This window comes from Medicago sativa, chromosome 4, assembly GCF_051527215.1.
Source record: "Medicago sativa cultivar Bolivia chromosome 4, Bolivia_mono, whole genome shotgun sequence".
Lineage (NCBI taxonomy): Eukaryota > Viridiplantae > Streptophyta > Magnoliopsida > Fabales > Fabaceae > Medicago > Medicago sativa.
This window is the reverse complement of record NC_140752.1, coordinates 60,566,230-60,638,318: the sequence shown is the minus strand read 5'-3', so window position 1 is coordinate 60,638,318 and position 72,089 is coordinate 60,566,230. Positions and strand designations below refer to the sequence as shown.

Below are 72,089 nucleotides of genomic sequence, written 5' to 3'. Positions count from 1 at the left end.
TGAAACAAACTTCTAACAAAAAGGTTCGTCCCCATGAATTTCAAGAAGGAGACTTCATGCCTAAAAGGTAATACTTTCCAACCAGACTCCAGGGGCAAGTGGATGCTTAACTATGAAGGCCCATATACAATGACTTTTGCAACTACGGATGGTGACAAACACACACGTCCCATGAATGCCGGTGCAGTCAAGAAATACTCTGTCAAAAAAATAAAAGCTCGATAAGTCGCAAATCATAAAAAGCGGCTTAGGCAAAAATGAGCGTCTCGGTGGACTGAAAACCCGAAAGGGCGGTCCAGGCAAAAATTAGAGACATGAACAAAAAATGATGATTATCCTGATAGGTTGAAACCCGAAAAGGGTGATCTATGCAAAAGTTAAGGATCATGACAAGTAACTGCATCCAGTCAAGCACCATCCATTTGGGGGCATCCAGCTATCAAAAGACCTCTGATTCGAAGGATCTGCAGATCAAAGACTCGGAACTGGGGCATTCAAAGTTGTCAGGGAGTATAACGATTATTGTGTTCAATGTACCCTTCCCATATATTTACCATTTTCCAAATTTTTCAAAGATCCGTGGAGCCAAGCCATTGGTAAGCTACCACTCAATTCATCAAATTTGAGCCTGTGCCCATTTATTTGGAACTCTCTTTTGTTGTATTTGCAAAATTTCTTCTATTTTTGATGGCAATACTTGAAGCGAAAATTTTCAAAAATACAAAAACTTTTTTTAATCTTTTGAAAAGTATGAACAACAAACACACCCTCTTTGAACTTGTGAGTGGGTGAAGCGTACATCATTGTCTGCCTCGAGAACGGTTACATTCCGGAAGAGAAACATGGCTAAGCACTATGGAGAGGACCTCTGCTTCGAACAAGATGCTGTCACAGTCCAAAAATACAAAAAAGGAAATACAAAAATAAAAGCTCGCTAAGTTGAAAACCTGAAAAGGCGACTTAGGCAATAGAGGGCGTCCCGGTGGACTGAAAACCCGAAAGGGCGGTCCAGGCAAAAATTAGGGGCACAAAAAAGGAATATACTCCCGGTGGACTGAAAACCCGAAAGGGCGGTCCAGGCAAAAGGTAGGGATTTTCAAAAAAACAAAAACAGAAAAAACATGACTGTTGAAGCATGCTGATGGAAGTGCACACCGCGCAGGTTTACAAATGGCGACTTCGTCCAGACTTTTGGTACAAGAATAGGATTTTTCCTTAGGAGACATCAGTTGCCACCTTGTGCCAGGCTTCACCCCATCAATGGCTCAATTTGTTCATAATAATATCATCTCCAAGGAAGTTTGCCGAGTGTTTGTACTGTGTTGTCAGTCCGCCTCCCATCCTACTTGTCTTGTCTCGTTTCATCGAGTTACTCGTCGTCATATACAGTTTATACGGACGTACAAGTTACATTCATACATTCATACAATCATACAACATACATTAATACTTTCATGTATTCATACATTCATACATTAATACTTTCCCATATTCATACATTCATATATACACAACATATCCACCTCATCGTTCATACATGGTCGCATTTATCACTCAGAAGTTATTCTCTCCTTTCAGTCCGGTCCTCACTTATCGTCGTGCCAAGCGGCAAGTTCTGTAAATAAACAGTTGGCAAATTATCTTTTATTTCAAAAGTGTCATCCCCAGCGTTAGCTGTTCCAGTGATGTCACTAATCTATTTCAATTTCAATTTCAATTTCAATTTCAAATTCAAATTCAATTTCAATTTCAAGTTCAAAAGTGTCATCCCCAGCGTTAACTGTTCCAGTGATGTCACTAATCAATTTCAATTTCAATTTCAATTTCAATAGTGTCATCCCCAGCGTTAGCTGTTCCAGTGATGTCACTAATCAATTTCAATAGTGTCATCCCAACATTAGCTGTTCCAGTGATGTCACTAATCAATTTCAATTTCAATTTCAATTTCAATATTCAATTTCAATTTCAATTTCAATTTCAATTTCGATTTCAATTCCAATTTCAAAAGTGTCATCCCCAGCGTTAGCTGTTCCAGTGATGTCACTAATCAATTTCAATTTCAATTTCAATTTCAATTTCAATTTCAATTTCAATAGTGTCATCCCAGCATTAGCTGTTCCAGTGATGTCACTAATCAATTTCAATTTCAATTTCAATTTCAATTTCAATTTCAATTTCAATTTCAATTTCAATTTCAATTCCAGTGATGTCACTAATCAATTTCAATTTCAATTTCAATTTCAATTCCAGTGATGTCACTAATCAATTTCAATTTCAATCTCAATTTCAATTTCGATTTCAATTTCAATTTCAATTTCAATTTCAATAGTGTCATCCCCAGCGTTAGCTGTTCCAGTGATGTCACTAATCAATTTCAATTTCAATTTCAATTTCAATTCAAGTTCAAAAGTGTCATCCCCAGCGTTAGCTGTTCCAGTGATGTCACTAATCAATTTCAATTTCAAATTTCCATTTCAATTTCAATAGTGTCATCCCTTAGCTTAGCTGTTCTAGTGATGTCACTAATCAATTTCAATTTCAATGGTGTCGTCCCCAATTTATCTGTTCTAGAGACGTCGCCAATCAAATCAATTTTAATGGTGTCGTTCCTAGTTTATCTGTTCCAGAGACGTCGCTAATCAATTTCAAGTGGCTAGTATCCGACAAAAAGATAACTTGAGTCAAATTAATCAATTTCAAGTGGTTGGTTTCCGACAAAAGGACAACTTGAACCCTTTTGAAAGTGTCGTCCCCATCTTAGCTGTTCAAGTGATGTCACTAATCAATTTCAATTTCAAGGGGGTCGTCCCCAGCGTTAGCTGTTCCAGTGATGTCGCTAATCAATTTCAAATTCAAAAAGTGTCATCCACAGCGTAGCTGTTCAAGAGGTGTCGCTAAAAAAAAAAAATTTGTCTTCAGTAAACTATCGTCCCAAATCAATACGATAGTAGACAATCTTTCCCCAGTGAAACTACATTCCCCCTAGCGGAGTCAGGTCCCTTTTCTTTAATGAACTTGGGTATCCCGTTTGTTGTTTTCCAGTCCCAGTCAAGTCATATTCGTCGTTCTACATTCATAAGCATTTCACGAGCATTCATAGCATCTTAGGTCTAAAATTGGTGTACTTTGTATTTATGTCTCTTCGCTCCGATCGAATCAAAGATTCCATCTTCAAATCTCCGGACGAAGAAACTTAAATAGGGGCATCTGTCATACCCCAATTTTTGACCTAAGGATCGTACATTCATACACCAACACGCGCCCTTTGACCCTGATTAAGTCTTTGACTTTTCGGTAAAAATTTCGGCAGAGAGGTATTTTAAAATACCTCATATTTTGTCCGAGTCGGGCCCTCTTCTTTTTTTTTTTTTAACTTTAATTTCCATCTTTTATTTTTTTCATTTATTATTGTTCATTATTTTTAATTTAATTTTAGGTTATTCGTTTTTTATTTATTATTGTTCATTATTTCTTCACTTCTTTATTTCACCCTTTTTAATTTAATTTTAGATTATTTGTATTTACATGTTTTTAGTTATTATTAGATAAGTCCAAATAGTGTCCATAAGGTCCAAAAACAGTCCCAATACAGAGGCACAGCCTGTCACGCGCCACCCTCATCCATCCAGCAACAACATCTCGTTTTCCTTCTCCTCAAGCCACTGGTTTTTCTGCATCTCTAACAAACCCCAAGTCACCAATCTCACACTATAAATAACAACACGCACTAGCAGCCAAAGGGAGGCCAAAAATTCATAAAACGCACAACAATTTCTCAAACCAATTTTTCACGTGTCTGATACAAGAAACCAACACATAGCATCACGTTTCAAACCCTCTCACAAACCAACATCAAAACAGTTTTCACAAATCACAATCAATCACATAGGCGTAACTTGCAAGATACTAAACTCAATCACAACAGTTCCATCTCCAACAAATATCAATACCCATAACCGATCAATCACCAAAGCACCACATATCCATTAAACCAAAGCCGTTCCGAAAGCCGACACCGATTCGAACCTGCACACAACCAACCCCCGGACCCCCAATTTAAATAATTTTTTTTTTCAAAGTCGTGAAATAAAAGTGAGTCAATAAGCTAATCAAATAGCCTTGATCTTCGAAAAATGACGCGACAATCCCGATTTGAGGTTCCTAAGAAATTCAAGGAACCGGAATTTGACAAATACAATGGAACTTCTTGTCCACACAACCATGTTATCCGGTATGTCCGAAAGATGGCTAACTATGCAGACAATGATGCACTGATGATCCACTGCTTCCAGAGTAGTTTGACAGATGATGCAGCCGATTGGTATACTAGTTTGAGCAAAGACAACATCCACACTTTTGAGGAACTTGCTGCTGCTTTTGAAGGGCAATATGAGTTCAACACCCGTCTGAGGCCAAACCGGGACTCTCTTAAAGCCCTATCTCAGAAATCAGATGAAACCTTCCGTGAATATGCTCAGAGGTGGAGAGGGGCAGCTGCCCGTGTTTCCCCTCGACTTGACGAAGAAGAGTTAACACAGACATTCCTGAAGACTCTGAAGAAGGAATATAAGGAGAGAATGATAGTCTCTGCCCCAAACAACTTCTCCGATATGGTTACAATGGGAACTCGCCTAGAGGAGGCCGTCCGAGATGGTATTATTGTCCTTGAGAAGGGTGAATCTTCATCCAGTGCACCGAAGAAATACGGTAATGGTCATCATAAGAGGAAAGAATCTGACGTAGGGATGGTATCTGGTAACCCGTCTGCAGCAGCCATGCAACTACCTCTGCCTTATCACTACATGCAATACTCTCAGCATCCTTTCTTCCCGCCATTCTACCAGCAATATCCTCTGCCACCGGGTCAACCACCCGTGCCCGTCAATGCCATCGCCCAGCAAGTACAACAGCAGCCTCCTGCTCAACAGCAACGGCAGCAACAACAGGGTCCCCGACCCAAACCTTCTTTTCCACCAATACCAATGCGGTATAGTGAGCTGCTCCCAACTCTACTGGCTAAGGGACATTGCGTCACCAGACCCGGCAAGCCTCCGCCTAATCCATTACCTCCCAGGTTCCGACATGACCTAACATGTGAATTCCATCAAGGCGCTCAAGGCCATGATGTCGAAGGTTGCTTTGCTCTGAAATATATTGTGAAAGACCTGATAGAAAAGGGACGGTTGACTTTTGAGAACAGTGTTCCTCATGTCCTTGACAACCCGCTTCCAAACCATGCTGCTGTTAACATGATTGAGGCCTTTGAAAGGGTTCCCGTTCCTCAAGAGGATCCCATGTTGGATGTCCGTAATATCGTTACTCCCTTGGTGCCATTACATGTCAAACTTTGCCAAGCTTCTTTGTTCAAACATGATCATGCTTCCTGTTTAGGATGTCTGCAGAATCCTATGGGCTGTTGTGTGGTACAAGGTGATATCCAGAGCCTGATGGATGACAAGCACTTGATTGCCAGTGATGTATGTGTGATTGTGCCAGTGTTCCATGACTCTCCTGTTGAAAGTACGTCTCAGACAAGAAATGTTGAGCCTTTGGTGATCAGGCTACCTGGTCCGGTATCTTATACCTCTACCAAAGCAATTCCCTACAAGTACAATGCAACCATGATTGAGAACAGAGTGGAGATGCCTCTGGTATCCCCAGCTACAGTTGACAATGTTGCCGGTGAAGTTACAACTCTGAGAACTGGAAAGGTCCGTCCACCCTTGTTTCAAAAGAAGGTGGCGACACCCATTGCCACAATAACTCCACCAGTTGCTCCTCCTGTTGACAAGAACGCCGGTCCAGCAGGCCAATCTATTGAGGAGTCCAATCTGGACGAAATCCTGAGGCTTATCAAGAAAAGTGACTATAAGATTGTTGATCAGCTGCTACAAACCCCATCAAAGATATCCATTTTGTCTCTGCTCATGAGCTCGGAAGCTCACAGGAAGGTGTTGATGAAGATACTAGAGCAGGCCTATGTTGATCATGAGGTCTCTGCGGAGCAATTCAATGGAATAGTGGGTAATATCACTGCCTGCAACAACTTGGGATTCGGTGATGATGAACTCCCCGAAGCAGGGAAACACCACAACTTGGCTCTACATATCTCAGTACATTGTGGGTCTGACATGATATCCAATGTGTTAGTAGACACTGGATCGTCTCTGAATGTAATGCCCGAATCCACACTAAGGCAGTTAAGTCATCATGGAATTTCTCTGAGGGGCAGCAGCTATCTGGTTAAAGCTTTTGATGGATCCCGCAAAGATGTTCTCGGGGAAGTGGACTTGCCAATTACCATTGGTCCTGAGACCTTTCAGATTACCTTCCAAGTCATGGACATCAATGCTTCCTACAGTTGTCTCCTCGGAAGACCGTGGATTCACGACGCTGGAGCAGTCACTTCTACCTTGCATCAGAAGCTTAAGTTCATGAGGAATGGTAAGATTGTCACTGTGCATGGTGAGGAAGCATATCTAGTTAGCCAAATATCATCTTTCTCTTGTGTTGAAGCAGGGTCCGCTGAAGGGACGCCGTTTCAAGGGTTGACTGTTGAGGGTGCAGAACCCCGGAGGGCTGGTACCAGCATGGCTTCACTGAAGGATGCCCAGAAGGCTGTTCGGGAAGGACAAGCTGCTGGCTGGGGCAAAGTGATTCAGATTCTGGAAAACAAGCGTAAAGAGGGCCTTGGGTTCTCCCCAACCTCTGCTGTTTCAAAGGGAACCTTCTACAGTGCTGGGTTCATCAATGCTATTACTGAAGATGCTGCTGAAAGAAGTTATGTGCCAACATTCGTTATACCAGGAGGCACTGTGAGAAATTGGGAAGCCATTGATGTTCCCTTAGTCATGCATGCTTCCATGTAATGTGTTTTGTTGCTCATGTTTTTTTGTTTTCAAAATAACAATCCTTTCGCTCTGCCCGAGGCGAAAGTGATATCTTTGTAAGGGCGTGTTTGTTTCGGCATTGCCGTTAATCAATAAAAAGTTGTCGTCTTTCTCACGACTCTTTGTTTTTTACTTTTTAGTGCCTTTTTCTTGGAAATAATGGTAATGCCAGAAAAAACCAAAACATTTGTTGTTTTCTTATTAATTTCAAAAATCTGCATAGAAAAACTTTTTCTAAAAAATCATCCCAATCATATTATGCAGATTGAACCATAATAAACTCGTTGAACACAGTGACCCTATGGTTCCTCCAAATTTTGAATTCCCTGTATATGAAGCTGAAGATGAGGATGATGATGATGAAGAGATACCGTATGAGATCACTCGACCGCTTGAGCAAGAAAGGAGAGCCATTCAGCCTCACCAGGAAGAGATTGAACTCATCAACCTGGGTACTGAAGAAAACAAGCGAGAGATCAAGATTGGTGCTGCACTTGAGCCAGAAGTGAAAAGGAAGATTATTCAGCTCCTCCATGATTATCCAGATGTCTTTGCATGGTCCTATGAAGATATGCCGGGTCTGGATCCCAAGATTGTGGAACATCGGATACCGACAAGGCCTGAATGTCCTCCTGTCAAACAGAAATTGAGAAGGTCTCGTCCAGACATGGCTCTTAAGATCAAGGCTGAAGTACAGAAGCAAATTGATGCGGGTTTCCTCATGACAGCTGAATATCCTGAGTGGATTGCCAACATTGTGCCAGTACCAAAGAAAGATGGGAAAGTTCGAATGTGTGTTGATTACAGAGATCTAAACAAAGCCAGTCCAAAAGACAACTTCCCATTGCCTCATATTGATGTGCTTGTTGACAGTACTGCTCAATCCAAAGTGTTCTCCTTTATGGATGGTTTCTCCGGTTACAACCAGATACGGATGTCACCTGAAGATAGAGAAAAGACGTCTTTCATCACTCCATGGGGAACGTTCTGTTATAAAGTGATGCCGTTTGGCTTGATAAATGCCGGTGCTACCTATCAAAGGGGTATGACCACTCTGTTTCATGATATGATTCACAAAGAGATTGAAGTATATGTTGATGATATGATCGTGAAATCAAGTGATGAGGAGCAGCATGTTGTATATCTGAAAAAGATGTTTGAAAGACTGAGAAAGTACAAGCTGCGGTTGAATCCTAACAAGTGCACATTTGGTGTACGATCGGGAAAGTTGCTAGGCTTCATTGTCAGCCAGAGAGGCATTGAAGTTGATCCTGACAAAGTCCGAGCCATCAGAGAGATGTCGGCCCCTCAAACTGAAAAACAAGTCAGAGGTTTCCTCGGACGTCTGAACTATATTTCAAGATTCATATCCCACATGACTACCACCTGTGGTCCGATTTTCAAATTGCTCAGAAAGAACCAGCCTGTTGTATGGAATGATGAATGTCAGGAAGCTTTTGATAGCATTAAAGAATACCTGTTGGAACCGCCTATCCTTGTCCCACCAGTGGAAGGAAGGCCTTTGATTATGTATCTGTCGGTGTTAGATGATTCAGTGGGTTGTGTTCTCGGTCAACAAGATGAGACTGGTAAGAAAGAGCATGCTATCTACTATCTGAGCAAGAAGTTCACCGACTGTGAGACTCGGTATACGATGCTTGAAAAGACTTGTTGTGCTTTAGCCTGGGCTGCCAAACGCCTGCGTCATTATATGGTGAATCATACAACTTGGTTGATATCCCGAATGGATCCAATCAAGTACATCTTTGAAAAGCCTGCTGTTACTGGAAAGATCGCACGTTGGCAAATGTTATTGTCTGAATATGACATTGTGTACAAAGCTCAGAAAGCAATCAAAGGAAGTGTCCTTGCTGAGCATCTTGCTTGTCAACCTCTTGATGATTACCAACCGATTAAGTTTGATTTCCCTGATGAAGAGATCATGTATTTGAAGGCAAAAGACTGTGAAGAACCACTGATCAATGAAGGGCCGGATCCCAATAGCAAGTGGGGATTAGTGTTTGATGGTGCTGTTAATGCTTATGGTAAAGGAATTGGGGCCATCATTGTAACTCCGCAGGGGCACCACATTCCTTTTACCGCTCGAATAACCTTTGACTGCACAAACAACATAGCTGAATATGAAGCATGCATCTTGGGCATTGAAGAAGCCCTTGACCTGAGAATTAAACACCTTGACATCTATGGAGATTCTTCACTTGTTATTAATCAGATAAAGGGTGAATGGGAGACTCATCATGAGAAGTTGATCCCTTACCGTGACTATGCAAGACGGCTGCTGACATACTTTACCAAGGTTGAGCTGCACCACATCCCTCGGGATGAGAATCAGATGGCTGACGCTCTTGCTACCTTGTCTTCCATGTTTCGTGTCAATCACTGGAATGATGTGCCTGTAATCAAAGTACAACGCCTTGATAGACCCGCTCATGTGTTTACTATTGAAAATATGCCAGATCAGGCTGATGAAGATGTGAATAAAAAGCCTTGGTATTACAACATCAAACAATTCTTACAGAATCGTGAATATCCGCCTGGTGCTTCCAACAGGGATAAAAAGACCTTGAGACGATGGGCTAGCAGATTCCTTCTGGACGGAGAAATCCTATACAAGAGGAACTATGACATGGTCTTGTTGAGATGTGTTGATAAACAAGAAGCTGAGAAATTGATGCATGATGTACATGACGGTACCTTTGGGACCCATGCTTCGGGTCACGCCATGTCAAGGAAACTATTAAGAGCCGGCTATTACTGGATAACTATGGAACGTGATTGCCACAAACATGCTAAGAGATGCCACAAGTGTCAAATTTATGCCGATAAGATTCATGTGCCTCCACATGCCCTCAATGTTATGTCTTCCCCATGGCCTTTCTCTATGTGGGGCATTGACATGATCAGAAGAATCGAACCGAAGGCTTCCAATGGACATCGTTTCATTCTAGTGGCAATTGACTATTTTACCAAGTGGGTTGAAGCTGCTTCCTATGCAAATGTGACCAAGCAAGTGGTTGTCAAGTTTATCAAGAATAACATCATCTATCGATATGGTGTTCCCAACAAGATCATCACTGACAATGGTTCCAATCTGAACAATAGCATGATGCAAGCTTTATGTGAAGAATGCAAAATTGAACATCACAACTCTTCTCCTTATAGACCTCAGATGAATGGTGCAGTTGAGGCCGCTAACAAGAACATCAAGAAGATTGTTCAGAAGAGGGTCACTACTTACAAAGACTGGCATGAGATGCTACCTTTTGCCTTGCATGGTTACCGTACTACGGTGCGCAGTTCAACCGGGGCAACCCCCTTCTCTCTGGTGTATGGCATGGAAGCAGTTCTCCCTCTGGAAGTGGAGATTCCATCTCTTCGAGTGATCATGGAAGCAAAACTAACCGAGGCTGAATGGTGTCGGAACTGGATGCAGTTGAGAAATTGGGAAGCCATTGATGTTCCCTTAGTCATGCATGCTTCCATGTAATGTGTTTTGTTGCTCATGTTTTTTTGTTTTCAAAATAACAATCCTTTCGCTCTGCCCGAGGCGAAAGTGATATCTTTGTAAGGGCGTGTTTGTTTCGGCATTGCCGTTAATCAATAAAAAGTTGTCGTCTTTCTCACGACTCTTTGTTTTTTACTTTTTAGTGCCTTTTTCTTGGAAATAATGGTAATGCCAGAAAAAACCAAAACATTTGTTGTTTTCTTATTAATTTCAAAAATCTGCATAGAAAAACTTTTTCTAAAAAATCATCTTAATCATATTATGCAGATTGAACCATAATAAACCCGTTGAACACAGTGACCCTATGGTTCCTCCAAATTTTGAATTCCCTGTATATGAAGCTGAAGATGAGGATGATGATGATGAAGAGATACCGTATGAGATCACTCGACCGCTTGAGCAAGAAAGGAGAGCCATTCAGCCTCACCAGGAAGAGATTGAACTCATCAACCTGGGTACTGAAGAAAACAAGCGAGAGATCAAGATTGGTGCTGCACTTGAGCCAGAAGTGAAAAGGAAGATTATTCAGCTCCTCCATGATTATCCAGATGTCTTTGCATGGTCCTATGAAGATATGCCGGGTCTGGATCCCAAGATTGTGGAACATCGGATACCGACAAGGCCTGAATGTCCTCCTGTCAAACAGAAATTGAGAAGGTCTCGTCCAGACATGGCTCTTAAGATCAAGGCTGAAGTACAGAAGCAAATTGATGCGGGTTTCCTCATGACAGCTGAATATCCTGAGTGGATTGCCAACATTGTGCCAGTACCAAAGAAAGATGGGAAAGTTCGAATGTGTGTTGATTACAGAGATCTGAACAAAGCCAGTCCAAAAGACAATTTCCCATTGCCTCATATTGATGTGCTTGTTGACAGTACTGCTCAATCCAAAGTGTTCTCCTTTATGGATGGTTTCTCCGGTTACAACCAGATACGGATGTCACCTGAAGATAGAGAAAAGACGTCTTTCATCACTCCATGGGGAACGTTCTGTTATAAAGTGATGTCGTTTGGCTTGATAAATGCCGGTGCTACCTATTAAAGGGGTATGACCACTCTGTTTCATGATATGATTCACAAAGAGATTGAAGTATATGTTGATGATATGATCGTGAAATCAAGTGATGAGGAGCAGCATGTTGTATATTTGAAAAAGATGTTTGAAAGACTGAGAAAGTACAAGCTGCGGTTGAATCCTAACAAGTGCACATTTGGTGTACGATCGGGAAAGTTGCTAGGCTTCATTGTCAGCCAGAGAGGCATTGAAGTTGATCCTGACAAAGTCCGAGCCATCAGAGAGATGCCGGCCCCTCAAACTGAAAAACAAGTCAGAGGTTTCCTCGGACGTCTGAACTATATTTCAAGATTCATATCCCACATGACTACCACCTGTGGTCCGATTTTCAAATTGCTCAGAAAGAACCAGCCTGTTGTATGGAATGATGAATGTCAGGAAGCTTTTGATAGCATTAAAGAATACCTGTTGGAACCGCCTATCCTTGTCCCACCAGTGGAAGGAAGGCCTTTGATTATGTATCTGTCGGTGTTAGATGATTCAGTGGGTTGTGTTCTCGGTCAACAAGATGAGACTGGTAAGAAAGAGCATGCTATCTACTATCTGAGCAAGAAGTTCACCGACTGTGAGACTCGTTATACGATGCTTGAAAAGACTTGTTGTGCTTTAGCCTGGGCTGCCAAACGCCTGCGTCATTATATGGTGAATCATACAACTTGGTTGATATCCCGAATGGATCCAATCAAGTACATCTTTGAAAAGCCTGCTGTTACTGGAAAGATATCACGTTGGCAAATGTTATTGTCTGAATATGACATTGTGTACAAAGCTCAGAAAGCAATCAAAGGAAGTGTCCTTGCTGAGCATCTTGCTTGTCAACCTCTTGATGATTACCAACTGATTAAGTTTGATTTCCCTGATGAAGAGATCATGTATTTGAAGGCAAAAGACTGTGAAGAACCACTGATCAATGAAGGGCCGGATCCCAATAGCAAGTGGGGATTAGTGTTTGATGGTGCTGTTAATGCTTATGGTAAAGGAATTGGGGCCATCATTGTAACTCCGCAGGGGCACCACATTCCTTTTACCGCTCGAATAACCTTTGACTGCACAAACAACATAGCTGAATATGAAGCATGCATCTTGGGCATTGAAGAAGCCCTTGACCTGAGAATTAAACACCTTGACATCTATGGAGATTCTTCACTTGTTATTAATCAGATAAAGGGTGAATGGGAGACTCATCATGAGAAGTTGATCCCTTACCGTGACTATGCAAGACGGCTGCTGACATACTTTACCAAGGTTGAGCTGCACCACATCCCTCGGGATGAGAATCAGATGGCTGACGCTCTTGCTACCTTGTCTTCCATGTTTCGTGTCAATCACTGGAATGATGTGCCTGTAATCAAAGTACAACGCCTTGATAGACCCGCTCATGTGTTTACTATTGAAAATATGCCAGATCAGGCTGATGAAGATGTGAATAAAAAGCCTTGGTATTACAACATCAAACAATTCTTACAGAATCGTGAATATCCGCCTGGTGCTTCCAACAGGGATAAAAAGACCTTGAGACGATGGGCTAGCAGATTCCTTCTGGACGGAGAAATCCTATACAAGAGGAACTATGACATGGTCTTGTTGAGATGTGTTGATAAACAAGAAGCTGAGAAATTGATGCATGATGTACATGACGGTACCTTTGGGACCCATGCTCCGGGTCACGCCATGTCAAGGAAACTATTAAGAGCCGGCTATTACTGGATAACTATGGAACGTGATTGCCACAAACATGCTAAGAGATGCCACAAGTGTCAAATTTATGCCGATAAGATTCATGTGCCTCCACATGCCCTCAATGTTATGTCTTCCCCATGGCCTTTCTCTATGTGGGGCATTGACATGATCGGAAGAATCGAACCGAAGGCTTCCAATGGACATCGTTTCATTCTAGTGGCAATTGACTATTTTACCAAGTGGGTTGAAGCTGCTTCCTATGCAAATGTGACCAAGCAAGTGGTTGTCAAGTTTATCAAGAATAACATCATCTGTCGATATGGTGTTCCCAACAAGATCATCACTGACAATGGTTCCAATCTGAACAATAGCATGATACAAGCTTTATGTGAAGAATGCAAAATTGAACATCACAACTCTTCTCCTTATAGACCTCAGATGAATGGTGCAGTTGAGGCCGCTAACAAGAACATCAAGAAGATTGTTCAGAAGAGGGTCACTACTTACAAAGACTGGCATGAGATGCTACCTTTTGCCTTGCATGGTTACCGTACTACGGTGCGCAGTTCAACCGGGGCAACCCCCTTCTCTCTGGTGTATGGCATGGAAGCAGTTCTCCCTCTGGAAGTGGAGATTCCATCTCTTCGAGTGATCATGGAAGCAAAACTAACCGAGGCTGAATGGTGTCAAAGTCGGTATGACCAGTTGAATCTGATTGAAGAGAAACGTATGGATGCCATGGCTCATGGACAGTTGTACCAAGTGCGAATGAAGAATGCTTTTGACAAAAAAGTCCGACCTCGAGAATTCAAGGAAGGCGAACTTGTATTGAAAAGAAGGATAAACCAGCAACCCGACCCAAGGGGCAAGTGGACACCTAACTATGAAGGTCCTTACGTCGTCAAGAAGGCTTTCTCTGGTGGTGCTTTGATTCTTACACACATGGATGGTGTTGAGCTTCCAAATCCTGTTAATGCCGATATAGTCAAGAAATACTTTGTCTAGAAAGAAAAGAACAGCGTGGTAGGTCGAAAACCTGAAAGGGCGGCCTAGGCAAAAATGCGCCTCCCGGTGGATCGAAAACCCGAAAGGGCGATCCAGGCAAAAGTTAGGGACAAAAAAATGAATATGCAAAAGCTCGCTGAGATTGTACGCAACTCAGGCAAGAATGGGCGCCTCGATGAGCCGAAAACCCGAAAGGGCGGTTCATGCAAAAATGAGGTTGACAATAAAAGACAAGTAACTATATCTGGCAAATCACCATCACCCCTTGGGGCATCTGCAATTGTCAATGGTCGGCTTCATCAGAGGCTTCTGTACTTGTGAATTCAAAATTTCTATGAGATGTAGCGGTCATCGTGTTCAATGTATCACCAACTAATAAAATTACCATTTTTCAAGCTTTGTAAATCCGTGAAGTCATGCCTTTGGCTGACTTTCACTCTTATACATCAAGTTGAGCCAGTGCTTTTGTTTGAAATTCTATTTTCTTTCTACTTTCAATGCTTTATACAAAACATTTCTTTCTATTTGATAATGTCAATGTCTGAAACAAACATTTTTGAAAATTAAAACATTTTTCTGTCTATTTTGAAAGCAAACCTGAGCAACAGGGTAAATTTCAATGAAACATGCATGAATGAATGAATATCAATGTCTGTTTCAACACAAGTTACAAGCAGGCTACTCCCCAGGATGATCTGTGGTCAATGGCAAGAATGAAAAAACAGAATGGAAATGAAAAATTGGAAAATGAAAATGAAAAGCTCGCTAAGTCGAAAACCCGAAAGGGCGGCTTAGGCAAAAATGAGCACCCCGCTGATTGACAACCTATGAAGGCAATTCAGGCAAAAATGGGGCAATGAAAAGAATTTATTCCCCGGTGAATCGAAAACCCGAAAGGGCGGTTCAGGCAAGAGTGGGGTTTGAAAATGAAAAATGAAAGAATGAAAATTGAAAAGCATTGACCACAGATGCGAACATCCAATGCTTACCCAGCACTGACCCGCCTAGCAACGGCGACCTGTACCCAAGAACTTTCCAAGGGTTCCTTCTTTACCAGTTTTATTGCCCTCAGCCATGGTTTTGATACGTCTCTCAACGACGGTCTCTCCAAAGAGGTTTTCCCCCTGTGAATATGTTGCAGCACGAGCCACTACGTGCCCAATCCTCCAATGTTTTGTCTATCTCTGTGAAACTTTCTTTGTCAAATTACAAACCAATCATGCATTTCAAGCATTCATACATGCATAATCATGCATTTTATGTGCTCATACATCCAATAATCTTGCTATACCATACATACATGTTGCATATCCAACTTTCAACTGTCAAATTCAATCCAAATTTCAACTGTCAAATTCAAAGTCAATTCCAATTTCAATTCCAACTGTCAAATCCAATTCAATGTCAAACTATCAAATTCGAAGCAATTTCCAATTTCAATGTCAAACTGTCAAATTCGAAGCAATTTCCAATCTCAATTTCAATTTCAACTGTCAAATTCGAAGCAATCTCAACTTCAATGACAATGTCAATGTCAACATCCAATGACAATGTCAATGTCAATCTCCAATCCCAATGTCAACATCCAATGACAATGTCAATGTCAATCTCCAATTCCAATGTCAATATCCAATGACAATCTCAATGTCAATGTCAATGTCAATGTCAATATCAATATCCAATGTCAATGTCAATTTCAACTTTCAATTCAATTCCAATCCAATCTCAATGTCAAATACAACTCTCCAATTCAATGTCAATGTCTACGTCTCAATCCAATTCCAATTTCCAATGTCTCTTTCAAATCAATGTCTATGTCTATGCCCAATCTCAACCTTCAATCCCTCTGCCAATGTCAACTTTCAATCCAATCCAAACCAATGTCAATTTACTCTTGGGCCAACAAAATGGTCATGTCTATCCTCAAATCAAGTCAATGACAATTTACCCTCAATTGGTATCTTGTTAAGCCAGACTTTCAATTGGTATCTTGTTACTGGTCAAGTGCCAGGTTCGATCCAAAAAAGAACCACTTGTACCTGCTTATATACCTATGCTTCCGGTCAAACGGCAAGTTCGATATGAAGAACAGTTTGTACCCAGCTTATGCTTTGTTATCGGTCAAATGGCAAGTTCAGTCTAAAAGAACAGTTTGCACCCTCCCACATGACGTGGTGATAATCCTGACAAGCAAGTTCGATCCAAAGAAACAGCTTGTATCAACCCTTTTGTCTATGGCTCCAGCCAAACGGCCAGTTCAATCCAAAGAACAGTTTGTGTTTGTCTGTTTGTATCTTCAACCAAGTGTCAAGTTCGATCCAAAGAACCGCTTGTATCAGCATATATGTCTATGTTTCCGGTCAAGTGCCAAGTTCAATCCCAAGAACAGCTTGCACCTATCTCTTGTTTTGTATTTCTCGGTCAAGTGGCTAGTTCGACCCAAAGAACAGCTTGTACCTTATTTTCTATCCCTGGTTTGTCTACCCTGTCAGTGTCTATCGGAATCCCCAGTAACATGACAGGTTCCATAGACTCCAGTTGTTTGTCTTGCATTCATAATCACAGTGTTGCATAGCATTCACATTTTTGAAACTTTGAAAATGTATTTTTATGTCCAAAAGCAGTGCAAATGTTAATATTTAAGTATCTTCGTCCCGTCAACTCTAAGACTTCGTCTCTTGACTCTCCGGACAAAGAAACTTAAATAGGGGCAGCTGTTATACCCTAATTTTGGACCTAAAAATACTTATTCAATTCTCCTTTTCTTGCATTATAAGTCATTTGATTTGTCTCTGATCAATTACATTTTTTCTCTGCATTTTATTTCAATGTTATTTGCAAAATTCACATAGAAGGGTATTTTAGTCATTTCAAGTGTTAAAATTTCTTTCAATCTTTTAAAATTTTGTTTGAGTCCTTTCAAATAGTTTGAATAAGTCTTCATTTCAATTCTATGTCAAAGTCCATTTCAAAATTACATTTGAAGTCATCTTGAGTCAGTTTTGCCCCTAGGGGCATTTTAGTCTTTTCAAGTGTCAAGACCCTGTTCAAATCTTAAAATTGTCTCTGAGTCTTTCAAGTTGGTTTAAATAAATTCTTGTTTCAATTCCTTGTTAAAAATCCATTTTAATTCGCATCTGAGTCATTTTTAGTCGTTTTAGCCCCAGGGGCATTTTGGTCATTTCACACGAAATTTTGGCAGAGAGTGAAGGTGAGAAAAACACAAGAAGGGGTGTTGAATTGTGTTTTGAAAAATTCTTCGTTTCTCCTAAAAACTGAACACACTGATCAGAAGCTAGGTGAGACAGCTTCTGAAGTGATAATCAGAATCTAAATGCAGCGGAATAAAACAGAGAGAGAGAAGAAGAACGACACAAAGCAATTATACTGGTTCCTTCCACAATCCGGAAGTAGTCCAGTCCCCCTTGCACTTCCAAGGAGATTTCACTATGAGTAATATATGATTACAAATGCTCAAGCACACAAGCAAGAGACTTCCTTTGCTCAAGCACACAAACTAGAGACTTCCTTTGCTCAAGAACACAATCAAGAGACTTCCTGCTCAAGCACAACTGCAAGAGACTTCCTAACTAAACAAAATTACACAGAAAATTGTTTAAGGTTGAACACTTGATATACAATCAGAGGTGCTCACAATACAAATCAGATACAGACTCAATGAACTTAAGAATTTCTAAGATATGACTTTGAGACACAGAAATTCTAAGTGAATGCAGAACAATTTCAGCAGAGGTTTGGTACTTGTGAAAATCTTGTGAGTCTATCGTTTAGCGTTCTTGCATTACCAATTCTCTAGGTCTTCACTTCTTTATATAGAGGTGTGAAAGAGACGTTATGAAATTGCCAGCACTCCAAAGAGTCGTTGTTGAAGCTTGATCTTTCACCAATGATCTTTTGCCTGATTTGGTTGTTGTCCTATGAAGAACCAATTTGAAATCCATTCCTTATCCAAAGGAACATCTATGCAGGCGAAGCTGTATTCTGGAGCTGTTTTCTTGTCTTGTAGCGTGGACACAAAACAGAGTAGTGGAGAACGTGGTTGTACAATTCGTACAAAGTACAATATCAACGCTTTCGTCCAAAATGCAAGCACAAGCCTTCAAACACCTTTGAAATGACCGTTGCAAAATTCCACTAATCCTTTGTTTGTGTTTTCGAATCCAATGGACAGCTTTTGCATTGATAATTCTTCAATTCTTGAATCTTTTGCAAATCCAGTTGAGATTCAGCTTCTGGTGAAATAGCTTCTGATGAGGTAGCTTCTGATGATGCAGCTTCTGATGATATGACTTCTGCAGCTTCTGATGACGCAGCTTCTGATGATGTGGCTTCTGGACCTCTTGTCTTCAGAAGCACTATTCTTCAGGAGTGGCTTACTTCAGGAGCGCTATTTCTTCAGGAGCAACTTGACTTCAGGAGCGCTTTGCCTTCAGAATCATCTAAGCTTCATTTTCTTTTGCTCTTTATTTGCTCATTCAGAACCAATGATGATGTGACTTTATAATTATGGTCCTGTACACTTGAACAAATATTAGCTAGTCCAATTTACAATTTTTAATACCTTGTTATCATCAAAACTTTTTAAGGTTCATTGTTAAGCACATTTTGTTCCAACAATCTCCCCCTTTTTGATGATGACAAACAAAAGTATTTAAAATTGATCAATTGTTGTTAATCTAATTAACAAGTTGACTTTGGGGTTCTGAGGTTTGTAAGCTCAGAATCTGAGGTTTGTAAGCTCAAACTCCCCCTGAGTCTGATAGTATTTAAGGTGAGGTTTGTAAGCTCCCCCTAAGTTCTATCCAGGTTAATTAAATTCATTTTTCGCACAATAAAAAAAATCAGCGCTTAAAAACAAAATTGAATCATTGAAAGAATTAACTTATAGATAAGAAGAATGGTTCAATTAATTTTACTTGAATTTTGATACTCCTTCGTTCGTTCATAGCTTAAAAAAAAAGATAGAAGTTTTTCAAAAAATTTCAAATGCCATTAATGGGGCTCAGAGCCTTTAAATACTTGTCACATATACTCCCCCTTTTGTCATTATCAAAAAAAGATAAAAAAAATAAAAAAAAACAAAAAGAGAGTATACAAGAAATTAATCAAAAGAGAGTATACAAGAAATTAATCAGATAAAAAAAAATATATGAACATGAATATCAAAAATATCAGAAGCAGCTAAACAGTCAGAATCAGTAAGCATTCAGAAGCAAAGAGAATTAAAACAGAATGGTTTCAGAAGCAAGGACTAGGAATTCAAAACAAACAACAAACAAAAAGAAAAACACAAGGGTGTGCAACTAAGTGTTGGTTTGATGTTGTTTCTTCATCTCCTCCATTTCTTCAATCTTCTTCTGCAACAGTTCTTCAAGCTGTTGTTGCCTCTGGAGAAGAGCCTGTTCCCTTTCCTTAGCTTCTTGCTGCTGCTGTGCCATCTGTTTCTTCAGAAGCTTACACAACCTTGCTTCTCTGGTCAAGTAATCCGTTTCTAAGAAGAAAGGCTGGTTTGCCAGGAGCAGTGTAGAACTTCTTACTCTGAGACTCTGATTCAGATGCTCCATTAACTTCCTGACAGAAGCTTCCTTGCTTCTGATGCACTTAGCCCTTAAGCTTTCAATTAGCTCAGTTGCCCGGTTCTGAAGTGATGCCCAGGAGTCTTCATATGCACTTGTGAGATCAATTGTCCTTCGTTGATCCACAAGATTAAGCAATTGACTAAGGATTGTCAGAAGCTCAGAAGTAATATATCCAGATTCCAGGATGTTTGAGGGTGGTTGTTCAAGGATTTCAAGATCAGAATCACTGATTTCCAGATCTTGAACAGGGTTAGGGAGTGGAATGGTAAAGTGTGTTTGTGTGTTTGAAGATGAAGGCTGGTCAGAGGCAATGTGAGTGGTAGAGGTTGAGGCTTGAACATTGACTAGTGAGATGTCAACATCCATGGGAGTTGGTTGTGGGGAGTGTTCAATTTCAGTTGATGGTTGTTGTGGTGAAGTTGATGTTTGAGTGTTGAGTTGGGGGTCAATGGTAGCTGTTGGTGATTGTGGGGGTGTTGTGGGTTTTTGTGGTTCAGGTGTTTGTTGATGGGGGTTTTCTGAAACAACGTTTTCAGAAGCAGCTGCTTCTGGAGTTGCTTCAGAGGCCTTTTCTGAGGTAAACTCAACATTTTCTGGAGGAATCATGTTGAGAGGTTGAATGTTAAGAGGTTGAGGGTTAAGGCGAAAGATAGTCTCAATGACTCTTTCTCTCTGCACAGCCATTTCAGCCAACTTCTCATTAATTATGTGACCAACTGGTTCATAAGTAGTTGACTGAGAGGGCTTTTTGTTGGTTTTGGTTGATGTTGGCTGGCTTTTTACTGGTTTTTGAAAGAGTTGGGCTAAGGGTATATCATCATCAGAATCATCAGAATCTGATAATGGTGAGGATGCGGAATCTGATGATATATTAATTACCTTCTCTGGTTCAGGATCATAATCCTCTTTAACAGACTCACTGGTCATCAGCAACAGTTGCTTGGCTTCTGAAACTACAGACTCTTGTAGCTCAGCAGCAATCTCCATAGCTTTTCCAATAGCTTCTGACACACTAGTAGCAGCTTCAGTCTTCTTAGACACATGAGGGAAGTTCTTGGTTCTCCTTACTGCTTGCTTCCTTTTCTTCTTTGGTATTGCAGGTTGATCAAGAGTAATGCCAACATCCATGATCATCCTGGAATCCATGTTTTCAATAGCTTCTTCGATTGAAGGTATTGATGAACCACCAATCTTGAGCTTGTCAACAGCAACTTTCGCCTTTTTAGCAGATTGTTCAACCTCTAGATATTGCTCTGTAGTCATCTTTCTTTTTGACTTTCTGCCTCTGGCTCGTGGCAGAGCACCACCATACATTTCCTCTGGAATATCTTCCAATCTGATTCTCTGATTGGTTGCCTCAAAATGTTCCTTGATATAGTACATCTGCACTTCAATGGGATCCTTCTTGCAGATGGGTGGAAAGTCCTTCATAAGATCAGACTTAACAAGTGATTCACTCAAATCTGTATGAAGCTTGGTGACAGCAGGGATCAACTTCATATTCTTGAGGGTTTGTGCATTAATGAACTTTCCAGTTTTAGTATCAAGCAGCTCATCTGTGAAGGCTTCAGCACTGCTCAGCTTGTCCAAGACTCCTCCTTGATAGAATATTTCTGACAGGAGTCTTCCATAAGGTACCCAGGTTCTATTCTGCAGCTGACTCTGTTTCAGACACTCTATCAAGTATTTGAACATATATTTTGGCACGTTCACTTTCTCCTTCTTAATGAAGTGCTGAAGAAAGACCTTCTGTGCCAAATTGGGTTTCTCACTTCCACCACATGGGAGTAAGTCCTCATTTTGAATCTTCAGAAGCAGCTTCTTATCCATGCTTAGATCAGCATACTTTCCCGCTTGCGTTGAGTTGTACAGTGCCAAGTTTACTTTTTCCTTCCAGAGGCGTTCTTCAGCTGTATTTGAGAGATCAATTCCAGAGTATTTTCCAGAGGCCTCTCTACAGAGTACAGCTTCTATCTGCCATTCCGCAATTCTTACTGGAATACCACAAATACTTGACCTGATTTCAATGCCTGTAAATGGCTCAAGTCCCATCTCTTCTCTGGTCTTCCCTTCCAGTTCGGGATAAATCAACACCATTTGACTTTCTTCAGTTATAGACGCAGCTTTGTCATAAACCTTGGCCCTCACCCAGAAGTGTCTTACCAATGCTTCGTATGTTGGTCCATTCAACATCTTGAAGTAATGCATAAGTTCCTGCTCTTCATAGTAGCTTCTGATCCAACACTCATGGAAGGCGAGTGATTCAAAATCTACCGGATTTTCTATTTGAACTTGTAGTTCCCATTCTTCCAATTTCATGCTTCTTCCTTTGTAGTCATATTCAGGGATCATTCGTGAAGTAGATACTGAAACTTCTCGTTGCGAGCTTGATGATGCCATTTGTTGATTGACGAAGATTTGAAGAAGATGAAGATTTTAGGGTTCTAAGGTTGAGAGAATGCGCTTACTTCGCAAGAGGTTTGAGAGCAAATGTGTTTGTTGTGAGTGAGTAGTGTGTGAATTGTCAAAGTGTTAAAAGTAAAACGATTGCAATTCAAAAGAGACAAACAAACATAACATTAATGACAAAATTGGGGGCGCGTGAAAAGTACTTTCAAAGCTATTAAATCATCATTGCCCTTTTAGTTATACACCAACACATACAGGCCACGTAAGAAGTTCACAGAGTGACTACCAAGTTAGTGGGCCAGAAGTTACTTTTTAAAAGGTAACTTCCAACGTTTCCACTAATTCAACTATTCAGAAGCAACAAATCCAGCTTCTGGACTTCTGATGCTGACGTCATCATCAGAAGCGAGTTTTCCTCAGAACCTCAATAAAGAGCTTCTGATGGACTACCGCTTCTGAACTAACTTCAGAACCTAAAATCCTATTCAGGAGCAAGCAAGCATTTAATCAGATACAAAGTGCATGTTCAAATTTTTCTTTATAAAATCAAATCTTTCAACAGTTAAAGGCTTAGTAAATATATCAGCCCATTGATTTTCAGTATCAATGAATTGTATATCTAAAATTCCTTTTTGAACATAATCTCTGATAAAATGGTGTTTGATTTCAATGTGCTTTGCTCTTGAATGCAAAATTGGATTTTTAGACAAACAAATAGCAGCAGTATTATCACAATAAATGGGAATACTGTTAGCAGTCATCTGATAATCTTCCAACTGATGTTTCATCCAGAGTAGTTGTGTACAACAACTTGCAGCTGAAATGTATTCTGCTTCTGCTGTAGACATAGCAATAGTTGTTTGTCTTTTGCTAGCCCAGGATATAAGATTATCACCCAGAAATTGACAGTTGCCACTGGTTGACTTTCTTTCAATCCTATCACCAGCATAATCAGCATCACAGAATCCAATTAGCTTATAATCTAAGGATTTCCTATAAAGGAGTCCAAGATTAGTTGTTCCTTTCAAATACCTGAAGATTCTCTTGACAGAAGTCATATGAGATTCTCTGGGATCTGATTGGAATCTTGCACACAAGCATACACTGAATAAAATATCTGGCCTAGATGCAGTGAGGTATAACAAAGAACCAATCATACCTCTATACAGCTTCTGATCTACTTTAGCTCCTTCATCTTCTTTGCTTAAGGTGCACGTAGGGTGCATTGGAGTGTTCATCACTTTACAATCTTCAAGTTTGAACTTCTTCAGAAGCTCCTTTGTGTACTTTGATTGATGAACATAGACTCCATCTTTGCATTGATTGATTTGAATGCCAAGGAAGAACTTCAGCTCTCCCATCATGCTCATTTCAAATTCATCCTGCATCAACTCAGAAAATTCCTTGCAAAGAGATGCATTAGTAGAACCAAATATTATATCATCAACATATATTTGCACAACAAGAATATCTTTCCCAAGGGTCCTTCTGAAGAGTGTAGTATCAACCTGTCCTCTTTTAAAGTCATTTTTGATTAAGAAATTACTTAGTCTATCATACCAAGCTCTGGGAGCTTGTTTCAAGCCATATAGTGATTTCTTCAGTTTAAAAACATGGTCAGGATATTTAATATCCTCAAATCCAGGAGGTTGCTTGACATACACTTCTTCTTCTATGACACCATTTAGAAAAGCACTCTTGACATCCATTTGATATAATATTATGCCATGATTAACTGCATAGGAAAGAAGTAACCTGATTGCTTCCAATCTTGCAACTGGAGCAAACGTTTCAGTGTAATCAATGCCTTCTTGTTGACTATACCCTTGTGCAACAAGCCTGGCTTTGTTTCTTGTTACTTCACCTTGCTCATTCAGCTTGTTTCTGAATAACCATTTTGTTCCAATAATGTTCTTGTGCTGAGGTTTGGGTACCAGATCCCACACATCATTTCTTTGAAATTGATTCAACTCTTCTTGCATAGCTAGGATCCATCCATCATCTGAAAGTGCTTCATCAACTGTTGTAGGTTCAATCATTGAGATTAGTCCAATCATTGACTCTTCTTGTCTGAAATGTGATCTTGTTCTTCTTGGACTATCCTTGTTTCCAATGATTAGCTCCTCAGGATGTGAAGACTTGTGTTTGAATGTGTTTCTGGGAGGATCTGCTTGATGTGAGCCATCTTGTGCTTCATCAGAAGCAGCTTCATCTTGTGCTTCTGATGTGGGTTCAGCTTCTGGACTATCTTCAGACTCAGCTATCTGATCAGGTTCTGGAGTAGCTTCAGGAACCTGTATCTCTGCAGAACTTTCACCTTGCTTTGAAGTTTTATCTTCAAGCTCCTTGTCATCAAATTTAACGTGCATAGATTCTTCAACACAAAGTGTTTCTGAATTATACACTCTGTATGCCTTTGACCTTTCAGAGTAACCTAAAAAGATTCCCCTTTGGGCCTTGGCATCAAATTTCTTTAGGTAGAGCTTGTTGTTCAGAATGTAACATGTACATCCAAATTGATGAAAGTAAGAGATATTGGGTTTTCTTCCTTTAAAGAGTTCATATGCTGTTTTCTCCAAAATAGGTCTAATATAGATCCTGTTCTGAACATAGCATGCTGTATTCACTGCTTCTGCCCAAAAATGTTTTGGTAAATTGTTTTCATGAATCATGGTTCTGGCCATTTCTTGTAAAGTTCTATTCTTTCTCTCTACAACCCCATTTTGTTGTGGTGTTCTAGGAGAAGAGAACTCATGGAAAATTCCATGTTTTTCACAAAAAGCTTCAAATGGCTCATTTTCAAATTCTCCACCATGATCACTTCTGACTTTCAAAATTTTTGATTCTTTTTCAGATTGAATTTGAATGCAGAAACTACTGAATACATCACACGCAACATCTTTACTCTTTATGAATTTCACCCAAGTCCATCTGCTGTAATCATCAACAATGACTAATCCATATCTACTTCCATATAGGGATGCAGTACTCACTGGTCCAAATAAATCAATATGGAGTAATTCTAAAGGTCTTGAGGTTGAAACAATGTCTTTGGTTTTAAAAGATGATTTCACAATTTTCCCTCTCTGACATGCACCACAGAGTGCATCTGAATGATAGTCAATGTCTGGTAGCCCTTTCACAAGTTGTAACTTACTAAGCTTAGAGATTAACCTCCAGTTAGCATGTCCCAACCTTCTGTGCCACATCCATTTCTTATCATTCACTGATAGTAGGCAAACCACCTTCTGATCAGCCAGTTCAGAAAAATTGATTTTATAGACATTGTCAACTCTCTTTCCCTTGAACACAATGGATTTGTCTTTCTTGTTGATTACTGTACAGTTGGGTTTTTCAAAAAGCACATCATAACCATTATCACAAAATTGACTAATGCTCAAAAGGTTATGTTCAAGACCATCTACCAACCATACATTATTAATTGAGGTAGAGGAATTACCAATAGTTCCTGTACCTATGATCTTGCCTGACTGGTTGCCCCCAAATTTCACATTTCCTCCCTCTTTCATTGTTAGGCTGAGAAACATGGACTTGTCTCCTGTCATGTGTCTTGAGCAACCGCTGTCTAGGTACCATGATCTTTGCTTTGGCACTGCTCTTAGACATACCTGCATCATTGACATTTTTAGATTTAGGTACCCATTGTTTTATGGGTCCTGGAAGGTTAGTACTTAAGGATTTACTCTTCACTTCTTGTACCTTGTGCTGTGAGTTGGGTTGCTTCTGATTAACCATCACCTTAGGTTTTGGTACTTCAGAAGCAGTAACTATCTTCTTCTGAAACTTAGACTTCAGAACCCCAGATTTTGGTTTCACCAGACTCTGAGGAATAGGTTCTGATCTTTTCAGGATCCTGACCTTTGAAGTCTTGGAATCAGATTTGATCATAGCCTTTGACTTAGAGTTCTTTGGCGTTGAAGTAATCTTAGCCTTAGGACTAGAAGCTTCAGGTTCTGATTGAACAACAGTTTCCAACTCAGCCCCTTCTGGTACAAAGAATGTTTTCAGACCTTCCTTGATGCATTCACAACAAGATTTTAGATTGGTTTTCTCAAGTTTCACTTCTGGAAAACCAATTCCTCTGCCATTGTTCTTGTAAATGCTATAAATCATAGAAGCTACTCTGCTTCTGTCAATGCCAGATATAATAAAATCTTCAAGAGCAATTTCATGGTTACTTAAAGGTTTTTCATTACACTTTTCTTGTAGCTTCTGACATAAGAACCTGAGCTGATCTTCATATGTTTTACACATGAAGTCAAAGCCCCTAAGTCCTTGTTCAGAAGCTTTCAGATCCAATAGAGTTGATTTTTGCTGTTGTACCAAATCAGTATATTTTTCTTTTAAATCCTTCAACTCATTGGTTCTTACTTCAAAATGTGTAAGAAGTTCTTTAAGTGACTCAACAAGTTCATCTCTGGGAATTTTGGAATATACCTCGTTTTCATCTTCTGAGTCTGAATCTGATCCAGCTTCTGAAGTTGCTGTTGCTATCAACCCAACAGCTACCTTTGCATCTTCATCAGCTTCCTCTTTATCAGATCCAGATTCACTACCCAAATCATCCCAGGTTGCCATTAAACTCTGCTTAATCTGCTTCTTGAGTTTGCTTGGTTTAAATGTAGACCTCTTTGACTTGTCCTTTGACTTTTCTCTTTGAAGATCAGGGCATTCAGCAATGAAGTGTCCAGGCTTCTTACAGTTGAAGCATCCCTTCTGATCTTCTTTCTTTGAGCTTCTGGAGTTACCCCTTTTGGAGAGAAACTTTCTGTTCTTCTTGGCCAGATATTGAAGTCTGTTTGAGAGCATGGCCATTTCAGCAGCATCTGGTTCAGAATCTGAACTTGACTGTTCTTCCTCTTCAGATTCAACTACTTTGAGAGCTTTTGATGACTTGCCTTTGGATGGAAGAGCTATTGATTTACTCTTCTTAGTAGACTCATGTTCATTAAGACTTAACTCATGAACTTTGAGAGAACTAACAAGATCTTCGACACTTAAAGTGTTTAAATCTTTAGCTTCCTCAATGGCAGTCACTTTTGGTCTCCATCTGGCAGGTAAGCTTCTGAGTATCTTGCTTACATGATCAGAAGCAACATAGCTCTTCTTTAGAATCTGTAGCCCAGAAACTAAGGTTTGAAACCTTGAGTACATCTCCTTAATAGTTTCATCATCCTTCATCTTGAATAACTCATACTGATGTACAAGCAGGAGAGCCTTTGCTTCTTTGACCTTCTTGCTCCCTTCATAATTTGAACAGAGAGAAGCAAACATAGCTTTAGCAGTGGATTTGTCACTCATCTTCATATACTCTGCTTTGGGTATGGCAGTGACAAGGGCTCCTCTGATAATATGATGCTTCTTGTAAAGTTTCCTCAGTTCTGAAGTATGTTTCTTTCTATCCACAGCAGCTCCTTCTTCATCAAGGACTAAATCACCAACACCATCTTCCAGAATATCCCATAATTCTTCATCCAGGCTCATGATGTAACTGTAAAAGTTGGTCTTCCACCAAGAGAACTCTTCAGCATCTCCATTGAACTTTGGAACTTTTCCAACACTGGTTTTCTTACTATCACTATAATCATGTGAGACATGTTTATAGCTAGTATCACTAGAACCAGTAGGAGGAGGAGTAGACATGTTTTTCTCAGATCTTTGACTGTTGCACGGTTAAGTGTTACACAACAGACCAAGGCTCTAGATACCAATTGAAGGTGAGAAAAACACAAGAAGGGAGGTTGAATTGTGTTTTGAAAAATTCTTCGTTTCTCCTAAAAACTGAACACACTGATCAGAAGCTAGGTGAGACAGCTTCTGAAGTGATAATCAGAATCTAAATGCAGCGGAATAAAACAGAGAGAGAGAAGAAGAACGACACAAAGCAATTATACTGGTTCCTTCCACAATCCGGAAGTAGTCCAGTCCCCCTTGCACTTCCAAGGAGATTTCACTATGAGTAATATCTGATTACAAATGCTCAAGCACACAAGCAAGAGACTTCCTTTGCTCAAGCACACAAGCTAGAGACTTCCTTTGCTCAAGAACACAATCAAGAGACTTCCTGCTCAAGCACAACTGCAAGAGACTTCCTAACTAAACAAAATTACACAGAAAATTGTTTAAGGTTGAACACTTGATATGCAATCAGAGGTGCTCACAATACAAATCAGATACAGACTCAATGAACTTAAGAATTTCTAAGATATGACTTTGAGACACAGAAATTCTAAGTGAATGCAGAACAATTTCAGCAGAGGTTTGGTACTTGTGAAAATCTTGTGAGTCTATCGTTTAGCGTTCTTGCATTACCAATTCTCTAGGTCTTCACTCCTTTATATAGAGGTGTGAAAGAGACGTTATGAAATTGCCAGCACTCCAAAGAGTCGTTGTTGAAGCTTGATCTTTCACCAATGATCTTTTGCCTGATTTGGTTGTTGTCCTATGAAGAACCAATTTGAAATCCATTCCTTATCCAAAGGAACATCTATGCAGGCGAAGCTGTATTCTGGAGCTATTTTCTTGTCTTGTAGCGTGGACACAAAACAGAGTAGTGGAGAACGTGGTTGTACAATTCGTACAAAGTACAATGTCAATGCTTTCGTCCAAAATGCAAGCACAAGCCTTCAAACACCTTTGAAATGACCGTTGCAAAATTCCACTAATCCTTTGTTTGTGTTTTCGAATCCAATGGACAGCTTTTGCATTGATAATTCTTCAATTCTTGAATCTTTTGCAAATCCAGTTGAGATTCAGCTTCTGGTGAAATAGCTTCTGATGAGGCAGCTTCTGATGATGCAGCTTCTGATGATATGACTTCTGCAGCTTCTGATGACGCAGCTTCTGATGATGTGGCTTCTGGACCTCTTGTCTTCAGAAGCACTATTCTTCAGGAGTGGCTTACTTCAGGAGCGCTATTTCTTCAGGAGCAGCTTGACTTCAGGAGCGCTTTGCCTTCAGAATCATCTAAGCTTCATTTTCTTTTGCTCTTTATTTGCTCATTCAGAACCAATGATGATGTGACTTTATAATTATGGTCCTGTACACTTGAACAAATATTAGCTAGTCCAATTTACAATTTTTAATACCTTGTTATCATCAAAACTTTTTAAGGTTCATTGTTAAGCACATTTTGTTCCAACAGAGAGAGGTTACTTTAAAGTACCTCATTTAGGCCATTGGTTCGTTTTAGTCCGTTTTGTCAAATTTTAGACGTTTCACTTTACGTTTAGTCAAATTATCATTTTTTATTTTCAATTTTATTTTTAGTTTTTTTTAAGTCCAAAGTGTCCAAAATTTCATTCAAGTCCCTTTTAATTTTCTTTTTAAGCCTTTAATTTCGCATTTTTTGCATAATAGTCCTTCTTATTTCAATTTTCTTTTTTAAGTTTTTTGATTGCAATTAAGTCCTCTTTTCCTTTTTTCAGTTTTGTCCCTTTAGTTTTCTTAGTTTGCAGAACAGTCCTTTAGGTTTTCCGAAATTGCAAAAAGGCCCAAGTCCAAATCCAGTCATTTTTCTTCGAACTTTAGTCCAAGTCCAGGTGGCAGTTTCCTATTCGTCCAGTGGCACACATGGCACCTATAAAACCCTGCCAACTCAAGTCAAAGTGAGATTTTTCCCAATTATTCAAGGACACATCATCATCAGAGAAACTCTAACAGAATTTCTCTCTCCAATCACCACCGTAACAGAATTCAATCACCACCGTAACAGAATCCAAAACCGCCACAACAGAATCAAAACCACCGCACAAATTCTCAATTTCATACCAGTTCCACCACATTCATCATCAAACATACAGAATCAATATGAACTTTTGGAAAATCAAAACGGAGGCGTAAAATTCAACGAAGTTCTTTTGAGTTTGGTTCGTTCTCAGAGATTTTCTACGAAAATCATCATCACTGAACGGTTTTCCTTCGCTTTCTTGCAATTCAAGTCCAAAGGACGATCACAAGAAAATTGGAGGAAGAGAAGAAGAGAGATTGAAGAAGAATCAAACCAGTTCGAAGAAGAAGAAGATTGAATACCGATTTATTTTCGGTTTCAAAGCTTACCAGAGGGATCAAAAGCTCGCAAGGATCCACTTGTTCAAATCTCCAAGTAATTCAGGTAAAAACACAAAGAAACTTTCTCATAATCATCATCGAAACTTTGTGTTGAAAGATGAACGGTGAATCCAATTGAAGCTTGAAAAGATTCGAACAAGTCGAAAATTGAAACCCTAAAAAACACAAAATCATGAAGATTCACCGTTTACCTTTCAATTCAGAAAGTAATTTCATCATTAACGAATCAAATTAGGGTTTCAGTTCCAAGAAAGCCTCAAAATCCAAAACGTTTCGAACTTGCGAAGAATTAGGATAGAATCTGTTCGAATCAGTATGGTGTGAAACGTTTCAATTCAATTTTCCACAAAAAAACATCAAGTTTAAAGGGATTCAAACAATTTCCTTCGAAAAATCTGGATCGAAACGTTTTAAACGGTGTTCTTCAAGAAGACACCAAGTTTAAAACATTTCGAGTGGTTTTCTTCGAAAGTATCCAAATCGAAGCATTTCAAAACGAAAAGTATCCAGATCGAACCATTTCAAATGATTTTCGTCAAAAAGTAGCAAGAATCGAAACGTTTCATACTGATTCCTTGGAAAGATGCTTAGATCGAAACGTTTCAAACGATTTCCTTCAAAAAGCAACAACATCGAAGCATTTCGAATGGATTCTCTTCGAAAAAGTACCAAGATTCGTAAACGTTTTGGCCAGGCTATGTAGGTGTGTGGTTTTGTTCATTATACGTGTTTGGATCCATGAGTGATAGGAAGAAGATGAACGGCGCCGTTAGGGTTAGGATGAGAGAATGAGAGAACGAAGAGAAGAAGGAGAGATAGGGTTTAGAAATGAATTGAACCGGTTGTGCTTGCTTTTATACGGATGTGAACCGGTCTGGTTCATAGAAACCGGTTTGGTTCATTTCTAGACTTTATGTCAACCGTTGATCTTGCATTCAGATTAGATGTGTGGTCCTGATTCGTTCTTGCTGTGTGTCTATCTGAGCTTATCATGCGCCCTGCATTCCTGACCTTTGGATTTAGGGTTTCCTAGGAGTTGGATCAATCCAACGCCTCTGAGGCTGTTGGAGGGTCCAAGATCCATCAGGAACCCTGGGCCTGGGTCCTCTTTACTGGTTTTTTCGTTTTTGGCTTATTTCCTACTAGTTGCACCACTGGACTTTGCTTCCTGCACCTCTTGTGCATCAAAACCTTTTACAAAAAATTAAAATATATATTTTCATGATTTCTTGATGATTTTTAGGTGTTTTTCTAACATTTTTGCATAATAAATCTTGATAAAAAATATATAGCTTTTTTCTTGTTTTTGTTAGAATTAGTAATCTTCTTGCACTTTTAGTCCAAAAAACCCCTTTAAAAAATCCCAAAAATTCATATAGGGTTCTTGATAGTTTGGTAGCATTTTGTGATAATTTTTACATATTAAAATTGGTTAAAAACTAAGGTGCTAATTTTCCTACTATTTTGTGGTATTTTGTGCTAAAAAATAAATGAAAATTCAATTGATTTTAATTCCAATTGCTTGATGAATGTTGGTGACCTATACTATTTGATTCCATAGGGTTTAGCTACTGTTTGTGTTTGATATTAGTGCATGAGTAGGAATCTTGGTTAGTTACTTAGCTTACAAGTTAGTTGAATAGTTAAATAATGCAAATATGCTTAAGGTTTGTTTTAAAATGCCAAGTAAACCATGTTGCCTTAAATCCCATTCCAAGACTTGATTCTAAACCTTTAAAATGTATTGGAATGTGAGAATTATGGGTCACTTGGTTCTTGCATTTTATGAACAAATTTTAGCCATATTTGCACTCATTTTGCCTTTATTTTCTATCCCTTATGTTCTAGTGTTTCTCTTGCTTTATTTCCTTTGATATTGCCTTATGCTACTAACCTTTTCATTTCATGTTTCATATTCATCATAAGCATTCCCACTTCATCTTCCTCTTCATCTAATTTCGTGCACTTTAGGTTTCAATTTCATGCCAAGTTTAAAATGTAAATACTTAGGAGTTTTGTAATATTTTACTTTCATGTCATTTTAATTTCTTGGCAAAGAGGCCATAGAATGTATCTAGGATATGATGTAAAGGACAATGGACTCTAATAATGTACACCGACACAAGCACCGACACATGCACACACACCACTTTAGATAAGTAGCTAGAATATGCATGTTTAGATGTATGTTTAGGATTGTATGTTTAGATGAATGCCTAGGACTTATACTTAGAAAAAACTCATTTTCCCAAAAAACTTGAACAAACTTCACTCAAACATTTTTCATAATAAACCTTGGGGTCAAAACCCCATTGAATTTTCCTTTTATCTTCTTAATCAAATTTCAATGAAAATAATCAAACTTTGACTTCTTTTGCAAATCACTAATCAAACCTCACAATTTCCTAATCTCATGCCCTTGAGGCCTCTTTCTATTCTTCAAAATCCCATTTTCAAACTTAAAATCAACCAACAAAAACAAAAACATTTTTGAAAGAGAACTACGGTGGATTTGATCCCTTAATCGGGTACGTAGGCAAGGAACAAAATTCCTTCAATTCAACTAAAATAAAAATTCAAACACACTCTTCTCCCTCCAATTCTTCACCTAGAACTCTTAGGTTTAAATAAACACTTTCAAAATAGCATTTAAAAAATAAAGCGCGCGCGTAGAAATTAAAGACGGTTCCTATAGGATACTATAGTCGTTATGGGTGCCTAACACCTTCCCGTAGCGAAAACAACTCCCGGACCTCGATTCTCAAGGGTTTTGCTTACTTTTTCCCTTCCCAAGAAAAAATCACCGGTTTAAAAGGTTCGAACGTAATCAATGTTTGACACCCGAAAACCAAGATAAAACAATCTGCTGGGGCAAGAGGCATAACATCAGTAGGAGGTCGGGGAACCCTCTAAACATGTCCGTACTGCCTCAGCACCCGCTCCGACAAGTGACACACCATCCTCTGACTGCCTACCATGATCCATCCGGAGTACCAGCACACGTTCTGAAAAGGCGTCACGTCTCGTCGGTGCTCGTACGGCCTCCAGGTGACATGACAATGCTCCATCGAGTCCAACAAGCCTCTGAAGTAGTCAGCATCAGCAAACCCCCTTTGAGGTTTCCATCTGCCCACATACGGGTCCTCCCGATCATAATCTACATATCTGGACCTCGGAACCACATGTCTAAAGTGAGCTATAACCCATCCCTACAAACACAAAGAGACAAAATATATACTTTTCATACAAGAAACTATACATTTATTTTTAACTTAAAAAAGAAGAAAAAAATATATTACCACAAACAAGCTCATGTACCCACCAACTGAGCCAACATTTGCGTCTGAGGTAAGATTCAACTGCTCATACAAGAAAGCAAGTCCCATCGCGCCCCATGACCACGTGCCTATGTGATCCAAATCCCGAATGGCAAGCATCCACAGCAGACTAATGGTTTTGTTGTTCTTGCCGGCAAAAAGGGTGTAGCCAAGCAAGAGCAACAAAAACGCCTTCACACAGGCGGGCCTAATACGACTCAGCTCATGCTCCTCCTACTGTGATAAATCCTCCCCCAGCACTTGGTTACACCTGTTCAACAGGTGGTCATAACGGTCTTTCAGGGCCGTGTAGGAGACAGAGGCGCCAAAATCAGTCACCTGCCCAACCGCATCCTCCACCGGAAACAAAAGGTGGGTCACCAGCAGATCCATAGCGTGGTCATAATCTAAATCCTCTTCCTTCTCGTGAATGAGCCGTCCAGCGACGGGGATGCCTAGGAGACAAGCGACATCATCCAGTGTGATGGTCATCTCCCCAACAGGCAGATGGAAGCTGCTAGTCTCTTGATGCCATCGCACACACTAATCCGTGGGAGATGTTGTCGTACCCAGTCAGAAGGAGGGGCCTTAGACCCGATCTATCAACCGGTTCCCAGAACCAAGGGTTAGCATCTGAAGGCAACGGAAGGGACAGGGAAGAAAGCTTCAGTTTCCTCCCGTGCGAGATGCCTTTCATCTTACGATTCGCTTGCAACTGAAATACAACAAAAATATAATTAAATATGTTAAAGAAACATGAAATAATAAACTATAAATATTCTACGTAAAATAAACATGAAATAATAATACTTTGATATATTCTACGTAAAATATTATACGTAGAATATCATTAAACATGAAATAAACTTCATAAATAAAAATACGTAGAATATATTATACGTAGAATATTATACGTAGAATATCATTAAACATGAAATAAACGTCATAAATAAAAATACGTAGAATATATTATACGTAGAATATTATACATAGAAAAAACTATATATATTATACGTAAAATAAACATGAAATAATAAACTATAAATATTCTACATAACATATTATACGTAAAATAAACTTCACATAATAGTAAAATATAATTAAATTAAATAAACCAATTTATACTTACTGATTTATCGTTCCAAAGCTTGCATGCCACGTGTTTACCGAAGTCCGGTAAAAGTGACAACTCGTAAGGCCCCCCTGGAAAGCCCCCATCCTCGTCCTCTATAACAAGCTCTGCATGCTGCTGCTCGGGATCCTGCTCAGGATGATGCTGCTGAGGAGGCTGCTCAGGATGCTGCTGTTGAGGAGGGTCGACAAACTGATGCTCAGGCTGATACCCCTCCTGAAACTGAGGCTGATACTCATACCCTTCCTGATAGTGATAACCCGGCTGAAATCCTGACTGCTCCTGATAATGCTGGTCCTGATAAGCCAGCTCCTGAAACTGATGCTGATACTGTGGCGGGTCCACAATCTGGGATGCACCCGTCTGTGACGTCGATTACCCCGCAGCATCAACAGTAGCAAGACTCGTGGCCCCCACTCTCCCTCGACCTCGACCCTCCGGAGGCTGTAGTGCTTGCTTCTCTCTACGTGCACTACTAGTAGGGGCCATCCTCCCTAACCTAAGCCTATCAGGCATCTCCTGCTCAGACATATCTGCACAAATATCAAATAAAATTTAACACATTTTCACATGTAATCTTTAACAATACAACAACTACACTATAATGTCGACAGTGACATTTGAATCCATAACCTACCACATTGCAGTCAAATTAACTATAATCAACATTAACAAACATAACTCTAACTAATTACATCATAACCAATCCAATAAAACAAAAAAAATTATCATTGAGACATTTCACTGAACACGTAGTGTGCATTTTTCAAACAACTATGTAATCTAGCATTTTCAAAACCCTAAACTACCACATTGTACCCTAAACAACATCTAAACAACCTATCCTAAGTTAAATCATCACTAACAACCATAATCTTTAACATGCAAGACAATTTTTTAAAAACACAAAAATGTTAATTTTCTACTAAAATTCGAAAATTTCAACCAAAATAATGCAAAGAAGTAGTATAATAATCACTTACTTGATATTGTGGAAGAAATTCGGTTTGAATGGCGCAAGAATGGTGAAATTTGGATTTGGGGGTGAAATTTTCGTTTTTTGAAAAGTTGAAAATGGAGGTTCTGAGTTACTGTGTTGCTGATAACCAACTTAAGTAACCACTACAAGAAATGTTGCATTTTGCCAGGGGCGGAAGCCCTGGCAAAATGCAAAAATCCATGGCAAATGGACATTTGCCAGGGGTTTTGCCAGGAGCAGAATCACAAGCAAATCTGCTCATCGCAAATTGTCCTGCCAGGGGTTTAGCTCCTGGCAAAATGCGCTCCTGGCAGAGGCCCTGGCTCAAACCCTGGCAAATTGTATCGCAGCTTTTTTGACAAATTCTGGTCAATGCAGGCTTTTGCAGACTGTGTCAGCATCACATCAGTCATTTTCAAAACATGTCAGGGACATTGCGAGGGGTTAACCCCTTGAAAATTGTGTACGAATTTTTTTTAAAAAACGTTATTAAAATATTTAAAATAAACGTTTTTATATTGTTTTTTTATTTCTTTTTTAAAAAATTGTTTTAATAATAAAAATTATTTTAATTAACTTTTTTTAAAATAATTTTAAAAAACGTTTTTAAAATGATTTTTTAATTTAATTGGTTTAGAAAAATTAGTTAACAATGCAAATTAAAATAATAGCACACAATATTGAGTCTAGCATCATTGAAATTAAAATTGTATGAAATACTACATAAGTACCTAATAGAAATTGTACCGGGAAGTATAAGAAACTTCCCCAAATAATACAACAAGAAACTAAACAGTTAAAGGCACGAGAGAATATTTCATAAAGGGCACACATCACGACGGGGTCCAACTTCAATCCTCCTCATCATCCATATCATCCTCCTCATCTCTATCAACCGGATAAGGCTCAACATTCGGACTTAAAACCAGCGCTCTAGTGTGGGAGGGATCTTGAGCATGTGCTTGCCGAAACTGAGCCAGCTGCTCCTCATATGATCTTTGGCGGTTAAGCAAATCTTGCACAACCGCCGCTTGACTTGCCATTTGTTGCGTGAGCTGCTCTTGTGTCAATCTCTAGATAAGCTCCCGCATCTCTGGCGTCAGCTCAGGCTGCTGGGAGGTTCCTTCACCGTGATTGAGGGTGAGTCTAAGTGTCGATGCAACACTACCCTTCCGGTAGTTAGCAGCCAAGTTACCAAGACCATAGAGCTTGCCTTTCTTCTTGTCGCCAGCAACTTTTCTCCAAGTACGGAAGGTCAAAGAGTGATCAACAGTTAACCCTTCAGCAATAGCCTCGGCAAGCTGCCGGTCATACTCCTCCTGTTCAAATATTAAGAACTCAATTAAAAGAGAAAGTAGCATAAGCACTGAAGCAGAGGCAGTGGTTAGCAATTTCAGTTTTTTGAAGCACTGTCTAGAGAAACTTACATAAATAGTAGAACAAGTCTGGAATTTCAAGCAGGTAAATTATATTATCATCTTTTCATCAATCTGTCTCCTCCTAGTTTGGTCTTATCACCCACTTGCATGTTATATATAGTCATGAAAACATGTCACTGTAATGTGCTAAAATAACTACATCGAGTCCAGGTTACTATATATTATCAGTCATGAAAACATGTCACTATAATGTGCTAAAATAACTACATCGACTCCAGGTTACCATATATTATAACACAACTGAAAAAGGATGACAAACTTGCAACAAAATAATCTAACATTTAGATTCATGCCAAATTGAAATAGGTTTTAATAGTTTATCAAAATTCTGGTTCTAATAGGATGAAAAAAATTCAAACTCTATCAAAGAGACAATAAAATGCAGTCAACCTATAAAAACAGTTAGCCTATAAAAAACAAATTAATGCAGTCAAAGATTGCAGCCTATGTAATCAGAGTAACCAAGGTGGCCTTAACAAGGTGACCAAATATTCTCATTACAAGGAACAGAGTAATCAGAATGCTCTTTCACTATTGCAAATTTTCTCTTTGAATGCTCTTTGAATATTCATTGCAGAATGGTCTTTGAATATTCATGTAGCAGTTTAATCAGGTGAAACAAAAAAAAAAAGCAAATTTTCCCTTTAACATCCATCACCGTGTTAAATATGTTGTCAAAAAAATTCTTCTCAATGTGCATTACATCAAGATTATGTCTGAGCAAGTTATCTTTCCAATATGGGAGGTCCCAAAATATACTCTTTTTTGTCCAATGGTGGTCAACTCTGTATCCTGGTATTGGGACAGTTGTGCCAAAATCAGTGACTTTAGGATAATCACTAACCCTTGTGCACACCTCTTCTGATGTGATTTTAGGGGGCGGGCCAACTACTACTCTCCGATCCTTCAGGAAGCCATTCTTACTTCTTCTAAACGGGTGATTGTGAGGCAAGAAACAACGATGATCAAACCACGAACTCTTCCCTCCATTTTCCAAAGTAAACGCCTTCCTATTTTCCATACAATGTGGACAAGCCATTTTCCCATGAGTGCTCCAACCAGACAACATGCCATACGCTGGAAAATCATTAATTGTCCACATCAAAGATGCTCTCATTAGAAAATTCCGTTTGGTTGAAATATCGTATGTCAATTCTCCAATCCACAACCTCCTCAAATCATCAATTAAAGGTTCTAGAAACACATCTATGCCTGCTTTAGGGTTATCTGGCCCTGGAACAACACACGCCAAATACATGTACGGCTTTGTCATGCACATCTCAGGAGGGAGATTGTAGGGAGTTACAATGATCGGCCAACAAGAATAGGGTTTCCCTGATGCCTGGATATATGGTGTGAAACCATCAGAGCACAATCCAAGTCTTACATTACGCGGATCTGCTGCAAAATCAGGATATACTTCATCAAAGTGTTTCCAAGCTTCCCCATCAGATGGATGTCGCATGACTCCAGCCATTTTGTTTGAATGATGCCACGTCATATGACAAGCAGTTTTCATCGATGCAAACAATCTTTGTAATCTTGGTATTATTGGCAAGTAAAACATTGTCTTATTCGGAATCCTCCCACTCCTGGTTAGACGATACCTTGGACTCTGACAAAATTTGCATTCCACCAATGCTCCGTCATTTTTCCCAAATTCATTGTCATAAAACAACATGCAGCCGTTTATGCAACAATCAATCTTATCAACTTTTAATCCCAACCTCATCACCAACCTCTCAGCGTCATAATAAGTTGTTGCAAATTATCTTTAAAAGGAGTTGTCCCCATCTTTAGTTTAAAAACTTGTTGTCCCCATCTTTACAAACTTATCCCTCCCTCCCTCATAAGGAGTTGTTCCCAAATAAGTTGTTGCGACATCTTATCCCTCCCTCATCTTTACAAACTTGTTGTCCCCATGCCCATGAAATAAATCCGTGAACTCCTTCCACAAAATGGGGTTTTAATCCTCTTCTTCCCGGAAACGTTCTGTCATACATCCAACTACGATAATGCTGATAATACTCCATCTTTGGCACCTTCGGCTAAAACATTCACATATATAACAATTAGTTTTTTTTCCCCAAGTATCGCTACTAACACAAATTTTTTCAATAGAAAAAAACTAAATAACCGATTGCGTAGGTAAACTAAATTGCACAAAAATTCTTTACATGAATTTTTTTTTTATGTGAATAACATTAAGCTATTTTTAAATTTTTTTCCCTAAATAAACACTTTTTATACTTTTTCATTTAAGTTATTTTTTTAATTCTAATTACTTATAATAAAATCAGTTTTATACTTATTCATTTAAATTATTTTTTAAATTCTAATTACTTATAATAAAATCAGTTTTATACTTATTCATTGACATTAATTTTTTTAATTCTATTTACTTATAATAACATCAATTTAATACTTATTACACCAATAAATTTAAAACTTTAATAAATAACATATTTTTTAATTAAACTTTAAAAAAATATGGGTTTTCCTTAAAAAAAATACGGTTTTAAATAATAAAAACATTTTTTATAAAAAAAATTTCGATTCTGGTTTTTTTTAACATATATATCAAATAAAAAGAAACTAATAGATCTAATAAAAAAAAAACTAACAGATCTAAGAAAAAAACACATATTCAACATACATTTAAAAAAAAAAAGGACATATATTCAAGAGATGATCTAGACAAAAACAAACATATATTCAACATGCATTAATACTTCACCAAAAAAAACATGCATATTTATTATTAAATACAACAATATATATAAAATTATATGCCAATATAAGAAAATAAAATAGAAGCATAAAAATGTAGGTGTAGTAATTTACCAAAGTGAAAGAAATTAGTGTTGTTGAAGAAGAGTGTGTTTTGTAGACAGTAGTTTTTGGTGGTTTATGCTCACTGTCAATAATGGAAAAAAATTTCTAAGTGTTGTGACATAAATGAAAGGGAACGATGCAATTTATTGTATAGATGCAATTTGCCAGGGGTTATCCGAGGGTCTTGCCCCTGGCAAATTCCAGTCAACTCATTTCAGTCCTAGTATACAGCTATTTCGGTAGCCTTTGCAGGCTTTGCTGCCAAATTTGCAGGCTTTGCAATTTGCCAGGGGTTTTTGGTGGCACAACCCCTGGCAAATTGTTGTACCGTCCTGCTTTTTCTGACCACAAAAGAATCTTTTCTGCTGCATACATTTTGCCACGACTTTTGTGACGGGTTGCCCCTGACAAATTTGCCAGGAGTTCTTGCTCCTGGCATTGTTCCCTGGCAATATGCATGATTTCTTGTAGTGTTAACGCTGCGCAACTTAAGTCACGCTGCACAACTTAAGTTGCGTTACCGTTATAACTAACGCATGTTAACTTGCGTGACGTGAGTTAACATGCGTAAGGGTATATAGGTAATTTACTTTGGAAATGAGCAATACTGTTTGGATAAAGAAAACATCTATGATGTTTTCGATGTGGACTTTTTTACTGTGTAATCTATGAGATAATTGGGCTAGACGTTTTATATCTATACCATTACAAATCATCATCCCCTAATTTATTTTTAATAATAAGAATTTATTCAATAATTGGAAATATTCAGGGTTCAAATCATGACAGAAGATAAATACCAACATAATAACAATTATCAATATAAAAAAAAAAAAAAAACTTTATGAGTCAGAAACTATAGTCCTCTAAAAATGTTGTAATAAGTGCTTTAAATTCTTTTTTCATCTTCTTTCGCAAGTGTTTCAAAGTCTAACTAAAGAATAATAAAACAAAAAAAAGATCATTTAAATATTTTGTTGACAAAAAGTTCATTTAACATTTGTTAATTCATAAAATAAACCACATATTCATCGGTAAAGGTTGACTAAGTTATCAAGAGATTGACTCACACGCATGATTATGTATTCAACTCTCGTTATCGATGTGAAAATCTCTTTGGTAAATTTTCTTCAAGCAACGCTCGGTGAACCTAGTAACATACCTTAACTTTGACGAGCCTTCCAATCTCAACTCATTTTAAAAAGAAAACACATATTTTATATAATATTTCTATATAATATTAGTCCTGCTTTAAAATAATTGTCTCTTTAACTTTTTTTTCTATCTCCAAATAATTACCACTTTAAAATACAAATGCAATATTTATTATTTTTTTCAATATTATACCCTTATTTATTGAATTTAATCAAACTTAACCACTCCATTAACTTTATCATTAATTTAAGGTGTTGTCCTCTCGGTATGGGAAGCAGAGAGGTCGGTTGAGGGAGGGTGGCGTGACAGGGTCAACTTGGTGGAGGGAGATAATTAAAATTCAAAATGGAATAGGCGTGGAGGGTGGTAGTTGGTTTGAAGAAAGGATCTCAAAACATTTAGGTAATGGTTTAAATACTGTCCTTTGGTCGGATTGTTAGGTGGGGACGATGTCGTTCATGGAGAGATTTAGGAGGCTGTATAATTTATCGATCCATAAGGACTTGTCGATGGGAGAGATGTACGCTTTAGGTTGGGGTGAAGAAGGGGGGCTTGGAGGTGGATGCGTCGTTTGTTAGCTTGGGAGGAGGAGTTGGTGGTGGAGATTAGGAATTTGCTTACTAACGTTACTTTGTAGGATACTGAATCTAATGTCTGGCTTTGGCGGCCTGACATTGGTGATGGGTACACCGTTCGTGGTGTGTATCAAATGCTCATGCGGCAGGAGATGCATAACCACAACGTCGTTTCAGATACTCCTTGGCATAAGAGTGGTCCTTTGAAAGTTTCTATTTGTGCGTGGCGTCTTCTCCGCAATAGATGGCCAACAAAGGATAACTTGGCGCGATGAGGTGTTATTTTTAATGATTCGCAATTACGTGTTACAGGATGTGGCCAAAATAAAACAATAGACCACTTAATTATTCATTGTCCTATTTTTGGTGACCTCTGGCAACAAATTAAGAATTGGATTGGTGTGTTTTCTGTGGACCCTCAATAGGTTTTAAATCATTATTATCAATTTGTTTATTCTTCAGATGGTTATGCTCCAAGAAGGTCTTTTCTCCATTTGATTTGACTTTGTGGTATTTGGGTTCTTTGGAATAAAAGAAACCAAAGACTGTTTGCCAACACAACAAAAACAACAGAGCAATTACTTGAGAAGGTTAAGATTACACATCTCAAATGGTTAAAAGCAAAAAATGTGTGCTTTCCATTTGATTATCATATGTGGTGGCAGCGTCCCCTTGCTTGTTTGGGGACTATCTGATCTATTTTTTCTTGATGTCTTTTGTGGTTTTGAGCAGAACTATTTTGTAACCTTGTTTTGTTTCCTTTGGCACTCTTTGTGTTAAGGACCAAAACTTTTTGTTAATATATCTCATTTTGACTTGTTCAAAAAAAAAACTTTATCATTAAATTCAACACAATTAATCATTTTTTAAAAAAATCATTTACAAATATTAAACGACTGTTATTTTTGAGACGGAAGAACATAGATTATGTGGCTATATTTTGATCTTGATTTATTTATTTGAGAAAAACATAGTTTTAAAACTCGGTTCGGTCATCAACTCGCCAGGGGTATTGAGTCACTGAGTCAATGGTCGAACCACTGAATCACTGGTTGAACTGCATGACTGAATCGTATTAAACCGAATAATTCGGTTAGATGATCTGATCTTAAGATTAAATTTTTATTGTTATTTAACTAGATTAAATCGGATTGAACCGATGACTCGGTCATTTTAAAACTAAAAAACTGACATATAATATGTATATTTGGATCGCTATATTTTTTTTAAAAGTATAACTATATTTCATTCCTTAAAAAAAACTATATTTTGTTGGCAACAAATATAATTTGTTTTGCATATCAATTAATATTAACAATTTTTTTACGGAATCAATTAATACTAACATAATACATAGATTTTCTAAAAAACAAATGACATGTATAGTTTTTTTAAGGGAGAGATTATATTATTATTATTATTATTATTATTATTATTGAAAGGTATATTATTATTATTATTATTATTATTATTATATTTAATAATGATGTGCTCTTCTTGAAAGAAAAAAACTATGTGTTCTTTCAATTTTTAAAAAAGAATATGTGACATATATATATATATATATATATATATATATATATATATATACAATAAATTACATTTTCCCTAAAAAAAATAAAATAAATAAATTACATTTGTTAACATAAACAATTAGTTGTTGCAGTGGTTTAGTTTCTAATGATCTACTCATTGTGCGCGGATTGATTCTATAATGGCCAAAATTTTCAAATTCGAATTATTTCTTAAAAATAAAAGGTCAAAGCTTTTGAATCAAAGAGAATCAGTATTAAATAAGATATTAATTAGCTAATTAATATTAAATCAGCCATAATGGAGCATTAATCTGAACATTGAACATAAAATACTCCATCCGTCTCGTAATATTAGTCGTTTAAGGTTTGTGAGCGGTTATTAAGGAAATGATTAATTGTGTTGATTTCAATGGTAAAATTAGTGGCATTTACTAAAACACCCTTATTAATTGCAGTTAGTGGAGTAGTTAGTTGGATGTAATACAATAAATAAGGGTATAATAGTGGAAAAAAATAATAAATGCTGCATTGGTATTGTAAATTGATAATTATTTTGAAAAAAAAATAAAATGCTAAAGAGACAATAATTATGAGACGGAGGGAGTATTTATTAAACCAGATTGATTCAGAAAACTACGACCAATTTGATATATGTCTCAAACCAAAGTACACATCGGTTTTTGATCGGACCGGTTCAACCAACCGGTCTGAGCTGATTTTTAAAACTATGGAAAAAAGTGACTATTTCTTTATCATTCATATTCATATCGGCGAGGGAGAGGGGCCCATGGCTTTTTATATGGATACTTAGGTCAGGTTCTAAAATAAAATTATCAAAAAGAGAAAAAACGCGGCTAGTAGAAATTCTTAGAATAAAATAGGGCGAAATCCGTCATTTCATAAACCTAGTAGTACTCCTCCTATTTATTTATATCGAGCGAACGAACGAACGTAAGAGAAAGAGAGAAAGAAAGAAAGAAAGAGTCGTAATAAAAGAAAAGAAATCAGAATGCTGCACCGCTCAATTCATTCAAACCATTTTAGAACAACAACATCTTCTTCTTCACCCTAATGTTCCTTCTTTATTCTTCATCTTTTTTCTTCTTCAATCAATAGATCCCTTTCTCCACATTACCCTTCTCCTTCATTTTCCAATGGCTTCTTTTGCTTGTGTTGGAAGTTAGAGTTTTTTTTTCTTTCATTTTGCATGTGTTTTTGTTAATGGAGTTTCGAAATATGAATATGAATATGAATAATCATGGTGGTGGTGGTGGTGGAATTGGTGAGACGAGTAATAAGATACTTTACATAGTTGTTATTGATGAGAAAAACATTGACAAAGACAAAGACAAAGGAAAAGAATCGTTTTGTTACACGCGTTCTGTTTTGCAGAGTACTCTGCAAATTATGGGATGCAAAGCTCGACACGCATTTAAGGTATATTTTAATTTTTCTTAATGTTTTTTATTTTTTTTTGTTTTGATTGATCATGAAAACCGTTGGTGTTATTGTCTTGTTAATGATTTTAGATTCAACTTATTTGATTTGAGATTTTTTATTTTGTTTAAAGGAAATTGATTTTGCTTTTGTGCCCAGAGACTAATCCCTCGAGGCTTATTGACCCAGTTGGGCTACTGAAATTGATTTAAGATTTTACTTCGTATTTTGAGTTTTCTCTAATGTGCTTAGAGACTAGTCCATCGAGTCGCGTCAACCCAGTTGGGCTATTGAAATTGATCTGCGATTTACCTTTTCTTTTTTACTGAATTTGATATGAATTTTATGGTATTTTCAATGTTTAAGATTTATGTTCAGGTTCTGGATTTTAGGTATTAGTGTAGTGGAAAATTTGAGGACTTTTTTGTTTTTGGTGGTTTTTTTTACATTCTGAGGACTTTTTGTTTTCGGTGGTTTTTGTTACATAGATTACCGGTTTGACCTGTTGTTTGGTTTTGTCATTTAATATTCTTCTGGATCAATATTTTGTCGACAACGTCATTGTGTTATGTCCTTTATTTCGGTTTGTTTTATTTTGACTAGGTAGTATTTTGCTTCCTCGTCCTATTGCCCCCTTTAATGGTTCAAAGGGTTTGGTATGCGTGTAAATTCAACTATTTTTTGCTTATTCTTTTATAATTAATTTCATGATTTAGTGTATAATTTCTAGCTCATCTGACAATTGCCCGTAACGATATTGTTAGTCGTGACATTTCATCTGAGTTTGAATTAAAACCTCAAAGTTGTCTGTGTGAGTTTTAGTGGTGCATGCCGTCGTCAGCCTCATTGAGGATTTACAATGAAATTTTGAACTTGTATCCAGGTCATGGTCGATGTGAGCGAAATGTTTAACCATTTGTGCCAATCCTAGTTGGTATCTTCCTAGCCATCTTGATTCACTTGAATGGAATAATAGATTGTAGTGGATTGTAATTATTTGATTATGAAGGGGAATAATTTTTATTGGGAAATCTATGATCCATGTTATGAATTTTTATTGAGGCACGGTAGAACCTAAATACTACATGGACAATAGATTTCTCTACTTCTGCAACTATAGAATGTGATATTGCTATTTTGTTAGAGCATTACAAGATTTAAATTGCATATAAGATAATAAGACTAGTTATTGCGGCGACATGGATTTTGTAGTTGGCACAGATTCTTTTTTTAAATGAAATATTTTAGGATGCATGCTAGGCATATTTACTGTTTTTGAAGCGTAATCGGCATCGATACAAGTTCATGATAGACTAATTTGAAGTTCTTGGTTATTTGGTTGTCTTCTATTATTGAGTAATGTCCCTTACACCGAGAGTAAAAACCTCATTGTAAGCACAACTTTGGAGTTTTTGTACAAAACTATTCTGAGTATGTTTTCCATTTTCTTTTTTTCAGATTTGCAAAAGAGTTTTTGAATGCACAAAGAGCAAGAGTACTACTGATCTTTTGCAGCCTGACGCAGTAGTTTCTCTAGAAGACTTAGGAAACCAATCACTTTTGGGCAAGGATAGTAAAATTAAGAGCATACCATTCGAGTTGTACAAAAGGCGCACTTCTGTATTTGTTCAGAGAGAAACATTTCTAGATATTGTATGTGATGCTTTGGCCGAGTACAAGTACTTGGGTCCTAACCAGAGAGCAGACTTGGTTCTAGCCTGCAGGTAACACATTTTTTCATATCTTTACTGGGCTTATATTTGGAATAGAAGCGAGGCAAAAACATATTTCTGACTGTGGTTCCAGCATATGCTCTGATGTAATGGAATCTGTTAAGTTATACGATTAGATTGTCTTTCCATGGTTTACATTTTCTTGACCTAGCTTTCATGTAATTGTTGCCATGTTATATGCTTTTGCTTTTCACAATAGAAAAATAAATTGTGTACTGAACTCATTCGGTATAGGTATGAATTTATTGCTCTACAATTGTTATTGAACATTTCACATTTTATACTTACAACTTTATGCTCTTATGTTCCTGATTATTTTCTTTTTATCAGACTTCGTGAAAAGAAGGAATCTGTGACAGTGCTGTTATGTGGCACTAGTGGATGTGGAAAATCGACGCTGTCTGCAATACTGGTATATTTCTCTACAGAAATATTTATTTGTTCTAGTTTTTACTTATTTCGTGGTAGGATATGCAAGTGTTTAATGGAGTATAAAAACTACTATTGTTGCAGTTCAATAATTGCTTCATTTATTTATATTTTCACTTCAGGGTAGCAGATTGGGAATCACGACAGTCGTATCAACGGATTCCATTAGGCACATGATGAGAAGTTTTGCCAGTGAGAAGGAAAACCCCTTGTTGTGGGCTTCTACCTACCATGCAGGCGAGTGTTTGGATCCAGTTGCTGTTGCTGAAGCGAAGGCCAAAAAGAAAGCAAAAAAGATGGCTGGTGTGTCACAATCACTTACCAAGGATGAAGCAACTGATGGTCAGAATTCTAGCAAACCTGATACACGGACATCAGAGACCGGCTCTTGTGCTACTGAGCATCCAAGTCCAAAACAAATGGCTATTGAAGGATATAAGGCGCAGAGTGAGATGGTGATTGACAGTCTTGATAGGCTAATCACTGCCTGGGAAGAACGAAAACAATCTGTTGTTGTCGAGGGTGTTCACCTGAGTCTCAACTTTGTTGTATGTCAAATTTTGATCACGTGTCCTTCGTTATTTTTTTTCTTTCTTATTGATGTCAATATGTATATTGCTGTATTTTTTCCAGTCACTAACAATAATAATCTGAATAATCATGCAGATGGGGCTCATGAAGAAACATCCGTCGATCATACCATTCATGATCTACATTACAAATGAGGAGAAGCACTTGGAAAGATTTGCAGTGCGTGCCAAATATATGACACTGGATCCTGCTAAAAACAAGTATGTGAAGTATATCCGAAACATCAGAACAATCCAGGATTATCTCTGTACGCGTGCTGAAAAGCATTTGGTTCCCAAAGTAAACAATACAAATGTTGACAAGAGCGTCGCAGCCATCCATGCAACTGTTTTCAGCTGTCTTCGAAGGCGTGAAGCTGGGGACCAACTATACGATCCTGTTAGAAATACTGTAACAGTTGTTTATGAGGAATACAGAAATCAATGTGCTGCCAATTCTTTGAGCTCGAAAGGAATGTTTCAGTTGATTCAGAGAAAAGGTTCTTCAAGAAATCTGATGGCTATAGTTAATACAGATGGGTCCGTGGCAAAGGCTTGGCCTGTAAATTTGGTTGATAGTAATGGGAAGTCCATATGTGGTGTAGGACCGGAAAATGGAATCGGACATCCAATGTATGGTCCCTTACGGATTGGTAAAGCAGAGCCTGTAAATCTTCAGTTTGGTTTTTATGGAATCAGTGCCTGGCCTAGTGATGGCGGCACTAGTTATGCGGGAAGTGTTGACGAGTCCAGAGCTGATGGGACTGATACCGGCAGTAGATATCAATCCTCTTATCAATCCTCTGGCTGTAGCTCCCCTAGGCTATCAGATTTCCCTGCAAAGGAGGTAAATTTGAACTTTTTTGCAAATTTTTGTGTTCAACATTAAACTGGGTATGCTGCACATGATTGTTAGGGTTAGGAATGCCAGCATATCTATCCTCTTATCAATCCTCTGGCAGTAGTTGGGATGCCTTGCTCTATCTTGATGCATCTCCATATCTATCCTCTTTTGTTGTTATTTTAATTTTTCTTGTTTATTTAGCGCAAGGAAGAATTCTCGATTAATTTGTCTTTTGTTCTTGTTCTTGTTCTTGTTTGTGTAGCTCAAAGAAGAGTTCTCGGTGCATGGTAGTGATGAAGAGATTGATGATCAACTAGATGTGGGTAGTGATGAGGATTTCAGTGACGACAGTGACAAAGAAGTCGACGATGAGGTAGATTTTTGGTTTTATGTTGGTTACATTATTTACCTAGATGAAATGTCTGTATGTATGTGATGAAATGTCTATATCCATGTGATAAAATTTGCCGGATAGAAGAGTTTCAACTTCAATCTTTGGGTTTGCTTTGCTATTCCTCTTGCAAGCAGTGGTAATATGAATTGACAATTGACAATGTTCTCTTTTCCCATGACGTTGGGTTATCAATTGGGAATGAATTGATGCCGAGCTATGTTTTGAATAGTACCTATGAAGCACCAGACTCCAGACACAACACTGATAATAATTTAAGAATATGAAAGTAACTCAATGTAAACAAGAGTATCAGTGTCGTGTCAGACATTTGACACATTTTCAATCTGAAAGTATCAATGCTACACATAGTAGTACTTTTAACTAATTTTGAGTCCTTTTGTATTTTGCGTTGCAGGTTGGATCTATTGATGAGGAATCAACAAAGTCTGATGAAGAATACGATGATCTTGCAATGGAAGATGTGTTAGAAAATGGTTATTGGTCGGATGATGATTACGAGTTAAAGACTAAGCTTGATGTTGTGGAGCTTGGAGCTAAAATCCATGGGATTAAATACCGCCAAAATCTCGACCAATTCCTTAGAACTAGAAGTGAGCCGGTGCCAATAGCAGTGGCATCTCAAGAACCCTTTTGCGCTTATTCTTCTTTGCTTGCTGAAAAGAGTGAGAAGAAACTACCATCAAATGGCAAATCCAAATTAAGAAAACGTTCTCTTAGTATTCCTGCATTAGGAAAACATAGTTCAGCTGATCCAATCCTTTCTGGTGCTCCTCAAAGGTAGTAGGGTATTCTCTCTTTAATACAATTATCACAACCAAACTGAATTTGGTTTTTTTGGTAGCTTTTTCAATAAACTGTATTACAAATTACAATGTCCCTTCATGTAAATACTAAAGTTTGGCCTATTACAAACCAGAACAGTTACTCTACACATAAGTCGTATTGGTTTCAGCTTCAATTACGGCTAGTTTAATCATGTGTATGTAGGGATGATAATTAGTAACGAATCCAACCCCCATAAATTACTCATAATAAATTAATCATGTCCGATTTACACATCAGTATCACTAACTTGTTTTAATGTGCTAGAAGAGTTTCCTATGAAAAGCATAGCTTTATGTCTCCATTGACACTGATTTCGCGTGTTACCACTAAAACTCACACACATAGAGGTTCGGATTCAAACCCGATTGAAGGTGGCAAACTTAACAATTTCAAATATTATAAGTTGAACTTTACTAAGTTCATATCACAAAAAAAATATTTATCATTTCTTTATTGAGGAGAAACATATTGTTCATTGAATAACACTTGGAAGGAATGATACGAGATTTTTCTAAACTGAGCTGGAGATTTTGAGTTTAAATTATGGGAGTGAAATATAACAGTTGGACTAGATATTAAACTTCAAAAATGTATCAATTAGATTGGCAAAATTAAGTTTTTAAATTATCAACATCGCTAAAAGGAAAAGTTTGCTTAGGTGCCCACTTTTAGTTAGCCACTGAAGAGGAACCTCATGAATTTGATTGAATATGATAAAATATTTTTAGAGAGGACTAAAGTATTTTAACTATGTCTACACCTATATTTGGTATCATAGAGAGTACGCCAAAATCACAACAACCAACCGTGATTTTTTAAAAGCCACCATATTACTTCTACAAAATCATAGTGGATCTCTGTGATTCTGACATATCTACTGTGGTATCATATATACATAATGTACTTATGGAGATTCGCGGCGAACACACAAACAAGTGAAATATTCATGAGTTGATATCTTCTTTGTTTCTAAAACTAAATAAATGATTTCATTTTTATGAAAAAGATCGACATAATAACTATTTAAAAAATGAGTTTCACGGGTCCCTCAATTATACTCAGTCTCAAATTATATGTCATTTTAACAAAGTCCGTTTGTCCCAAATTATATGTCATTTTACAATAACAATGAACCATTAATGTTTATTTTTCTAGTATACCTTTTACTATTTTTTACTTTATTGTTTTCCAATTTCTTTAATTTATATTTTTCATACCATTAATGAATACATTTTTGTAAAATAATTCACAATTACTTTTTTTACACAACATTACTATATTTATTAATTTATGTGAAATTGCTAACGGACATATAACTTGGACAAACATGAATACTTATCTCTCTCCCTCGCAGAAAGAATCATCGATATGTTTTAAGAAATAGAGAAAATCTTAATACTCCAAACACAATGATTTCATAAAAGAATTAATAAAAATGAAATTTAATATTTTTTTGTCTATTTTCTTTTTTATCAAACAATAAAACAACATTCTATTCAAAAAAATTAATAAAACAGGGTTACTACAATTTCATTTTGGTATAACAAATTTTAATATTTTGTTTTTAGGGATAAATATATTTTAGGTCCTCATAAATATATACCAACTTTTTCGTTTTAGTTTCCTTAATTTTTTTGTTAGACTTTTAGTCCTTCAAAAATTTTTCATCACCAATTTTGATCTCTGCTTTTTAGTCAACTCATGTTTAGCCTTCATATTTTTTATTAAATTTTTTAAAAATGAGTAGATTAGTATGACAATCTCTCCTAAAAAAATTAGAATTTTTTAACAAAAGATAATTAATATGAATTTTATATTTTTTATGCTTAAAAATTAATATTTAATTCATGTTTTGTTAAAAAAAATCTATTTTTTTGGGAGAGATCGTCATGATATTCTCTATATTTCTGAATAAATTTCATTAAAAATATAAAGATTAAACACGAGTTAACTTAAAAGTATGAATCAAAAGTAATGATGAAAAACTTTTGAAGAACTAAAGATTAAATCTAACAAAAATTCTAAAAGATTAAAACAAAAAGTTGATATAATTATAAAGATTAAAAACATATTTAACGCGTGTTTTTATCAATAATACGTAAGAAATCTAGTACATGTATATGTGTATGGGCCCCTATCGTCCTTTTGTTGCATGTCTGCCAAATGTAAGTTATGTCTATGTCCAATTGTCCATGACGTACATTGCTAGGGGACAAGAAGCCTTGCACTTAATTACGATCATTTCTCAAACAAACAAAAAAATATCATTACTCAGAAAGGAACCACCCTGACCCAATCTGTCTATATGGCATGGCATGTGTATCATGGCAGTCAAAATATTGAAGCAATCAAAGGAGTCTAAAGAAATATCTCTAACCTTAACCTTAGTTAAGTTGGTAAAAACATTGCATAATATATATAAGAGTCGAAGTTCGAACAATGAAGGGATTGAATTTTCCATCTAAATGGAGAAAATGGATTATAAAGTGTGTTAGCTCGGTTTGTACTTCAATGTTAGTTAATAGGAGTTTTACCGAAGAATACTCTCTGCATGGAGGATTACGATATAGAGTCTTTCCCCATTTTTGTTAGATGCTAAAGGTCTTAACTTTATGTTGCAATCGATAGTAAATGATGGTAGTTTCTTGGGTTTTACTATAGGTGAAGGGAGAATTTTTTGAAAATATGTTGTCCATGAAGATAATATTAATTCCATGTGTGCTTTGAGCTTACATCATGTCTTAAAACAAGTTTGAAGCAAGAGTTGCATCATAGAGCTAAATGTGGAGGCTTCCTTTATGGATATGGTTGTCTGCTTCCTGCTTCCTGAGCTGTAGGGCAAACTCAAGAAGCAGGAAGCAGACAACATATTAGATTTTTTGAATTCAGAGCTAAAAGGTATATGAATTCAGAGAAAAACCTCAATTTCTCTTTCTAGATTTTTTGGTAGATTATTTCACTCTCCAATCTAATCTAAATCTTCAGATGTTGTCCCTCTTAACTTTACTCTCCTTCTCTCTCCTTATAATTAGTTAATGGATCTAGTCAGTTTTATTGAGGCGGAAAAATATATAACAGTTCTATTAAAGAAAATTTTATTTTCTTTTGGGGTTTTGAAAATGAGAGTACTATCAAAGATTTTCTCTTGAGGCTGAGTGATCTACCAAATAAATGAGAGTACTCGGCAATTTACAAAACTTATCAATTAAAAAAGCAGTAGAGGGTTTTAAGGTTGTGAGTTTGAATTGTTTGCTTAATGAAAGTATTAGTTTGATTGCATAAAATATAAGTTTGGATTCAAATGTTTGACTGCGATTAGGATTCTCCGAACTCCATTTATCTTCTTTGTTAAATTAAGGTAAAGTTCAATATCAATTGTAATTAAGTGCTTGATAAATGATGGTTTATATTAAGAAACTGTGATATATTTATAAATTTCTTATGGTAACTGCGCCTAGACAAAGGACGGTACAAAACATATTCTCAAAGGATGAATCATAATCTAACTATCATACTCAAAATCCTAATTTAATTAAGATAATTAAGGTATGTCATTTTTATACCTTAACCTAGGGATACCGTAAATAAGTTCAAGTCTTATGTCTGCCTAAGGTCTAATAGATTCATTTAGGGCTTATGTTTGTGTAGGGTCTACAACCATTATGTTTGGAACAATTTAAAATTATATAAGGCTTAAATCATCATTCAATAAAGAAATTGCATTAATATTACCCCAAAAGTAAATAGTGGTTCATTTTATAACCCTAATCATAAAGTATTTAGTTTCTTAAGGCAGCATAAAACATAAACAAGAAAAGAATTTCACACAGACACCAAAAACAAAGAGATGTTGTAATCCTCTTGATGCTTGCGTTCAACTTGCATTGCCAAGTTTTTGATTGAATAAAAGTGTGTGCAAAAGTTTTTATTTATAGCCAAGTTTCTAACTGGGTTTTAATTGAGTTTCTAACTCGGGTAGTATTTTTCAAGCCCGTATTTCAATCGGGCTTTTGGCCCGTCCCGATAAAGCCCGAAGCTTGTTAGGCCTGCCTTAAACGGGTCGGGTAGTCCGTTTCGCCAACTCTACTCTCTCTTGATTTCTCCTCACTCCTTCTTTTGGGTCTTGGAGGGTGGGAATGTGGGAATGAACCACAACAATATTCTTGGCTCCACCCCGGTATGTTTGTATATACACCTTAAGTTAAGGAGAAAACGACACTCATATGATAGATGTAACAAATAGATGATGTGATAGAGAGAAATAAAATGAGTTCTTAAATGAGTGTTATGTTGAATTAATAATTCAATTTCCCTCTAATAAGGAAAGCTTGAATGGAGAAAGATTTTCCTAAATATCAATGCAGGGGATTGCGATATAAAGTTGATCGAAAGTGGAACCATTTTCATGTTAACTCCAAAAGTTTGGTCTAGTGGTAAAATGATAAGCTTTGAACTCGAAAGTCACCTAACACAATTCCATCACCCTAGATTTTTATTAGAAAAAAGAAAAAGAAAAAAAAAAGAAAGTTAAACAATGTTTTTTTTTTTTTAAGGAAGAAAGGGAAACAATGTTAGTTAATTCTTCCTTTCCATATATGATACTCCCTCCGTCCCGTTTTATCTGAGTCAGTTTGGTTTTTCACACAGATTAAAAAAAATGTATAAATAAAGGGGAAAGTGGAATATATTGTATTGGGAATGATGAAAGTAGTATTAATTAGAGTTATATTGTATTGGGAATGATGAAAGTTGTATTGAAAATTGAAATGACTCAGTTATTTTGGGACACTTTTTTTTAGAAAATAGGTCAGATATTCCGGGACGGAGGGAGTATATGTTTCACAGAAAACAATGTGTAACTCATCAAGCCAACTTGACATGATGTGAGGAATCTCATCATAACAATGGCGAGGTCTAACATGAGGGAGCCAATAGGTCCCTCATCTGGTGAGGGAGCAAAAGATGCTTTTTTTCTACCTTAGGATTATAATATTGGATTGGATCTACTCCACCTCAGCAAGAGACCACCTACACCTCCCCACACTCAACCCAAACATATCATACACTCTGATTTTCCATCAGTCTAATTCTCTTTTCTCTCTATCACTTACCTCTCTTGTCTTCTGTTTCTCTCGTTACATTTCTTCCCATTTCCCATTCCGAAAATCCTCACCGTTTTAAGCATATAAATATATTAAAATCATGATGCAATCAACTTCTAAATTGATTCAGTTTTACCCATAACTCATTTTTTTTGTTTTACCATAAAAAACTAAAGTTGTGCAAGTTCTGGTTCTGCCTGCAAAAATAGCCCAAGGCAAGAAGCCAACACGCTGCATCTTTCGCTTCCTCGTTATTTCATAGATTGTTCATCCTGCCTCTTGCACTAAGTCCTTTTTTAAAATTAGTTTTTAACATATCTCCATTGGCAAGGTACTCTTAAAGCAACAAATTCTTTTATATACCTAATCTACACAACTGTGTGCACTAACCACTGAATGTATTAACAACTAAATTGTAAAAATCTATCCAAACAATTGATACAACCTTGCTTGAAAAAAATAAAATTCTACATACACGGTACAAATATCAACATAATCATAACTTGTATACCATTGGATTTGAAAAATAAGTACGTGATTTCTTCTTGCCTTACAATTCCGATTAATACTACGTAAAAATTGTTGAATTTTATTGAGTACCAAGAGAGATCTGGCCGGGTCAAAACACGGGTCAAAAAACCCGTTTCAGAGTCAACGGGCAAAGAAGATGAGTATAAGAAAAAAGAAATTAAAAAAAGAAATTAAACATCGCACGCGAGGCTCGAACCCACGTCAGGCTCGAACCCACGTCACAGAGCAAGTGAAAGGAACTTACCAGCTGCAACACAATTTCAACATTGTCACTTACGAATTTAAAATATTTTAAACTCATTAACTGTATTGAATGGCAATTAAAATAATTCATTCTTTTTTAAGTAGTCAATTAATGCATCATTTAATAATTTTTTTTTGACAAATCCATCATTTAATTCATGGTAGGATAAATTTATATATAGTATAAGACTTCTTAATAACCTAGGCAAAAATTTAAATAATTTTTTTTTTGACAAAAAATAAAATTTATTTAAACACACATCTATTGTTAATACAATTTAAAATAAAAATTAATATTCAGTTATGAGACTAAACATGCTTCGGAATCCCGGACACGAGTCAACCAGACAAATTATCCCTTCAGAAGCCAAGTAAACTAGGAAGGACAATTGCCCGGTGACTGAAACGTGTCTAACATTGGAACCGAATCATGTTTGGTCGATCTCACCGTTGGATGTGGCCCTCACAGAGTTTGAAGGAAGCAGAAACTGGAATTTCTCAGATCGGAATCCCGAAAACGTGTCTACCGAACAAACTATCCCTTCATACGCCTAGTCAACTAGGAAGGACAACTCCCCAGTGACTAAAACCTGTCTAACATTGGAACCGAATCATGTTTGGTCGATCCCACCGTTGGATATGGCCCTCACATAGTTAGAAGGAAGCAGAAACTGGAATTTCTCAGATCGGAATCCCGGAGACGTGTCTACCGGACAAACTATCCCTTCAGAAGCCTAGTCAACTAGGAAGGACGACTCCCCGGTGACTGAAACATGTCTAACATTGGAACCAAATCATGTTTGGTCGATCCCACCATTGGATATGGCCCTCACATAGTTAGAAGGAAGCAGAAACCGGAATTTCTCAGATCGGAATCCCGGAGACGTGTCTACCAGACAAACTATCCCTTCAGAAGCCTAGTTAACTAGGAAGGACAACTCCCCGGTGACTGAAACGTGTCTTACATTGAAACCGAAGCATGTTTAGTCGATCCTACCGTTGGATGTGACCCTCACAGAGTTAGAAGAAAGCAGAAACTGGAATTTCTCAGATCGGATTCCCGAACACGCTTCCACCGAACAAACTATCACCTCAGAAGCCTAGAAAACTAGGAAGGATACCACCCCGGTGACTGAAACGTGTCTAACATTGGAACCGAAGCATGTTTAGTCAATCCCACCGTTGGATGTGACCCTCACGGAGTTAGAAGGAAGCAGAAACTGGAATTTCTCAGGTCGGATTCCCGGACACGTGTCTACCGGACAATCTATCCCTTCAGAGGCCTAGTCAACTAGGAAGGACGGCTCCCCGGTGACTGAAACGTGCCTAACTCTGGAACCGAAACATGTTTCGTCGACCCCGCCGTTGGATGTGACCCTCACGGAGTTATAAGGAAGCAGAAACTGGAATTTCTCAGATCGGATTCCCGGACACGTGTCTTCCAGACAAACTATCCCTTTAGAAGCCTAATCAACTTGGAAGGACGGTTCCCCGGTGACTGAAACGTGCCTAACATTGGAACCGAATCATGTTTCGTCGATCCCACCGTTGGATGTGACCCTCACAGAGTTAGAAGGGAGCAGAAACTGGAATTTCTCAGATCGGATTCCCGGACAGTCGCCTACCGATCAAACTATCCCTTCAGAAGCCTAGTCAACTAGGAAGGACACCACCCCGGTGACTGAAACATGTCTAACATTGGAACCGAAGCATGTTTTGTCGATCCCACCGTGGATGTGACCCTCACAGAGTTAGAAGGAAGTAGAAACTGAAATTTCTCATATCGGATTCCCGAACATGCGTCTACCGAACAAACTATCCCTTCAGAAGCCTAGAAAACTAGGAAGGATACCACCCCGGTGACTGAAACGTGTCTAACATTGGAACCGAAGCATGTTTAGTCGATCCTACCGTTGGATGTGACCCTCACGGAGTTAGAAGGAAGCTGAAACTGGAATTTCTCAGATCGGATTCCCGGACACGTGTCTACTGGACAAACTATCCCTTGAGAAGCCTAGTCAACTAGGAAGGACGGCTCCCGGTGACTGAAACGTGCCGAACTCTGGAACCGAAACATGTTTCGTCGATCCCACCGTTGGATGTAACCCTCACAGAGTTATAAGGAAGCAGAAACTGGAATTTATCAGATCGGATTCTCGGACACGTGTCTATCGGACAAACTATCCCTTCAGAAGCCTAGTCAACTAGGAAGGACGGCTCCCCGGAGACTGAAACTTGTCTAACTCTGCAACCGAAGCATGTTCCTTATATTGAAAATTCCTATCGTTGAAATTTAAGGTTCTACTTTGTTCTCAATCCTCTTAGATCTTATTTTACGGTTGAATTAATTATATAAAATAGAAATACTTAGTTGGACACGACTCCAAATAACAATATTCGGGCACACGTACAAAAATGATGATAAAGTTAAATATCATATCTCTTTTAAATTTTATCATTCATGTATGTATGGTCATATAAATTTTTTATTTAGACTTGCTCTATATAAAAACTCAAAATAAAATGAATTAAATCAATGATTATTTAATGTTAATTCAAAACTGTTAACAATAATAAAATATATTAAAAATCCCATCCATGAATAAGTGAACGGGTAGTGCAGTTGGTAATGTTTATTGTGCTCATGGGAATGGTCGCAGGTTCGAAACCTGTTAACATAATTTTTCATTTTTTAAATTTTTTGAACTCATCTTCTTCGCCCGTGTACTATAAACGGGTTTTTCGACCCGCGTTTTGACCCGGTAGGATCTCCCTTATTACACTATTAAATTCAACGATTTTTACGGATTTTTGATCGGAATTGAAAGGCATTAAAAAACACATACTTATTTTGCGAATCCACAAGCCATTCACAGATAATTTTTTTAAGGTTTTTTCACTGTTTATCAATCAACAACTGGCTTGGCATTTCAGCCCATATTTTGATGATACCATACCACCTAATTACAATGGCATTTATTTCAAAGGTATTGTACGTTGCCCACTAATTGGAGATTCTGATTACCTAGTAGTACAGTACCGCTCCACTAATTGATTACGAACAATCTCATCTTTACACAAAATGCTTGTCACGTAGCCCTTCTCCGCTCCACTAATCTGTGATTTATAAATTAATAATACTAATAATAATTATACCAGAAAACTAGAGAGATTTGCAATTTGAAAACCGCAAGATAAGAATTGAAAGAAAAATTGACAGTGTGCGGGTTTTCGGAATGGTGGAGGCTTCTTGGACTGCGGCGGCGAATGGAAGGGGATGGAGGAAAGCCACTGGGTTGGGTTGTGCAGAGAATAGAGCTTTCTGTCAACAAAAGAAAGGAGAAGAGAGGAAAGGTGAGGATAGAGAGGAGAGAGAAATTGTACTTAGAGACAAGAGGGTTGATATGTTTGATTGAGTGTGGAGAGATGTAGGTGTTCTCTTGCTGATGTGGAGAAGATCCAATCCCTTTATTTAATCCTAAGGTTAAAAAAAAGCATCTTTGCTCCCTCACTAGATGAGGGACCTATTGGCTCCCTCATGTTAGCCTTCACCCATAACAATATGTACCATCCATGAAATTTTCAGAACACAGCCAAACAAAAATATTATGCATAAGAAGTACTGATCTATGATGTATTTCTGGGGGTGTTTCTGGTTTTCCAGCCTTGTTGCTTTTTGACTTGATGTATATTTAGATTAACGGTAAATTTGGCAAACATCAAAATGATCTTATTGATTGAATATTTAAGTTTAACTTTGGATAAAATTATTTCTTATCTTTCTTTTTACTTCTTTGATGCTAACAAAACAAAACAAAACAAAATGAGAGCATTGAGCATTTTACTTGAAATAAATGGATCCTTTTAGTTTAGATTGTAGACAGTACTGAAGAGATTCCAATTGTGGTTCCTCTACTTGTTAAATGCAATATATAGCCAGACATTGGATGATGGAAGCAATGTAGTAAAGTACGTAGTGACATGTGATTATGTCTATTTTGACTTATAAAGTACAAGTTATCTAGATGTATGTGCGGACAAACATGTGGCTGAAAAATTGGAAACAGAAATTTTAACATTTTAAATTTGTCACTGAAGATTTATTTTATAAGCCCAAATATCACATAGATTGAAAACATTTTTTTTTTTGCATTTTAATTAATTAGGACAATGCAGATATATGAAGAAAAAAAAATTGCCTCATTTTTTAAGACTATTTTAATAGTATGAATGAACAATCATAGAAATCACATACTGTAGTAATTAAGTGCAACCTTCCTTCAAAAAAAAAAAAAAATAGTAATTAAGTGCAACCTGGACCGAGTATCAACATTCCTATGTAAAAAAACGAGTATATCTATGTAAACGAGTATGTGAAAAACAAGCATGTGAAAAATGAAGAAATGAGTATGTGAAAACAAGCATGTGAAAAATGGATACATGAAAGGGTTCTATGTAAAAACACATGAAAGGTCTTTGAAATTAGTAATTAATCACATTTAATGTAGTTATGTAGAGAATTCTACTCATAAATAAAAACATGTCAGCGCCATGAATACACGTTTGCCCTTTGTAGTAGGTGCTTTGGAGTACATTTTTCCCCCTCTATTTCAAAGTTTATCAGGTTTTTTTGTCCTCCAATTTTAGGTATTGTTGCAATCTTGGTGAAATAGAAATGCTCTGAAGCTATACAACCTTTAATCATAGAAGGTGGCTAATTTTTGCTGCTATGTTGTTGAGTCTGAATTTTTTTTCTTTTACTTCCTTTAATAAAAAAATTTGCTTGCAAAAAAAAAAAATACTAATAAAAAAGTTGTCAAGATAATTGTTAGCACAGAAAACCAATTTGATTTTTTGATAAGAGAATTTTATTAACAGCAAGCTAAAGCAGCAACTGTTAAAAGCTGCAAACAAGACAAATACAAAAACACTATCAGGTAATACCCAACTCCAACAAATACAGCTAAAAAATTCACAAAAAATGAGCTACACTTGCATATTATTCACATCTTCACCAAGTGGATTACACCATCAATCTGAAAAAAAAATCTAAACTTTTATTTTTACCTTTCCTTCAAATAAACCAAGATCAAAATAAGCGTTTAGTTTGATCGAACACCTCTACGGATCGGTACTACCACTAATTCGCTATGTGCTAACCGTCTTTTTTTAACTGCAAAGATGAATTAATATATATTATTAACCTTCTTCACGTGCTCTACTATCTTCTAAAAATTTGACACTTACCAAGATATTCTGTTGCGTCTTAAATATAAGCAAAAATTGGTCGACAAAGATGATGCATTTGGTACTAATTTCAGATAAAATACATAAAAATAATTGACAAATTTTTGCTTATATTTGAGAATTGTGAAATATATCAACAAAACAACATGCCAAATCAGAGTCATACAGTTCATACTCCCAGCACCCTATGTGGATATCAGAAATTAAAACAAAGAATGCAACATGCATAAAGCCCTTGGGATCAACATCACATCAGCAAGACTACTATCTAAGCATATAAAGACAACATATAATACATGGAAAGAAAAATCACACACAGATGTACCTAAAATTCCAACTTATTCACAAAACACACAAAGGAAAGTAGACTCATCTGAAATCACCGTAGCAAATTTACCCTATTTTTCTATTGATCAAGCTAGGATTGAAGTCTCACATAAATTAGAAAGAAGACCTGCAGGTTGCAGAAAAAGTTTAGTTATTATGTCATCTGTACTTAATTACTACTTAGGGTTTTCCACGAGATAATAACAACATATTTTTGAAGGAATAGAATAGCTTAAATAGATAAGTATGAATAGTTAGGTGATTTAAGAGACAATAAATAATAAATAAGACTATTTTTAGTGAGAAAAAAATGTAATTTGTACTTCATTAGTAAAAAAAAAAAAAGGCAAATAATATGAGACAAATAAATATTACAAATGAGTAACTTAATATTTAATACTCTCTTTTTTATAAAAGACATGTCAACAAAAGTTGATGAATTTGGTTTATATGATGGACCAAATATATCTACTTTTTTACTCATATATCTCTTATGGAGAGGCACTATAATTTAGGTCTAAATGCAAGTAATAAGTACTCTCAATCCTTACTAATTGTCTTGAAATTAAAGTCCACAAAACAAAATAATGTGGTTTCACACCGATGATGTGAGAGAAAAAGAATATCAGTGGGCATAGTTGCATGCAATGTAAATATATGATGAGTCTTGTTTGCAAGGTACGAAAAAATAGGGCAAAGTTTCTTTTTGGGTCGGATGGTGGGGGGCCGTGGGGAGGGAAAAAGAATTTAATTTTGAGCAGAGATTGTACACAAATCAACCATCTCAAATGAGAGAACCAACTAGGACAGTGATGGGGGCACACAGATTTCCAAGTGATTGAATCATCAATCTTCAACATATGAATTATCACTATCATGAATCATGAACAAAATATAAGTGTTTACTTTTTTTTTTTTTTAAACAAAAGATTTGCTCATGATTTTGTTTCCGGCATTGGATTGGTATAGTTGCGGTTGAATAATTGTTGAAGAAGATAAATTAGCTTATCTAAATTGACACTGAAGAGAATTGAACGTGAGACTTTGAGGAGGAAAATATTCCAAAGTTTCAAGCTTACACCATCCGGCCAACCCAAGTTGGTTTGAACCGCTTTTGTTATCGGACCATTTCCTGCAAGTTGGTCAGATGGGTGGCTATTCTAAAACTTTTCGATCCTTTCTATCTTTAATTTGGTTTGGATGATTGGGTAAGAAACAAATAGTACAATCTTTAAGACTAAAGATGAATCATTGACGTAAATGGTGGATAAAATCAATATTTTCTTTTGTATGTGGTTGCAATCAAACAATGTTACTTTTGCTTTCGATTATCATACTTGGTGGCTTAACCCAATAGTTTGTTTGGGTTGAGGCATTTAGCATTCCATGTTCTCTTGTTCAAAAAAAACTGTTAGTGATTTTTAATTGTTGGTGTAGTTATGTTGGAATCTATTAAATTATAGGAAAATATGGTCGATAATGTCGAAATTATAATTGTGGATACTTCAAAATCTACAATGTTAAAACTGCAACTGCAGTTGTGGACCTCAATTTAAACCATCTATTTTCTTTTTTTGGTAGAGCAAACCATCTATATTTAAACATTGGGTTTCAATAATTTAAAATTATTAGTTAATAAATTCTAAATTGTCTTTGGAAAATTATGGGTATGTTAGTTACAATTAATTAAAATCAGCTATGTTTACTCAACTATGTTTGACATAGTTAGTAAGATATACGTGCCAATTTTAATTAGTTGCAGATAACTTACCAACAATATATACTGAATCTTGCTAACTAGTGTCTCTGAGACACTTTTTAAACATTATAAATTTATAAAAATTATTCTTTGAAGAAAGTCAATATTTTAATTTTCAATCCACTAATTGCATAAACTTTCATAAAAACTTATTATTTAAAGTCCTTAAATAGTATCTCGAGAACACTAGTTAACATTTCTCATATTTCAATGGTAAACTGTAACTATATTTACTAACTAGAACTAAATAGAAAGGGCTAAAATATCTCTGCCATGGAGATAGAGTGTACCTATAAGGTTCCAACTTGAAAAAGATTGGTCCACCAATCACAGGTGATTTTAGTAGTAAAGCCAAACCCTTGATCATCATGGAAACTTAAAATAATGTCCATTACATATGTAAGCGTTGTTTTGATATATCCAAGTTCCCAAGCTAGCTTCAGTTTTCAATAATCTGCTAGTATATGCTTTGGAGATGCAAACCAATAGGAACAATATCAACTGTAAAAAATAATCAAGTGTTGTATATGTCCTGTAATGTGTATATATAGTTAAATGGAAATATACGTTTTATCTTAATACGTCTATATTAAGGCATTGTCTTCTAAATTTCCGTGATTTGATCAACTAAATTTTATATTTTGAAACGGAGGTAGTATAAGTTTGTGTCTTGTGGGAAGATATATAAACCCAAAATCCCGCATGAAACTAAAACTATTTGGATTAGAATTATAAGAATATAAGGCGACAATAATCAAACACCATGTTTTCGTTTTGAAAATCGTTCAAAAGTTTGACAACAATTGATATATTCGTCATTAAGTAGAAGTTTAGGGTTCTTTATGTATATAACACCGAAACAATTACTTAATCGGTAATTTCTTAAATGACAAATTAACGGATCAATTTTAAAGTTATAGGAATTAAAAGAAAAAGGGCAAGATAAAAACAAAAACCAGTTCAATAAAAATAAAAAATAAAAAGATAGACTAGAACAAGCAACATCAACAAGTCATGGCCAAAACAAAAATCACGAAACCAACAAACAACTATCTTGGTAAATAAGTGGAGGATTCCCCCACCCACTGTAAAAGAAAATCGGTGTCAATTCAACAAAAAAATAAGAGAAAACTTAAGTTGAGTTTTTTAATATCTATTTTGTTTTTATCGAATCACCATCAATTAAGTTGTTGTCTCACTCGTGAGAATGAGTATACGCACGTACAAAACAGGTTATTGGTTGTAGTTAAAGTTTAAACCATTATGATACATTGATCCACCATATATCTTATTATCAACTTTCTTTCGTGATTTGGTCAACAAAATAAAATTTTCTAGTTAGAAACAACGGTAGTATAAGTTTGTGTCTCTAGGGAAGATAAACCCAAAATCCCACACTAAACTAAAACTATTTGGCTAATAAAAATTATAAGAATCATAAGGTGACAACAATCAAACAACCTGTTCTCGTTTTGAAAATCATTCAAAACTTCGATAACAAATTAAAAAAATGTCATTAAGTAGAAATTAGGGTTCTTTTTGCCATTAACGCCATAACAATTACTTAATCGGTAAGTTTTTCAAATGACAAATTTAGGGATGGCAATGGGTACCCTATGGGTAGGGTACTATAGTGCCCATCCCCATACCCGCATTTGTAAAAAATACCCGTACCCGTGCCCGTACCCTCGTGGGCAACAACTTTAGTGCCCTTCCCCATACCCTATGGGTACCTAAGGGCCCATACCCGCACCCATTACCCGCACTTTAACTATGAACAGACAATAAAAACATCATAATTGAAATAAAACTACGGTCTAAATTTTTTAAAATTTACTCAAAAAATAGTTCGAATTGTAGTATTTAGTGAAATAAAAAACATCCAAAATATCTCTAAAAAATTGTACACCGGCATGATGGAGTTGTTATTATATTAAGTAGTTTTTTTTGTTTAAGTTTAGGTATAGGCTTAAATAGCTAGATAAATAAATTAATTATACACAAAAAATAAATAAATTATTTATGATATTATATAAATACGTATATGCGGGGCTGTGGGCCTGGGCAGTATAGTACCCTTACCCGTGCCCATACCCATTAAAATTTGTGGGTATTACCCGGACCCGTGCCCATACCCATGAAAGCGGGGTTTTACCCTACCCATCGTGGGTATTTTTTGCGGGTATCCATTGGGTCTGGGTCCAATTGCCATCCCTAGACAAATTATATATAATAAGAAAACGGACTACGCAGAGATACTCCATCAATTAAAAAGGGAGGATTCCACCATCCCCTCAAAAAAACTTAATCGGTGTTAATTCAGCAAAAATAAGAGAAAATTTAATTTGAGTTTTGAATATCTATTTTTATTGATTTTTTGTCGAATCGGCATGAATTAGGTTGTTGTCTAACTCGTTAGGATGAGAATATACTTACAACGAGGGTTATTGGTTGTAGTTAAAGTTTAAACCACTCTTATACATTGATCCACCATATACCTTATAGCTTAAATGAAACATACACTTACCACAAAATTGCAGACTTCAATGATGTTCTTTACAGATCTGTTGTACATGAGGTAAAATTTAAAAAAGTTAGCTTTAGCAATACAAAAAAAATTCATGGAAAGCAGAATACTCATGAAAAGTAAAAGTTTACCATAATAATAGCAGCATATCCAAACTATTCAGTAGTGAATTTAGACTCGATGAGTATCATAATAAATATAGAATACTAATTTTAGTTTCTTCTCCTTCTGTACGGTACATAATTTTCCCAGATTTAGATAAAGTCTTTGTACCAAAAAAAAAAGAAGATAAAGTCATATACATTTTCAGCATCTTTTTTCAGAAATGGACACCATTTAAATTTTCTGTTGAAAATAAATATACATAAATAGATCTATGAAGTCAGCAAAAAGAAAGACTATGAAGTCAGCAATAACAAAAAATAAATGACCTAATAGCCGCTCCTCCTTTGCCTCCATGAAAGCCTGTTTCTTGATTTCTTTATAACCTAGAATTGAAAACCTAATTAATACACAGTAATTAATATTGAAATAATAAAAACAAAAATAATAATAATAATAACATTACCAAAAAAAAGGTAGAAAGAAAAAGAAGCAACACAAGGACATGATTCCATTAATTAAAAAAAATGGCACTAGAAAATTACAAATTCAGAAATAAAAGAGCATAAAAATATAATAAAAATATTAGCATAAAAAAATAAAAAATAAAAACCCACCTGACATCAACACAAAAAGCAAAGTGGAAAGGGTGAAGTGCTGTTTAAACATTGGGCAGATCTATGACAGTATATAATATCTGAATCTGATTAAGGTTAGTTATAATCTAATCCAAACAATTTAAAAGTCGTTTATGGCTGATGCAGCATCATCAAGATTCTCAGTTCAAAAGACCTATGAAGAACTTAGATTTGCATCGATCAGATCAAAATCTAAACAAACCATTTGCATTTTCATGTGAATCTTGATGATGCTACATCTGCAAATAACGACTGACTATCTGTCCATGCAACTATGGTTCCTTGCTGCCAATCTCATCCAAAAAAAGTGTTATGTCATGATGAGAGAGAAGAACAAAAATAAAGCTACAATATACACAGAGAAAAGAGGACAATTTCTCTTGAAATTTGTCTAAAGATAAACTAAAAAGAGGGAACAAAGGAGAGAATCTACCCAGGTGAAACCCTTTCCTCGAAAAACAAAACAAAACTAAAGAAAAACCCTTGTTTTTATTTTTTATTTTTGTTAAAAACTTCCAAAAAGGACAATATATAAATCCCCTTTTTATTTTGAGAACATCTATAGATGGAAGAAAACTCAAGTATATGAGATTCAGAATCTATAGGCCATGATATGTGTGGTTTAAAAATTTAAAATATGTCCATTTTGTCAAAATCAAATAGCAATCTCTCTTAACATATGGGATCTAACAATAACATATACCAAACAAAAAAAAAAAAGAGAGAGAGATACAGATCTAGGGAAAAAAATTGGAGAATGATGAGGTTGATATAAAAATGAATGGGAGAGTGAAGAAGAGATATAACAAATTTGGAGTTAGAAATGTAGATGGTAACATTGGAGAAGACTAGACAAGTATATATAGAGGATCGGCACCGACCCAATACTTATTTGAGTCCCGAGATGAAAAGAGATTTTTTTTAATTAATAAAAAGTAATATTATAAAAAATATAAATTTTTATTTAAATTAAATTTTTATACTTATATAAGATGCAAAATTATTTGTTAAATTATTGAAGTCAGTTTTCTATAAAATTTCTTTTTCAATCGATAATAAAGTTAATATTTTTAATCTTTCTAGAGAATAAGCACCAACCCGATATTTATTTAAGTCCCGAGGTGAAAAGAGGTTTTTTCTAACTAATAAATATTAATATTATATAAAATATATATTTATTTAAATTATTTTTTCTACTTTTTTAAGATACAAAATTATTTGTTAAATAATCGAAGTCAATGTTTGTAAAATTTATTTTTCGATTGATAATAAAGTTAATATTTTTCATCTTTCTAGAGAAGCAGTGCCGACCCAATACATATTTGAGTCCCGAGACAAAAAGAGGTTTTTTTTTTTTAAAATTAATAAATAGTAATATTATAAAAAATATATATATTTTTAATTAAATTAATTAAACTTTTCTACTTTTTTAATTAAACTTTTCTATAAAATTTCCTCTTCAATCGATAATAAAGTTAGTAATTTTAATCTTTCTGGAGAAGCAACGCCGACCCAATACTTATTTGAGTCCCGAGGTGAAAAGAGGGTTTCTTTTTCTAAATAATAAATAATAATATTATTAAAAATATATATTTTTATTTAAATTAATTTTTTCTACTTTTTTAAGATGCAAAATTATTTGTTATCAAAAAAATAATTGTTGCACTACCAAAAAAAATATCAAAATTAATATTTTTAAAATTTATTTTTTGATCGATGATAAAGTTATATTTATAATCTTTCTAGAGAAACAACACCGACCCAATACTTATTGGGAGCTTCTACCATGTCGTCGCTTTTTAACGGATTTAAATCCGTCCTTGCTCTCAACCAATCAGAACGCGATATTTTTTCAACAACCCATGTCATCAAAGTCAATACATTGTCTCTCTCCCATCAGTCAAATACCTTTTTCTATTTATTTTTCGGCTATATATTCATGTATTTTCCTACTTTTTTTATTTTGAAGGAAAATTCATGTATATTCAATCAATTTTTTTTATTATTATTACATGGTCGATTATGTTTTTTGAAAGATAACATATTAAATTTATTGGAAAGAGAAAGTTTGTGAAGAAAAATAGGAATTTATTGATGGATTAAAATGAGGGTATAATAGAAAGAAAATGTTCAAAATGCACATAGCTAATTTGGTGTTAATTTTCTAAAGGGACACTTTTTTTTGGAGGGGGGGGGGAGGGGGGTACTTAAAAACAACATTAATATCTTCCATTTCAAAACAAAAATTATTTACAACTTAGCTCCTCAACAGTTCCTCCAAGATCTGCTAATCATTACAACGCCGTATTCGCCATCGCCGACGAGAATGAAGGTTATAGATTCGTTGTGTAACACCCTATTTCTATTAAGCGGTAAAACGCGCGAATACATCATAAATATTCTAGAAATAGATGCTACGTCTCCGAATAAACCACAATACATACATGCATAAAGATCATGTTACACAACATAGCAGCGGAACAGACATATAACTCACAAAACATCTCCACATCTCAACAAAATACAATTGTATTCTCCAAATCTCAAATAACAAATAACATCTCAACTCCAAAATACATGGTCCAAAAATAAAAACCAACATGCAAGAACTATCCTAGATCAGAGCCATAATCTAGACACTTGCATGAAAAAGAGGAACTCCACTCCTCGGCATCAACAAGCAAACAACTAAGCATCCTGCACGCCGTCTACCCGTCCATACAGAAAGGTAGGCGGTCCACCACAGACCACTGAGGGTTAGCATTACATCATCATAATCCACGAAAAACATTTATCATGAACATTGGAAATGAAAGAATATATTCAAGAATAACAATCCATACATATATTCATAAGTAATCACAACACATGCATATTATCATTCCAAGTTCATATCAACAAGTGTACCATACACGTATCACATATACATAACCCTCCCTCCTAGAACACTAGCATCACATGATTATTACTATCCCCCGTCACTTACTTTTCAAGCTATCACATTATAACATAGCATGCATATACAACCTCTAATCAAGTCATCAACAAAAGCTCATCATTTATCAACATCAATCAATGAAAACATTACTCACTTCATTACTCATCTAGCATGCTTATCTCAACAAGTACAATTCATCATATCGAAGTTATAAGCAAGCCATCATCATTATCAAAGAACATCACTACATCATATATGTATACATACATATACAAATATCACCTCATCATTATTATTAAAATAACCAACATCAATTGATTCACCAAGTGTATAAGCACAAACAATTACGACATGCAATTAGAGCATATTACAATCATTCACAATCATCCACAAAATTCACCAATGTACATATACATCCATCCACACAATCACAACATTCACCAAATTTCACCAATACACAAATTCACCAAGTCATATATTCAATTATGACACAACTCATCAATTATTCAAATGCATATGATGCTCTAGACTCTTCTCTAGATGCATGTGGTACCAAACTCCTCCAAGGTCGTCACCTTATGATGCAACAAAAACATCATTATCAACGGCTATAATCAACGGCAATATAGATACAAGTATCCGGTCAACGACAATATGGATATAACATCCGACACGACATATGATGCATGAACATATGTCTCAATCCACAATGCATATGTTCACCACGATTCAACGGCTATAATCAACGGCTATAAGTCAACGGCTATAATCATCATCCAACTATATCATATAGTTCATATCTCCACATAGTTCCTTACATTCCAAATAAAAGAACAATTACAACATATGATCACAAACATCATATTCATCACCTAACAACCATTCATACATCATATCATAATCATATCAATCTAATCATAGAGGGTTCATAAGCAATTGGCCTTCAATGATCATTTTCAATCAAGTTCGTCTCAAAAATCACAATATTGAAAATAATTGAGCACCTAAGCCAAAACCAGGTAAACAAGTTCAATTGCCTATGCCATGTATTCTCATAAGTCACATATGCGTGCAATAGAGATTACATAAGCAATTCATCGGCCAAACACAACGAAATTATACGATTCACTAAGTTCGTCTCTTAATTAATTCATTTCAATGCCAAGAAACTTAAGAACTCAATAGACCCCTTTAAACAAAGTTATTTCCTTCATAAAACACCCCTAGATGGTTAGGATAAAGCCCCTACACTATGGAACAAGTTTGGAAGCAATTGGATTGAAGAAAAATGCATTTTTAGGGTTCCTTGTCAAACAGGATCGTGGCACGTGGGTCTCCCATCGTGGCACGATTTTTCCAGAGTCAAAAACACTAAAATTTCTGGGCAGAATCGTGGCACGTTGGTCCCGCATCGTGGCACGTTCTTAGTTTGACAGACAGCATCAGATTTTTAACCTTCACGTTTTCGAGCATAAAAATCAAACCGTTAATCCGTTTTCGATGCCGTTTTCGCCTACATTCTCCTAACACTTAGCTCTATCATAATGTACAGAAAAATTCCAGTTTCAAGCATCCCAAAATCATTTTCCAAAACCTCACATCATACTCAATTTTCAAAACGGTTAACACTCGAATTTTCACACGAAAATCCCGTTTTCTCCCAAACGACTCGACTAACAAAATCACAACATGAAAACAGAAATTCTACCAAGTTCAATTCATCCATCAACATCAAAAACTCAGCCAACAACTTCATATATCAATATTTCATTTTGGTCCTTCACATGAACAACTTAACACAACTTCACAAATTTGAACCACAACAACAAATCTCATCATGATTCTCCAATTCATGATACCCAATGCATCAATTCATCAACAACACATCTAACAACAACAACAACAATATCTAATCATGAAATCATCCACAATTTAACAACCACAACTTCATTCTTCATCAATTTCACACAAAATCATATCATATTCATATATATCCATTTTGACATACAAATTCAACAACAACAACACAATTATCATACAAATCATGTTCTCAAACATAACAACAACAATTATGCACGAATTTACATCAATTAAAACCAATTCATCAATTTCATGAAAATGGGTAAAAGAGAAAAGTTATGAAATTATGAGTGAAGCCTAACCCTCTTACCTTAATTCTCCACAATCAATAGCTATTGCCTCACTTTAGCTCCAACCCTTGATTCTCTAGCTTCTTCTAGCTCTCTCTAGTCCCTTCTCTTCAAAACCCTTTTTCTCCTCTTGAGCTTTTCTCTCTAACTCTCTCTCTAATTGTGAAATGAAATGAAATGAAAATGTTTGTAACCATATCTCTTCACTAACACAAGTTTATAAAGCCTCACTTAATGGGCTTATCTCACAACCTTAATGGGCCTAACCCATTTCTAATTCAACCTCAAAAATGTTACTACTCACTTACCGGTAAAATATAACACTAACGGTCACTTAACGGTAAATAAAATAATTACTACACTCTCCAACACTTAGTAAAATAAAACCCTCACTAAGCACTAAAAATAACCTTCGGCAAAATTACAAAATTACCCCTGCCCTCAAAATGACCAAAATACCCCTAAGTCCAAAATGACTAAAATACCCTTCTAACACCGAATTCTACGAACCCCAACCAAAAATACACACAGAGACAATTAATCACATAAGAGCACATATAACAAACACAAATAAATAATAAAATAAATCTAACGAAAATCGGGCTGTTACACGTTGTGTCTGTCGTCACTCGCATTCTTTGACGCATAAATAAAATTTAAGCATATGTAACAAAGCTTTAAATCTCTTCATACAATTTTATCAATGAACCATAATACTTCCACGTCAAGACGAAAACCCAAACATGTTTTGAAACTATGGTCTTCATCCGAATATGCCATCCAAACTCCTTTATTTAGTGTTGGAGGTATGCATTGTATACCTGCAAGCAATTGATTGCATACAATAGAGAACTCTAAACCCGATGGCCACGACCTTCCATGTGTCCAACATCTGTCCAGTTCGGCTGCCTCCTAAATCATCCGTCTGCATTTGAATAGATATCTTTTATTCCAAAATTCAGCCAACCAAGAAATGCCCAACTTATAAGTTTCAGGATCTCCGGAAAATATATTTAACATTGCCTGTGAA

At 36.5% G+C, this 72,089-nt stretch overlaps 3 protein-coding genes, 1 long non-coding RNA gene and 1 pseudogene across 9 annotated transcripts; 1 reads left to right on the top strand and 4 right to left on the bottom strand.

The window, feature by feature from the left end:
- Positions 1-33,185: 33,185 nt before the first annotated feature.
- On the bottom strand, positions 33,186-34,085 carry LOC146930357 (protein MAINTENANCE OF MERISTEMS-like). The gene is made up of 3 exons (XM_085707539.1): positions 33,933-34,085; positions 33,576-33,827; positions 33,186-33,485 (listed from the first exon to the last, which is right to left on the bottom strand). The coding sequence occupies exons 1-3, from the start codon at positions 34,083-34,085 to the stop codon at positions 33,186-33,188; spliced, it is 705 nt and encodes a 234-aa protein (XP_085563665.1).
- A 25-nt stretch (positions 34,086-34,110) lies between these two features.
- Positions 34,111-35,966, bottom strand: LOC146930356 (uncharacterized). The gene is made up of 4 exons (XM_085707538.1): positions 35,918-35,966; positions 35,143-35,258; positions 34,723-35,088; positions 34,111-34,308 (listed from the first exon to the last, which is right to left on the bottom strand). The coding sequence occupies exons 1-4, from the start codon at positions 35,964-35,966 to the stop codon at positions 34,111-34,113; spliced, it is 729 nt and encodes a 242-aa protein (XP_085563664.1).
- Positions 35,967-36,439: 473 nt separating this feature from the next.
- LOC146930355 (uncharacterized) lies at positions 36,440-37,330 on the bottom strand (annotated as a pseudogene).
- Positions 37,331-44,211: 6,881 nt separating this feature from the next.
- Positions 44,212-49,606, top strand: LOC146930354 (P-loop NTPase domain-containing protein LPA1 homolog 2-like). The gene is made up of 7 exons (XM_085701903.1): positions 44,212-44,680; positions 46,139-46,404; positions 46,744-46,825; positions 46,965-47,390; positions 47,509-48,258; positions 48,518-48,628; positions 49,065-49,606. Exons 1-7 carry the CDS (start codon positions 44,465-44,467, stop codon positions 49,449-49,451), a joined length of 2,238 nt encoding a protein of 745 aa, XP_085558029.1. The 5' UTR covers positions 44,212-44,464; the 3' UTR covers positions 49,452-49,606.
- Positions 49,607-58,192: 8,586 nt separating this feature from the next.
- Positions 58,193-66,805, bottom strand: LOC146930353 (uncharacterized). 6 transcript variants are annotated; one of them, XR_015006356.1, is made up of 4 exons: positions 65,951-66,805; positions 65,363-65,719; positions 62,995-65,268; positions 58,193-61,072 (listed from the first exon to the last, which is right to left on the bottom strand). It is a non-coding gene; the product is annotated as an uncharacterized LOC146930353 (long non-coding RNA). The 6 variants fall into 6 exon arrangements; XR_015006358.1 differs by having other exon boundaries at positions 58,193-60,544; positions 61,016-61,072; positions 62,995-65,719; positions 65,951-66,799; XR_015006357.1 differs by having other exon boundaries at positions 62,995-65,496; positions 65,663-65,719; positions 65,951-66,799.
- Between the last annotated feature and the right edge of the window lie 5,284 nt (positions 66,806-72,089).

Excerpts from the sequence above, each read along its gene's own strand:
- LOC146930357 (XM_085707539.1), bottom strand. The coding sequence starts at position 34,085 with ATGACCATCACACTGGATGATGTCGCTTGTCTCCTAGGCATCCCCGTC. Across the intron at positions 33,828-33,932 it reads TGGAGGATGCGGTTGGGCAG|GAGGAGCATGAGCTGAGTCG; the intron begins GTGACTGATTTT and ends TTATCACAGTAG. Across the intron at positions 33,486-33,575 it reads GGTACATGAGCTTGTTTGTG|GGATGGGTTATAGCTCACTT; the intron begins GTAATATATTTT and ends TTGTGTTTGTAG.
- LOC146930354 (XM_085701903.1), top strand. The coding sequence starts at position 44,465 with ATGGAGTTTCGAAATATGAATATGAATATGAATAATCATGGTGGTGGT. Across the intron at positions 46,405-46,743 it reads GACTTGGTTCTAGCCTGCAG|ACTTCGTGAAAAGAAGGAAT; the intron begins GTAACACATTTT and ends TCTTTTTATCAG. Across the intron at positions 47,391-47,508 it reads ACCTGAGTCTCAACTTTGTT|ATGGGGCTCATGAAGAAACA; the intron begins GTATGTCAAATT and ends ATAATCATGCAG.
- LOC146930356 (XM_085707538.1), bottom strand. The coding sequence starts at position 35,966 with ATGAGCAGATTTGCTTGTGATTCTGCTCCTGGCAAAACCCCTGGCAAA. Across the intron at positions 35,259-35,917 it reads TGGCAAAACCCCTGGCAAAT|ATATGTCTGAGCAGGAGATG; the intron begins GTCCATTTGCCA and ends ATATTTGTGCAG. Across the intron at positions 34,309-34,722 it reads AGCTTTGGAACGATAAATCA|TTGCAAGCGAATCGTAAGAT; the intron begins GTAAGTATAAAT and ends GTTGTATTTCAG.